The 72,089-nt window shown below is 41.0% G+C and overlaps 1 pseudogene; it reads left to right on the forward strand.

The window, feature by feature from the left end:
- The first annotated feature begins 20,061 nt into the window (after positions 1 to 20,061).
- On the forward strand, positions 20,062 to 20,830 carry LOC148026288 (uncharacterized; annotated as a pseudogene).
- The last annotated feature ends 51,259 nt before the right edge of the window (positions 20,831 to 72,089 follow it).

Raw genomic sequence — 72,089 nt, forward strand, 5'->3', positions numbered from 1 at the left:
ACTAGCAAAGATAACTCCCTGGCAATTTGAGCATCGAAAGAAACCTTTCATGAATTTAGCCATTTACCATGATTCGTTGCGAAAGGAATAAGACTAATGGTGCAAGATATAATTTCTACACCTTAGGATTTAACTAAAATATATTACTATAGTAAATGGATAATGTTGCTCGTAATTTATAATGCTTGATGCAATTTGAAGAAAGCTAAGTTCTATACAGTGTCATTCCTAAGCTAAACTCCTTCGTTACAAATAACTCAAACAAATATATCCTATCCTTAACATTTTTCCTTCGCATGATTGACTTAAAACCGAATTAAAGCCAAGAGAAAAAGACCTGGTTTTGGGGTGAGATATCCACATGGATACCGGGGGATGACCCTCCCACAGCTACACCTTGGACTTTTTTCGGCGGCATCGTAGTTCGAATGTGAGATAGCCTTTCCCTCTTTCTTCTGGAATTCCACCGTCTTCTCCTTCCTTCCCTTTCTTTTGTCTTTTTCCCACTCTTTCTCCTTCACTCCTTCTTTTCACTCCCTCTACTTTCCCTCCCTATCCTTTTATCTCACGGCTATTTTTTCCTTACGGGATATCATCCGAGGCCATGATGATGGTTTGGATTTTTTTGGTTCGGGGGGGAAAATAATAATGGCGATACGGGGGATTAGAAAACAAAAAAGCTTAGGGAGTTGTGGGAAAATGAGAGTTATGAGGGGGGGTTGAAGAAGGGTTACGAGGGTTATAAGGGGGTGAAAAAGGTCTTAGGGGAATTAAAACCGGGGATAGGTTCCCAAAGTCTAAGGGAGGGGCTTAAGGGGAAAAGGAAATTTAAAAAAAAATTCCTAGGGGGTTTAAAACCGAGGGGGGGGGACAAAGGGGATTTAGGGAGGATTAAACCCGAGGGGAACAAGGGGGTTTATAATGGAAACCGGGGTTAAAGGACTTTAAGGGAATATCAATGAGAAAGGGGGCTTAAAGATCCCCCCTTAGAAGCTTCCAAGAAGCTTCATGGAAGCTTCTGAATGTACGTGGCGTGTGGAGGACGACGAATCCCTGACGGCTCTTCGTGGACTGGTTGGCGATGGCAGCGGTGGCCTCAGGATGTAGGCGGCAACAGCCTTCTGTCCTCCTCCCTCAGCTCGGTGTTATGGCGGCACTCTCCTCTTCACAATCATGGCAGGGTTGTCTCCTTCGGCCTCTATTTCTCACGGCTCAGCCTCCTCTTCTCCAACGCCCCCCCCCCTCGTTTAAATAGTGGAGGGGAGGGGGATCTTCCCTCCCTGCGTGTCATCAGGCATGGTCCCCCTCCCTCCATAAGGCTCCACCAAGGAGCTTAATAGCTCCTTCTATTCCCCTCCCCCTCCAGCTCGTCAGTCGGCTGGAGGGATAAGGGGGGAATAAATTTTTTTTTTCATTTCTCCCATTTTTTTTAGATTCATTTGAGACAGGTTCACGCGTTTAGTAAAACGGAATGTTACATCAATAAAGGCTTCAACAATAGATACATGACAATCATGAACAAGGACGGAAGCTGCAAATTATATCTCATCATCTTCTGCAAGCATTGACTCCTCATCCTCATATCTTGCTCTAGATAGCATGTCAGCAACTGGATTATCTTTCCCTGCTATGTGTCGAAATTCTGGATTCAATGATTTGATATAGGCAATCCACCGAAGCATCGCTATATCTGGAGTCGAGCAACTAGTAATCATGCCAAGCAGAGGCAAACAATCTGTTTCCACAACAACTGAAGCTCCAATAAAATACCCTTTGTCACACTTCAGTGCAGTGACTACTCCCCACAACTCTCTTTTAATCTACGGATATCTCCTCTGCCGCTCATTAAGAACTTTAGCTCCAAAGTGGATTGCATATCTATTTCCATCAGCATCATCCTGTCCCATTGCCCAACCTATGCCAATAGGGCTAGTATCAACTGTCAACATGATTGGCCGTCCACACTGATAATCCGCCTTGCAAAGAGTAGGAGCTGACTGCAACAGCTTCTTGAGTTTACGCATGGCTTTCGAATGCTTCGCATCCCAATGAAATTTCTGCCCCTTTCGAAGCAGCTGATAGAGAACATCTGCTATGTGAGCAAAATGAGGAATCCAAATCATGTAAAATACACAAGCTCCCACAAATCTCCGCACCTCTGAAGTAGTCGAGCAATACTCTGCAATCCTGCTTATGGCATCCACCTTTGTAGGTGAAGGCTTCCTGCCATAATATCCAACCATATGCCCAACTATGATGACTTCATTGACTTTGTTAACACCAAAGACAGATTTCAGCCCTGAAAGAGTCAAGTTTACCTCCTCTAATCGTGTCAATATTTGCTCACAAGCAACCAAGTGTTCAGCCACAAACTGTCTACATCCTCGCAAATCAAGACTTTCATTCATTTTTTCTTTTGCACAACCCTTAATAGGCACATCATCTAGAAAAGGCATGGTATATTTCGGAATATAGTCTCGTAGAACTCTATGCATAGCATTCATCATATGAGCAACTGAGTTGGTGGCACCTTGAGGCAAGGTACACATCCTCACAAGACCAATAGGTGTCCGCATAGTAGTACTATCCCTGCTTTCCAAGGCAAGCTGAAACTGATCATAACCTGAATACAAGTCACCTAGAGAATAGATGCTCGTCCTGCAAAAGCCTCAGCAAATTCATCCACAACTGGACCTGTTCCCACATTCTTGATTGTCACTTTGTTCACGGGCTGCATATCCTGAATAAATCTCAAAGTACCATTCTTCTTTGGTACAGTAAACCACCTGTTAGAATAGGGTGCAGAAGAGGGTTCCAAAATCCCCATCTTAATCTTCTCATTCAGCAACTCTATCAGCTTTGGCAAGTGTACTTTAGGCACAGGTATAGGACGTATATTCCATGGCACATGAGGGACAGTGAAGATGACCATAGGCGCAACCAATTTGGGACTAACACAGACAATTTCATGTGGAAAGAAAGCAAATGCCTTACCATGACGTCCAAGCATCTCTCTAAAACATTCTTTCTCCACTGGAAGCAAGAAATCATCATTTCCAATCCTCAATTATGCAAGAGTTTCAGCTATAAATTTATGTCCAATATTTGCAGGATCTCTCAACATAGGTTGCTTCATAGCTTTTTCTATCTGCTCATCACTATCAGGAGGAAGCGGCCCTACAACCGGCTTAACCTTCTTATCAACTATTTTATACTTCGTGTCAACCTTGGCATCAGTCAGGCACTCTTTTCTTTGCTGCAATTTCTGCAAATTTTCAGCAACTCTCAACTCTGTTGGCTGAAAGATTTCAGCCCTTTGCTCTATGGACTGCATGGATACAGCCTGAGAATTTGTATGCTGAAATTTTTCAGCATTCAACTCTGTTGGCTGAATGAATTCAGCCCTCGGCTCTATGGACTGCATGGGTGCAGCCTCATACTCCATATGCTGAATTTTTCCAGCATTTAACTCTGTTGGCTGAAAGGTTTCAGCCCTCTGCAACTCTGTAAGCTGATCAAGATCATCCATAAATTCAGTTTGCTGAGTTTTCTCAGCCTCTAACTCTGTTTTCAGCATAAAATCAGAAATTTCGTGAAACATATCCAAGGTTTGCATAGGTATGATCTTTGAACCCTTACATACATCAATTTTCAGCATTGTTCCCATCTCAAACAATGTATCTGCATAAGACATCCCTTCATACAATCCATCTACATGCTCTTCTGCTTGCAAAATACTTGCAATCTTCAACTCTTTCTCCTTACGACCAATGTACTGCCTGGCAGCTCTAGGCAAATCTGAAATTCTCTGATAACTCACTGAACTATCTGAAGAAAAACCAACAAAATTAGTGGAGAAAGACTGACTACCAGGAGGCGAGATCTCCTCTTTTCTCTGCTCCGTACCATTGGCGTCTCACAAGACAGCGGTACCTAATGAAAATCCAACTCCTTCGCAGGTAGTGGTGCCTCACGTAAGGAGTCCCTGTTTCTCGGATGATTTACCCCAACAGTCATAAACTGAACAGCTCGCATACCATCCTTACTGTGTATCCGTGCATAAGCTGAGCCGTCATCCATCACTTTCGTTTCCATTCTTGCTTCTGTAATGAAAGGCTGTCCAAGAATAATTGGATAAGAGCAAGAATCTTGAACAAAGCAATGATAATCCTCTTCAAGATTACCAATAGAAATTCTGATACTCGGACAAGCAGCATACATATCACCAGAAGTATTATTGGCGGCTCTCATGTGCCAGCCATGCTTTGCATCCATAGGCCACTTGCCACTCTCATAAACATCTCGAGCAATAAGATTAATCTCGGAACCATGATCAACTAAAGCGACCAAAGGAATCTGTTTCTCTCCAATCCTTACCACCATCTCAGTGGTTACTCTAGCCCAATGACTACATGAAAAATGGCTGCGAGGAATGAGAATAGGGGTATCATCATCTTCATACTGCATAGGCTGAACTATTTGCTCCAATTGCGGATTGACAGAAGCATTCTCAACCATCACTGCATCATCATGCTCTTCCCCAAGAGCTCCATGCCATAATCCCTATAAAGCAGGTCCTTCCATCGCATGTCGTTTCCTCCGCAAAAGATCTTGCATCTGATCCTGTATTTCTCTTCTAGCAATCCCAAGAGCTTCTCCAATAGTAAAAGTTACTTCACTATTCAAAATTCTTTCATGAAAAATCTTACTCATATCCATCTGCATATCAAGGTCTGACAAGAGCTTGAATCCTGGCTCCTTCCTTGGTTGCTTCTTCTCTTTCATCTGCTTGTCTCCCATAGGTTGTTCACGACCTGATTGAGTTGGAGAACTCGTCATAGGTGGAGCTGTAATAGGTGGTGAAACAAAGTCACCCCCTCTAGTCTTTTTGGAGGTGCTGAGACCCTCCTCCTCTCTTCTTCTCTTCTCCTCAACCATGGCATCTAAACCCTGTGTTTTCGCCATATAAGCAAAAATAGAATACTTGTCAACAGGAGAATCCCATCCCATTTCTCCTCGAATGCTGGAGCCCACACAAGTCATAGTAGATGCTTGAACTTTCCCTCTTCTCGCTATCTCCAAGGCAGAGGACCATAAAGCAGAGTCTCCATCTGATTTCTGCTCAAGCTGGACTCCGTAAGCTGAAGCATCTCCTCTAACACTCACATAAGTTGATCACGCAGCCATATCATCAACGAGCTTCTTCATACCTCCCTTACCAAAGTTCGTGTCAAGAGGAGCGCCAGTCTCTGTCAGCCATATCTTCCCATCTTGTCCCCAGAACACTACATTCTTCTTACGCGCTTCCTGAAAAGCATCACAATCTCTGCAGTGTTGGTGCTCTGTACTATCGCACCAAATACATCGTCTCCCTTTTCTTTGACCAGCTGGAAAAGCAGTTGCTGGAGCAGGTGCTACAGTAGGTACTGACATAAGTTGCTCCTTTAACTTACCAACTTCAGCTTTGACTGCTTCAATCGTCAAATCTGCCAAGCCTTTAATAACATCATCTACAGATAAGGGCACTGGAGCAGCAGGAACTTGTGGATTTACAACAGGAGGAGTAGGCTTAGGCATAGAACTTGCAGCAGGGGTAGAAGAAGAGGCCTCCAAGGATTTTTCAGGAGCAGATCCTGCATTTTGATGCAATCGTACTCTCCTGTGCTGCTTCTTAACAAGAGCATTCACAGCATCAATGACATGTCTCCACTCGGTCTTTAAACCTAAATCGGTAGCTTGATCTTCCAAAAGATCATCCAACTTTTCCTGTAAATCAGCATCAGCGGCTTGTAAAAGTAATTCCACTTTCTGCATCTCCAAACCTTGCTGCTCAATTCCATCCAATTGATCATAGTGGCTCTCAAACTCTTTGCAGAAGGGCGGTAACTGAAAGTCCCTTATTAGGCATAGAAACTCATGCTAAAAAATTCCTGCGGTTCATAAGACATATATCCTCCAGGAAATATTCATTTTTTAATGCCTTCTTAAACACTGCCCAACCTGCATGTGTTTCTTGAATTTTTGAAATTCGGACTTCAAGAGCGCGCACCACAATCCGCAAGAGGTAGCGGCTCCAAACATCTTGAGAAACCCCAAAAAACTTCATCTTTTCTTTATACAAATGCAGGTAAGTTGACACTTGTTGGCCATTAAACTACTTCATTTCCTGTTGGACAGCTTTCAAGGCATCCATGGCATCACTATCACGTTTCGCGTGAGCTTGCTGCTGCATATAGGTTGTAAATGACTGAAAGAGGTTCTTCATGACATTGTCATCTGTCATCTCTTCTTGCGAGTCTCCCATCTTGCTGAAAAGTGACGCAGCACTTTTACGTCGGGCTCACCAGAAATGTCGTAGATTTCGTGTAAGGGCTGCTGAACATGGAGTTCAAGTTGCAACAAGGGAAGAGACTAACAAGAAGAAATTGAATTTTTGATGCCAAAGTTCACTATATTCCTTGTCAAATGAGTTACATGAGGTTCGTATTCAGAAAAATCTGAAGTTTCTCATAAACTGTTTTGCATTCAGGTGTATGATGATAGTTACATTGAACAGAATAATGGGCATTATCTAATAATCCAATCAAGCATGTCCCTTAGTGCACTGACAATGAGAGAACCAGCTGTTGTTCAACACATCTGATTTCTAATGCTCTCAGAGCTTTCTATCATATATGCAAAACCAATAATATATGGGATCTCAAAGCAGTGCAGCCCTGTTCTTAAACAGGTACCGAGAGGTTGGAAGAACCAATCAAGGGCCGTCAGCTGATCAGTATCATCTCAAAAATGATTAGATCTTATCAGTAGTATCTCAAGAAGACTTCAGCATCTCACAATTTCTTGGTACAAAAAAAACTTTTTGCTCTTTGTAGATAGTAACAGGACTGTTCACTCCTCGCTTCTGAGGGAAAGAGATGAGTTCTGGCAGAGGGCAGACTGACATTTAGATCTGATGTAGCTGAAAGGGATACATTAGAGCCTTGCAGAGCAATCATGGGACATGTCAAATGCCCATCTTGCGGTTATTCTCTCACTTCACTCGCGTTTTTGCTCAATGGGATGCCTGCCTGTAAGCATTTCAACAAGTAGTATCCCAAAGGAGTAGACATCACTCTTTTGTGTGAGCTGGTAAGTTCTGAGATACTCCGGATCGAGGTAACCGGCAGTCCCCTTCACTTGCGTAGAGACATGGGTGGAATCAAGCTCCCAAGGCCCAAGACAAGAGAATCCGAAATCAGCAACTTTAGCTTGGTAGCTGCTGGTTAACAGGATATTAGTGGACTTTAAGTCACGGTGGATGATAGGTCTATCAGCATATAGATGCAGGTAGGTAACTGCATGTGCTACATCGATAGCAATGTCCAATCTTGTAGCCAAGTCAAGAACTGTACCAAACTGACCATTGAGGTGCTGACGCAGGTTTCCATTGGGTACATATTCAACCACGATGATCCTTCTGCAACATCATAGATAGCTTCATTATCCAAAAGTATAGCAACATCTATATGCTCCAATAGGGAGTGAGTGGAGAGCACAGTGTAGTAAGGCTCCACCAGAAAGCGCAACCTTCCACTGTCTCGTTCCTTTTGTTCCCTTCCTCATAACCAACATATCGTGGAGGTGCTCCAATAAGTCGAGACACGTGGTCGCTGGATGGCTTCTGCAACTGCCTTATCTGCCGGATCCTGGTCCATCACACACTTATGCAACTCAACATCCAAATACAGCACCCGACTGCTGAAGCATAACAATTTTGCAAGCATTGCAGGTTGAACTTGAGACGGCCACTGAAAGGCTCCTTCCTTTATCCTTTGCTGCTCCTTTCTTTATCCATTGTTGGCGCGAATCCATTGAACCGCCACTCCTGTCACTGCTGCAGATTGGCCACACCTCCTTTTGTTAGGCAAAAATCCAAAACTGCACAATCGTAACGATAGGGTAGACATGGCAGACATAGCAGGGCGATTCTTCTTGAAGGAGGTTAACTTCCAGCATATCTTGTGGGTGTTGCGCTGAAGATTCGACACTGGAATACCAGTCCACTTGCTCACAATCTCAGCAAAGTCATTTACTGTGACTTCCTCTCTCAACATTGGCTTGCTTGAATTTTGATATTCATCCAAAGCTTTCTCAGCTGCTTCCAGCTGTCTTTGAAGAGACATGAGACTGCCATATCTTAAGCTCTGCAACTCTATTCAGGTCATAATCCCCTTCAGCTTTTTGTCTCTCCCTATTCACCCCTGCAATACCCTCACGATCCGCTTTTTCACTGTCAGACGTACCCTCTCAATTAGTCTTCCCTTCTCCTCTTTTAGCTGAGCGACAAAAAACTCCTCTTTGACAAGAATAACTCTAGTTTCTTTACACCCATAGGAGATCTATGCACCAACTTTGATTTTGACCTTGAGGACTAACGTAGGGTATCTTTGGAGTCATCAATTGCCCCATTAACAATTAGCTTTGAGATGGGTGATCTGCGCACAAACTTCAAGTTCAGCCTTAAGAACTGGGTGGCAAAATGCTCTCTAGGTGCTTCACTAGTGCTTTACTCGCTTAAGCAGCTTTTGAGAGACTTCCTTCAACTCTATGTCATGGGAACTTTTGAACTTAGATGATCGGCTTCCACAAATCTTCCTTTGATTCCATAATTCCCTGCACTTTTCTTAGAGATCATCATGGAAATTATCAGCTTGATAATGTCCTTTGGCATCAGTTTTTTCATATTTTTCTAACACACACACATCATGCATCCAAACAGAAACACACACACACACTAGCGGAATATATACATTGGATGCGGATACTGAAAATACGGATTATCGTAATGCATCAATCACACACACAATGAATCACATGTAGAAAATAACACAAATGCACAACAAAAAAAATGGAGGTGTATAGGGCTCGGATGCGCAGCAGCACGATAGCGGGCGTTCTCATCATCTCTTGAAGCCTAGCTAACTCTAGCTTCACATCCGTCAACTCTTGGCTTTGGTCAACACTCTTTCCCTTGTCTTGGGTGCTCTAGCTAGATCTTTCACTAACAATCGTAGCTCTTTTTAAGATTCTAGAGGCAATGTTGTCTCAGATTGTGGGTCTTAAGCTCCTCTCTTTGAGTAGGTCATCCACTCGTATGGATTCTTTGAAGAAGCTAGCTAGCACATCCCTTTGGAGGGTAGAGTTGCTCATCAAGGCCTTGTAAAGATCTTCGCTTTGGATTTCACTTATGAACACAATGGAGATTGCTTTTTTGCTAGTCACTCTACAACCGGATTCTCTCAAAGAGACTTTGCACATGGGTGACATAGTCTTGGATATCTTGCATGTCCTTTTTATTCATGTTCATCAACCTAACAATGAGGTTGTTTGAGTATCCTATTGTCCAGAATCGCGTGGTGGAGAGACTTGCTTGAGCTGCGCGCCAAACAGACACTGTATACACAAGAGGAAGCTCACTCAAGAATACAAGAAGAGAGGTGGAGGCCAAAACGTTTTCTTGCTGGTTTTTTCTTCTTCTTCCACACACTATACAATATACACAAAGTATATATAAGATACAACATAAAGGAAAGTGGCCTACTAAGTCAAATAGTGCATAATCAACTACATTAATCGATTGGCGCTATGCCTTTGCTAGCTGTAGGTAGGTGTAACAAACTAAATATAATAAGTGATAAGTTAGTGGCCATATGAGTATCATAATGACCACCTACATGCTAAGTGTAGACGTGCGGACCCATCTAGCCAGGTGGTCCATCATCAATGTCCGCACATGTTGAGCTTGCCATCTCAACACTCCCCCTCAAGCTCAACTCTATCTCTACAACTCCAAGTAAGCTTCAAAACTTCCGAAGCTTCTCTGCACCCAATGCCTTTGTGAAAATGTCAGCTATCTAATCCTGTTTGCTGACATATACCAAGTCAATCTCTCCTGTAAGTACCTTCTCTCTCACAAAGTGGTAGTGCACTTCAATGTGTTTTGTCCTACCATGGAACACTGGATTCCTAGGTAGCTGTATATTGCTCATGTCATCACAATGAATGACAACTGGACCATTTCCCTGTACGTCCAAATCACCTAATAACTTTTGCAGCCATACCACCTCACATGCTGCCATAGCAGCACCTCTATACTCAGCCTCTGTACTCGATAAAGTAATTGTAGGTTGATTTTTGTTGCTCCATGTAACTGCTGCATTACCAAGGTAAAACATGAATCCACTTGTAGGTCTTCTATCTGACATGCTACCAGCCCAATCTGCATCTGTGTATCCAAAGACATGTACATCCTTACCTGCCTCATAAAAAAGCCCATAATGTAAAGTGGACTTCACATACCTCAATATACGTCTAACTGCATCCAAATGAGGCTTTTTAGGCATCTGCATAAACGAACTGACAATGCCAACAGCATAGCTCAAGTTTGGCCTTGTGATATCATATAAATCAAACTCCCTAATATCCTCCTGACCATAGTAGGGTCTTCTATCTCATCTCCAACATCAACACTCAACTTCACATTTTGCTCTAATGGTATTGAAAGAGGCTTACATACTGTCATACCATACTTGGATAATATATCCAAGCCATACTGCCTTTGGGACAGCCATATACCATCATCACATCTGATCTTCTTAATACCAAGAAAGTATCTTAGCTCACCCAAATATTTCATCTCAAACTTCTTCTTCAAGAAGACCTTAACTTTAGCAATCCCATTGTCACTGTCACCTGTAATAATCAAGTCATCCACATAGATGACTATGATGACCAACCCTGCATCTCACTTTCTCACATAAAGTGAGTGATCAGCATCAAAAATACAAAATCCAATTTTGACAAGATACTCTCCAATCTTGTCAGACCATGCTCTAGGTGCTTGCTTCAGCCCATAGAGTGCCTTTTTTAACTTGCATACATATGTGGAATGCTCTAAATCCTCATAACCTACTGGCTACTCCATATACACTTCTTCTTGCAATTCATAATGCAAGAAGGTATTCTTAAAATCCATTTGCTGCAAACTCCAACCTTTGGCTACTGCCAAGGCAATCACACATCTAACAGTTGCCATCCTAGCAACTGGACTGAATGTCTCTTCATAATCTATACCATATGTTTGAGCATAGCCTTTTGCAACCAGCCTAGCTTTATACCTGCTAATTGAACCATCTGCATTATACTTGACTTGGTAGAAGCATCATTACCATCCAACACTTTCTTCTTTTCTTTGTCCTTCCCTACAACACTTATAGATCCACCTGAAGGTGTGGGGCTACTCCTTAGTCTCCCAGACCAAGGGCTCACTATAGGTGTAGTACCTGATGCTGTTTTTGGTCCACTAAGACTCTGTGATTCTTGTTTATCTTTCTGCACATAGCTGTCCTGATCATTATCATTATCCAAAACATCACTAGCAGGTGTATACCAACTTTCCATCTCATCAAAGATAACATCCCTGCTCACTCTAAACTCACTTATGACAGGGTTATAACAGCGATACCCTTTCTGCTCTAAAGAGTATCCAATAAAAACACATTTTTCTACCTTTGGATCAAGCTTCTTCCGTAGCTTATCTGGCACATGAACGTATGCAAAGGAGTCATCCCATGAACTGTATCGGTGGGAGTTCTGTTCATAATGTAGACAGCAGTATGGACAGCCTCAGACCAAAAATATTTGGGCATATTCTTTTCAACCAATAATGCTCGTGCAACTTCTGCAATATGCCTATTTTTTCTTTCTGCAACACCATTTTGCTATGGGGTATACTTGCAAGTAAATTGCATCTTTATCCCATGAGTCCTCAAGAAGCCACTGAACTCATTAGAGAGGTACTCTCCCCCTCCATCTGATCTCAAGCACTTTACTTTTAAGCTTATTTCTATTTCAATAGTTGCCTTAAAAGATTTGAAGTGTTCAAACACATCACTTTTTTCCTTCATGAAGTATATCCATAACTTCTTTGAACAGTCATCAATAAATGTGACAAAGTATTTGTTGCCACCAAGAGATACATTCTGTGTAGGTCCCCAAACATCTGTATGTACTATATCAAGTATATTTCTGCTCACTTCTCTATCATGTGAGAAGGGTTGTCTCGCCTACTTACCAAATTGGCATGCTTCACAAACTTTATGCAATTCTGCAACTCTAAAAGAAGGCAATCCTGTAACCAATCCTCTCGACTGTATTAATTTCAGCCTTTGAACATTTGCATATCCAATACGTTTATGCCATATTTCAATATCTACAACTACTCCTTTTCCTTTAGCATACATAGCAGAATCCATTGTAGGAATTCTAGCATCTAAAGTGAACATTCGGCCAACTCTACTTCCTTTTGAGACTAACCTGCACTTATCATTAAAGTTTTCCACAAAACAACCTTTTGCATTGAATCGAACATGCAATCCTTGCTCTACCATTTGGCCAATAGATACTAGATTCTTTGTAATTGATGGCACATGTAATACATCTGTCAGACTCTTTGTCTGGCCATCATACAAGGACAAGGGAACCTTTCTAATGTGTGAAATTGGGTGATATGAATCATCACCCGTCTATATATAACCTGGGTTTTGTAAGTCCTGCATCTCTCCAAACCATTCAACATGACTAGTCATATGATTAGATGCACCTGAATTGACATACCATACAATATCATGTGTCCCCTTTCCTGTAACTGCATTCATCATATGCTGCATAACAAACAAACACTCATTTTTGTCTTCATTCTATCGTAAAGACGATGCATAGTTTTCTTGCTGCAATTTACCATTGCGAATATCATCCTTCTTTGCATAGCAATGGACTGCAATATGGCTTGTTTTTCGAAAATAATGGCAAACAATAGTAGAATTTCCAGAGCCTCTATTCTGCCATCCACCTGTTCCTCTAGAGCTCCCCCTGCCTCTAAAGTTTCCTCTGCCTCTAGAAACCTACATTTCACCAAACTGTTGATTGAAATTGTTTTGTTGGTTATCGCCAGCACGTCCCATACCACGGCCTCTCGAAGAGGATCTTCCACGTCCCCTTCCTGAACTCGAGTAAAATGCTTGGACCTGTTCACCATTTCTTTCAGATGAATCATCCTGGATATTGATCTCTTTAGTAATCATGAGAGAGATCAGCCCATCAAAATCTGGAAATGGCTTCTGTACATATACTGAAGTAACAAATGATTTCCATGCCTTCTCATTGTTAAGGCCACTCAGAGTGGATGAAACCAAATCATCATCATCCGGCATTGCATCAATCGCTGCTAAGGCATCTACAATGCTCCTCACCTTCAAAACATATTCATTGATAGAAATTTTCCCTTTCTTCAAGGCATTCAACTCTTGCTTGAGTTGAATCTTTCGTGTCTTTGTATTTACTGAAAACATGCTCTCAAAAATTGTCCAAGCTACATGTGAAGTTTCTGCATTCCTGATATGCTCTCAAAAATTGTCCAAGCTGCATGTGAAGTTTCTGCAGACATTCCTGATATGACCTAGCATAGTATTATCAATTACTTAGATAGCTAGTACATCACCTTTTTATCTTTCGCACTTCACTCTTTCCATGCTTTTAACTCATCTGCAGTTGGAGGGATACCCATCTTTGGCTCCTTTTCTTCACCTGAGACAAACTCATAAAGGCGCTTTCCAATAAGGAAGTTCGTCACACGGAACTTCCATGAAGGGTAGTTGTTCTTGTCGAGCTTCTCAATAATCGGATTTCCACTTCTCTCTGCCATTATCACAAACAAGGATACAACATAGTAAGCTAGTCTTCTGCAATCTTTTACAACACGTGCACAACAGTACACCAAGAAACATTTTTCACTGATTGCTCAATAGTACATGTAATCTAAAACTTATTTGTAGATAAACCTTATGTTTGCTTCCTGCAAACACCTCAAAAATTATAGATTTGAAATCTGTAACCTATGCACCCACTTTCGGTCAAAACAGCCGAAATCACAGTGTACCCTGAAACTATTATGTGTAACCTTACGGCTCTAAAACGGGGCCTGAAACGGCCTCAAACGCCTAAAAAAACTGCAGGAAGGCCCTAAAGGGTTGACTTGCAGAATATACAGTGATTTGTTGGCACACCAAATCTCATAGCAATTTGAGATTTTTGGCTCGACCCTACATCCGGTGCCTCCGCAAAGGCACTATGCAAGATAGAGAGAGTGGAAGAATGGGGGAGCTTCTTACCTATTGCTTGCTTGCTCAAACCTTGCTTCTTCTCCTTCACTTCAGCCTTCATAATCAGCCTCTCTCAGTGGCGCGGCTCTGATACCATGTCAAGAATTGCGTGGTGGAGAGACTTGCTTGAGTTGCAGCGCCAAACACACACTGTATACACAAGAGGAAGCTCACTCAAGAATACAAGAAGAGAGATGGAAGCCAAAACGTTTTCTTGCTGGTTTCTTCTTCTTCTTCCATACATTATACAATATACACAAAGTATAGATAAGATACAACATAAAGCAAAGTGGCCTATTAAGTCAAACAGTGCATAACCGACTACACTAATCAGCTGGCACTATGTCTTTACCAGCTGTAGATAGGTGTAACGAACTAAATATAATAAGTGATAAGTCAGTGGCCATATGAGTATCATAATGACTACCAACGTGCTAAGTGTAGACGGTCCATCATCAATGTCCACACGTGTTGAGCTTGCCATCTCAACGCCTACCTTAGAGAATCTCTTGATGAAGGGACTCTTAAGGCTATTCAATTCATTGTATTTGGCATTGTCTAGAATAGTTTACCACATCTATCCTTTGTCTCCTAGGCAAAGTTTGCATTGGAGAAATATGGAATCTCTTTTTTGCCCCTTAAGAGATTTCTCCCACCTCTCTCTCTCTAAAAAGAGATTCCAAAATAATATAAAAATAAGAGATCTTCTACAATCAAGCAAATCTCGTATTTGTATTTTCAATAGATGTCAAGGCTATTATTTTATTCTCAAACTATAGGATAAGATCACTTTTTCTCAAAATCCTCATTACTAAAAGAATACAATTCTATTTTCTCTAAAAACGGAGCCAATCATTAATATATGACTCTTTAATTTCCTCATGAATTTTCAACATGAAAATATATTAGAATCATTCTTATTCCTGCTTCTTAAAAGGGCGAAAGTTAAAAAAGATATAAACATTATATTTTAAAATTATTTTTTACCTAGAGACACCTTTTTGACTCGAGAGTCTCCTTGTAAATTTTTATTATTTTTGGACAAGTATATGCCTATTTTTGGGCATTTTTTCATTCCCTCTCAAAGCTCTAGTTTTGTTCGAAATTTTGTGTACTCTTCTCATTCCCTCCAGAATATGGTTTCTTGCATACGAATTCTTCTGAAGCAACACTCAGTACTATCTACAACACTCTCTCCCCTGCTACAAGCAATCTCAGGAGTGGTTTTGATAGCATTTGTTGAAATCAAATAATCTCTATCTACAACGCTCTCTACCCTGCTACAAGCAATCTCCCTCTTTAGTATTATGCAACAAGATATCTTCCTCTTCAACACTCTATACTACAAGCAATCAAGTGATAATGGATGTATCTTTATTTTTTAAATCTCTGTGATGTTATTATTTCATAGTTGTTGTTTAATCCTTAAGTGTCATTTCATATGTATATATATATATATATATATATATATATATATATATATATATATATAGGGAAAGAGGGAGAAGGGGGAAAAGAGAGAGGACTGTGTGAGATGAACTAAGAAAATAAGTAATAGATTGACAGAGAGTAAATTAGGGTAGAAGATAAGATGATGTTATTCTTCTCCACTATCCAAGATTTTGTATAAATGTGTTTAAATATATTTGATCAATTCTGAGAGAGAGAGAGAGAGAGAGAGAGAGAGAGAGAGAGAGAGAGAGAGAGAATATTTTTGATAGAACAGAAGATAAGATTGGATACTGATTAGAGGTAGATTAAAAGTTAAGATTACAAGTAGATTAGGGGTTGATTAGGGTCTATTATGACTAAAATCAATAGAAAGAGGCAAGATCCAACTGGGTAAAAGGGAACACAGATATAGTGAATCAAAGGGGTGTAATTGTGTGATTTGAATGTTAATCCAAATTGGCATATATTTTTCTTTGTAGGATGCAGTGTAGGACGTACCAATCAAAGGTTTGTCACTATGTTTTTCAAAGTTTATTTCCAACTATGTTTTTTACTTATGAAAATTCAATTTCGAAATCCCAAGACAAAGATATGAAAATTCCAAACCTTGGAACATTCACTGGCCTAGACAGAGAGGGGCATGAGGGGGGTGGTAGGAGACAGAGAGAGGCAGGGATGGGGTGGAGAAATGAAATGAAATGATAATTCAAAAGTTTATTTACACCACAATAAGTTTAAAAGTTTCATACTTAAGTCAAGTCTCTCCTTTCCTTTTTTCCCATTACTCTTCACTCTACCCTCCACCTTTCTATCCTTCATCATCACAACCATGGCACGTTCCAAGCTTCCTATCAAGAAGGAACCTACAAGAGTAAGAGCTAGACACTCTTCCGAATCTAGTGAGCATATTGTGAGTGAAAAAGGTCCCTTGGTGGTCGACAATGGTGGCCCTATTGCAGCTAATAATGGTGGCACTATTGTGTCTAACAATGGTGGCCCTAGTGTGATTAATAATGATGGTTCGCCATTGTCTAGAAATGGTGGTCCACATGCTCTAGTTGCTCCACCTCCCACTACTACTCTAGCTGGTAACACACGTCCTCCAACACATAAGAAGCAAAGATGGAGACCAGGCACATCTACGCTATGTGAGATAAGGAAATTCCAGAAGAGTACCAACTTAATTATTCCTAAGGCACCATTCTCTAGGTTGGTGTAAGAAACACTGCAAGAACTGCAGTTAGGGAATCATCACAAGTTCTTTTCAAGGAACTAGGCAAGGAATGTGGGGTGATGGTCATCAAGCCTTGCTTGCTCTTCAAGAAGCAGCTGAAAGTTACTTGATTGATCTAATGGGTGATTGTCAACTTTTAGCCATTCATGCCCGATGTATCACTATTAAGCCCATAGATACGGTTCTTGTTCGTAGGATCCGCAACAACAAGGATGCATTTAATCTTAATGTCAACAATATTCTTTGAGAAGCTACCTTGTTATCGGATCTATGTTTTTAGCTTAGGTTTGTTGTAGATTGTAAGGAGCTTAGTTTTGGTTTATCTTTCCAGTAGACCTTCAAGTATTTGATAGAAATGGCCTACAAAATGGAGCTAAATTTTGCCTAGCTCTAGTTTTACTTGGTGCAATGCACTATTCACCGTATATTTCATGGTTTCATAATGCCAAATCTAATATTTGATATTCTATTTTTCCATGATTTGCATTGTGCGTATTTCCAAGTTTCTAATTTTGAAAGTAGTTTTGTTGAAGATAAATTCAATACGCAATCATGAACACATCAGTGATCAGTTGTACATGGGTCGATGCATTATATATTTACTGTATTTGGCGGTTTGACAACACTATATTCGATATGCGATATTCCATTTGACCCATGACTTATTTTTTATGAAATTTTAAGTTTTCAATATTTCACAAAGTTTGATTGATAACACATTTAATATGCAGTTGCACACACTTAATGTGGTGGTGAGTTTTTGTATTATCAGTGAAGTATAATCTAGTTAATGTATTTTTAAAAAATGATTAAACCACCAATTTTATAAATTGAAATCTATCGAAACTTCACCCACATGCTGGGCATCATAAAAACTCATGGATATTAAAAATGGGCCCCATTAGAAGTATCTGGGACACCTGTCTGGAGGCTCATGTTTGGGGCCTTGAATTTGGGGATTCAATGCCCTAGACGCCAATCTTCGGATAGGTGTCATAGAGACTTCTAATGAGAGTGAAATTTTTTTGGGTAGTTGATTTATCCTAGAGGAGTCCATAGATAAAATTTCACATCAATCACATCACTGCTCATATGTTTTCAAATCCTGGATACATTAATTCAGGTTTAAGGGTTTTTAAATTTTTTTGCTATAAGTAGACATTGCTAAAGAGAATAGTTCAAGGAAACTTTACTAACCTTAAATCCTCTTTAAGTAACGCCAATTGTTCCAACCTAGTACCCTAATGTACTGAAAGTCTATTAGCAAGACACCATAAGGAGAAAAACCACAATTGAGCACGAAAAGATCTTTTAAGTTTGACAAGATTGGCATTGGATACTCTATACATACATATCTCAAGTCAACTTGACCACATGTGAAAGCTTGAGATCTTATAGGATTGGAGGCTTGGTTCACATTTTATGGTTGTTATGTAGAAGACCTAAAAAATGATTGTAGGTTGATTGTTGCAAAAGGAAAACATATTGGCAAATTGTTTACTCTTGATATAAATCCTCTTGAAATGGATGTTGCCGTGTTTGCATAGGTGTTGTGATATTGAAATTTGGCATAAGAGAATTGGTCATGTGAATGTGTAGTGGTTGAAAGATATGCAGTCAAAATAGATTGTAAATGGATGACCTAAGTTTACAGTTGATGGGATACACAAAGTATGTGAAGCATGTCAAGTTGGAAAGCAAGCAATGCACATGTTTCCACATGAAAAGCATTTATGCAAGAAGCCGCTTGAATTGATACATTTTGATATATGGGGTCCTACAAAGACTGCAACTTTGAGTGGCTGCAGGTATTATGTTTGCTTCATTGATGATCATATTAGCAAAGTATCGGTTTACTTCATGTGCAAGAAAAGTGAGATGTTTACTCACTTTAAGAGCTTTAAGGCTTTAGTTGAGAAAGAGACAAGGTTGTATATTAAATGCCTAAGGTCAGATGGAGGGGGACAATATCTCTCCAATTATTTTTTTTGATTTTTTATAGAGAAATGGTATATAGAGACAGTATACACATAAATATACTCCGCAGCATAATGGGGTTGTTGAGTGAAAAACATGCATATTGCAGAGGTGGATCATGCATTGATGTCAGAAAAAAACTTGCCCTAGTACTATTGGGATGAAGTAGTTGCTACTGCTATATACATATTATGAACAAGACACCCACTACTGCTATATATTATATGACACTCAAAGAGAATTTTATAGGCAAAAAGCCAAATATGTCGCATCTAAAGGTATTTAGATGTATTGCTTATGTGCATATTCTTGATTATTTGCATAAAAAATTGGATCCCAAAGCAAAAAAATATGTATTTGTTGGATATTCTCTTGACAAAAAGGGATATAGATGTTACAATCTTATTACATGTGAGTTGAGAGTTAGCAGGGATATTGTTTTTTATGAAATGAGTAGCTAGTATAGTAATGTATAGAATGCAGTTGGGGTTGATGAGCTTGAGAGTGTGACTGTGAAAAAAACAAGTCAACACTCATGTTGAGGATAACAAATGATACTTTCCCATAAAGGCTAGATCTATGCTCTAAAGATACTAGAAGACAAACAAATGATGTATGCTCTAGGAAGAGGTATTCAGAATCCCATAAGCACAATGAGGAAGAGCGGTACTATCCAAAAGCTATATAAGCATGTACTTGACACTCATTCAACAAAAAAAAGAGTACGATCATTTTGTATCACTCAAGATTGTGTTTATGAGTCCAAGTTAATCTATCTTGGAACCTAAATCACTTGAGTTACAATTCTTTATCTCAATCATGTTTCATGTTTATAACCTCCGTCCACCATAGCTAGCATAGCTCTAGATCTGTGTTTCTCAACATGGTATCAAAGCCATGGCTAAGCTAGGTAGCTTCTAGTGGTGTGATTTCTCTTCTTTGCAAGCTCTACAATTTGTTTATTTTATTCTTCTCCTTGTACAAGTCCATTTCCATCCCAATCTCTCAAGCCATTCCTTCCACTGACAATAGTGACGACTGCTCCTGTAAAAAAAAAAAACCCAAGCTCTCCTTGTCAGCAACATTGCTGCCTCTACCAGTACCATCTCTCACGCTCATGGTATCTACCTCCATGTATCTGCTTAACAACATCGGCAAGACCATTCCTCTCAACATCCTCTCAGTAACAAACAAGCAATGAACAATAGCCCCACAATTTATGAGGAGAACTATAGTATCAGCCAAGGCCCCAAGTTGTCCATTCAAGAGATTATTGCGCTAGCAAATATTGAGCCCAAAGATCCCAGTCAATGGAGAAAAGAAGTCTCACACATCTGGTACCCAAGTGGAAAAAGTTGTACCTAGGGGCACACACAAGATTCTCCAGGTAATGGCAGGAAAGGCAAGTAGAAAAAAGCTCATCTCTGTGAGATGAGTGTGTGGCCAATAATGGAGGTTGTTCGCAGGGACATTTTTTATATTGTACAGGCAAGGTTGCATGACTTCGAAAGATTCTCTTTAGGAGATGGTTGGATTTGTACACTGGCACAAGCTCAGGTTGCATTGAAGCTCTCAACAGGGGATGCACTTCAGCCCATCTCGTGGAGATGGATCCTTGGATCACTTCAAAGGTGCTGAAGCCAAAAGGAATTTTTACAACATTTAGTTGTGCATCTAATGAAAGTGGAATCTTTTCTACAACAAACATCAAATTGAAACTAAACTTTAGGTGGATTTGATTTTATCAATGTGACTCCTCCTTATGAGGCCGTTGACTATAATGTCCTATTGGGTCAACTGTCTGCATCACTTGTGCTGCAAAAAGATACGTTTGTGGTGGTTGAGTATCCTTCAAAACTAGATATTCTAGAGACCTGTGGCCCACTTCAAAAAAAAAAAGTTGCATATGCGTTATGGTTGAACACACTTGGCAATATATGGACCTAAATGGGCTCTGAAGGATTGACTTCCATGCTTGATGGTTAAACATGTTTTATTGTTATGAAAACCTGCAACTTGATTAGGTCAAGTTCCAAAGCCCAATCTTCAACTCTAGTCGACTGTAACACTTGGCAATGACCAAATTGAGTTAAGATAGTTTCCAAGATTTTAGTAGAGCTTTGTATATAAATCAGACATAACCCATCCAAAACATAAGAAGCCAAAATAATGACTTTGTACATGAGTTCTGCACAAAAGTTCACGCCTAACATTTTTCCAAAAGCTTCAAGACTATGAAGGCTTGGATTGAGTGTAATGGCTTAATCCTTTCAAGTCAATATGGAAACAAAAAAGCATTTGAAGGAGCATGGGGACAAAGAAAAGACTAAGAAGATCAAGGACATCACCAAAGGATGCCAAAGAAGCCAAAGAAAAATGAAGAAGATAAAGAAATTTCCACTGCTGATGACCATAAAGAATTTTCCTTAGTGGATCATGTTTTCCCCATAGTGGATCTCTATTTCCTGTAGTGGATCTTGTTTCCCATAGTGGATGTAAAAACCCTTAGCAAAATGTAAAGTTTCAAGCCTTAACTTGACTAGGCTACCAAAGAGCTAGTCTCCTGGGCCATGTCATCATGTAGAGGGGGCAAAAGCCAGCAAGGGTAGAGACTCTTAAAGTTTCACCTCATTTAACACATTTCACTTTTGAGTTTTGAGTTTTCTCTCCAAGAAGATTTTGCACGCACCAAGCAAGCAGCCCAGAGGCACCCCCTAGAAATCCTATGCACATGCCACCTCCCCTAGCTCCACCACCACCACCACCAACATGCCAACATCACAAGAATTGACGGAAGGCAGGCATAGTGGCTCTTTGTGAGATCCGCCATTACCAGAAGACCACATACCTCCTGATACCAAAGGCTCCATTCCAGAAGCTAATGCGTGAGATTATGGATGGTATACTCATTAAGAACAACAATAGGCACTTCCTAGATGGATCACGCTTGCAACAACACGATTGCTAGTCTGCCCAAGCCCTCCTTGCACTACAGGAAGTTGCAGAAGCTTACCTCATCGACTTGTTCAGAGACTCGGTCTATGCCGTAGTACATGCAAGGAGAGTCATCGTCATCGATAGGGATTTGCAGATAGCGAGGTTCTTCTGGTGATGGAATGATAGTCCTTGCAGAGATCAACAATGATAGGGGTGTACTACCAAAACATATACGGAATGTAGCTTCCAAAGATATTTTGTAAAACCTTGGTTATAATGGATCCCATGTAAAATGTTATGAATATGAATACAATTTTTTTGGCATGTCTTATTTTTGCTTATTCACTTGTTATTTGTTTTATTTATGTCTTTGAGTTATCGTTACACGAGTTTGAATGAATACATGTTGCTCACGAACTCGATAAAGCACTACATACTAAATTTAGGGTACGAATTGTGTTGTGTATAAATTTGATAAATAAACGTAACATTCAAGTAAAAAATAATAATAAACAATGCGTATAACAAACTAAATTGCATGAAATTTTCATTATTTCAAGAGAAGATTACAAATTACATTACATTGGTGATGAGATATCATTTGGCACTAAGTACATCTACTCTCTTCTAGGCTTCTTTGAGCTAGATTCCCTATGGTTAGAACTATTCTTGATCATAGGGAGAAACAAATTTTTCCCTAGTAATCCGTGCCTAATGACATTGGGGTCTTCAACACCAGCAACCATGCCATGGGCCACCATGAAAAAAAGTAGCTCAAACCTAGTACTAGAGAATAAGTAGAGGAGCTTCAAACATTGAAGCAACACTACTTTCTCCAAGCTAGAGTTGGTTGGGATACTCTTAAAGGGCCCAACCGTCATTAGTGCCCTCAACTTCAAGAAGTTCTTAGCAAAATCCGGAGAGCATGTCCTATGGAATACAATAATGTCACTCACAAGCTAGCCGATATACTCCTTCAATGCCAAACCCTACATCCTTGGCTACCAGATCGGCCACCTTGTCTAGATGAAAATTCATCTATATAGACAATGTCCTACATCACAAAAGTTTAGTGTCAGACTCACTATGTTAGACTCACTATGCATGGAGTGTGCTAAAGACCCCAGATGTGAGCCTCTGGCCAGGGCTACTCTGGGGGCCCGATCTCAAATTTTTTTTCTCCATGCTCCCAATGCCCTAGAGGTCCTACTGGTAAATTTTTATGTGAATTCGATAACATTAATCCAATAACATTACCTTCTTTACATCATCTATTTGTTGTTGTACCGGAGCATCCATGTCTGCTCTTGCCACTGGACCACCCTCGTCTGTCTCTTGGGAAGGTATTGCGTAGTTGGGTCGAGGTCCAAAAATGCTTTCTTGCAACTGCTTGAACTCCTCATCTGAGATCTCATATTGTGGCGCCACATTCTCAATCAGCTCTTGGATGCTCACAATGGCAAAGATGTCATCGATACTCGTGCCATCATATCGAGCCACCTCATCAACATGTGTTGGGGCATCTTGTATATCAAAAGGTATAAAATCATCAAGTGTATCACACACCATGATACATTATAGTTCTTCTTCTCTTTGCTCCAAAATTTCTAATACATCCTACATAAGTAAATATTCCACCCCCTTGATGATGATAGCATGGAGAGAAGCAAGGTGTGGCTCATTGCTTGTCGGCATCTCATCAAGGCAAGGAGGTGGGTGCACAATGTCTAAGCTTTGTGCTTCCTCTACTCTTAGATCGAGTGTGATCTCCTTAGGCTCCCTCTCGAAATACTCTACTAGCTGTGGCTGAGAGGGTGTATCGATGTCTTCCTCACTATCCTCTTGCACTTCAGTGCACAAAACATATATGGCAAATGTTGCATCGCACTCGATGAGATCCATCGTGGCGTGGTCTTGCGATGTGGCGGTCACTTCTCTGGCACTGAAGTGCTGTCCCATATGCAAGAGGGATCAATTTATTACCTTTGCATGGCTTGATCCAACACATAAAATATATAAGAAATCTATGGGGACCCATCTGAGAGAAAAGTCCAAAATAGAGTAGGTGAGAGGGTTTGCCGCATCACAAAATGATGCCATTATACTAGAGCTAGGGTCTACGATGGAAAGTGAGCTCTCTAGACTCAAGGTCATGCAAAACCTACAGTATATCTAGTCTCTTATGAGTGCATATCGTGTGGAGCTAATCCATGCGGCGAAGGCGGGAGTGGTAGCCATGGCACACAAAGAGAGAAGAAAGGAGAGCACAAGTGCAGGGAAGTAGAGAATGAAAGTGAAAATGAGTTTGGAGTTATAGATTTTATGTATCTAGGGTTTTAAATAAATGTTCTTTTTTAACCCTAAAGTTTCAAATTAAAACTCTTACCTTAGTTTCTTTATTTCAATACTTTAAAGTAACTGTTAAAATCACTCATACAAACAAATACTTCGTTCTACATTATTATATCCTTGAATATACTTGGATCGTTGAGTATATTCAAGTCCAACTATATAAAATATATAAAAATTTTAAGGAAAGAAATCTTAAAGACCTTCAAAATCCCTTGGATCCAATTTAATTTTTAATTTTAAGAAATAACTAGAAGAGATGAGCTACAATATATCATTATACAAAGACAATATTGCATAGATTATAGAACTCCAGCCTACAATTTAATTATGATTTTAACTAGCATGATTAACTAATTACAGTATGTATTATCACACGCTTGGATCACAGTAAACTAAGATGATATAAATTGAAAGTACTGAGAAGTTTAAAAAAAATTTATATTTATTCTTTATAATTAAAAAATTTACAAGGATTCCACTATCTCAAGGATATGTGGAGAAGCACATTGTTTACATGTTGTAGATTGCTCACTACGAATCCTAACTTTTCTATTATCTAACTTGAAACAGAAGTTGCAGAGGGGCTCATTGGACATTAATTGGATTTCTTGTCTTAGAAAAGAAATGGGCCAATGGCTCTCTACGCTGACCACAAAAGGATTATGACCATTCCACAAGATAACCACATCTATGAGTGTTGTATGTGTCTCATCTCGAGTATCTTGATCCAAGTTGATCCACTCCCCTTGTAAAAGTCGTCATCTTTTATATCAAAAGTGAATGCACAGAGTTTTTCTAGAGATGAAATACCTATAATAAAAATAAAAATAATGGTAAGTAAATGTGAATAATACAACAATTCATCTAAGCGAGACATATGTCAATTAAATCAATGCATTCAAAGTAGTAAAAAAGATTTACATGAATGTGAGCTTAGATTGGTTGACCCTGCACTCAATCGTCTCATCAAAATGTATTCTTTTGACTTGCCAAGACTCACCCAATAGCTGACTCATCCATTCCTTGGATGGGCACTTGCATTAATAACTAATCTTTGTTTTCTTCAGAACATCACATGAACCAAACAAACGTGCAAACAATGAGAATGGAATAAACCAATTAAGATGCACATTTTTGGAGCCTATGGTGGGTTTTATAGCACTATCAATGTTAGATTTTATCTTGTACTTACATGCTCTTGACAACTCCAAGCTACTAATCAACCATTCACCACTATAGATAGTGGCAGCAATGGGACATGTTGCAATCTCTGGCTTTCTACTACATAAATGAATTATAAAAAATGATATTTTGAGTTGCAATTTTACTTGTAGAGTTATTATCATAGATAAAAGAACCTATGTCTTCATACCAAGCATGTATCTTGTTGCTCAAACATTTCACATTCTGCCACTCATGCAAAGTTTATGGATATAGAGCTGTTAGTAAAACCAAATTGAATTAGAACAGTGCAAAGATTTTTAAAAACAACTCTGGTACAAAAGAATAAAAAATGATACAATTTAAAAACTTATTTTTTTATTTATAATTTTCAATGTAGTTCTTATCGTGTACAGAGATTTGTTTGTGCATACAAACATGTTGGATCAGCACTTTTGTTACTGTACTTATTCCATTAAACACTTTTCTTAACTCTAAAATTCTACCTTTCCAATGTTTGCTAGGGTTTGCAACATCCTTACACTTGACCTTGAAGTTCCCTTGAGTACTTGGGTGCATCAAAATACAATCCAACTTATAGTACTTATCACAAATCCAATTACCGTCACTATCTTTCCTATTCAAGACCTCCACTGTAAGTATGTTACTAATATTTTTCCTCCGTGAAGACATCTATAATAACCAAATAGAAAAGTTACCTATCAGCATGTGTATAATTTGCAAATGTTCTCTCCAAATGAAATAAAATTTAAATGAAGAAATTTAAAAAAAATATTGTACCTGTAATTCTTTTCACAAAGAATCCCATAGATGTTGAATAAGAAGTTGACTTATAACAAGACCATTGTTCCTTCACTAACAAATTCCTAGAGTACAAACACAAAAGAAGCCCAGAGATGTTGAACAAGAAGTTGAATTATAACAAGACCATTGTTCCTTCAGTGATAAATACCTAGAGTACACAAACAAAAGAAATGTCGAGTCAAAGCATACATATAGCTTACATAGGCTTTGTCCAAATGAGTTGAAACTTAGCCATGGAACAACAGAAAAAATTTGCAATATACCTGTGGCTCTCTTTGCAAACAAGCCCAAAGATGTTGAAGAAGTTGAGTTTTTAAAAAATCATTGTTCTCCACTCTTGAAGACTCTTGGAGTAAAAAGATAAAGGAAAGTTCAGTATGCATATAGCTTGCATACATTTTGTCCAAATGAGATAGAAAATTAGAAACACAAGAAAAACACGGTGATGATGCATTCATTTATACTGTGAGAAGAAAAGTTGATACATCGAAGTCGAAGCTTAGAAGATAACTGCACTGTCATGTTTGAATCATGTGGGAGTACCTGTGGGAAATTTCTATAGTGAAGGGAGAGAAACACAGTCCTGTGGGTAGTGGGCTATCAAAGTAATCACTCGAAGGTGAAGGACAATGGTTGAGGGAACAGTTCTTTGGTGCCATCAATTTTTGCAAAAACTCCTCAAAAAGCTCTTGCATGTATATTGAGCCCACTACCAATAGCTAATCCTATGCCCTTAGGATTGGGATGATGCACATAGTTTGCATGCAACCCTAGATAACAAGTCTACACTAAATAGAGAAGCTTCAGGCTATCATTAGCATTGTTCTTGACTATAAGTGACTCCTAGAGTACTAAAACAAAAGAAATTACATGTCAGAGAATGCACTTGCATAGGTTTTGTCCAAAAGAGATAAAACTTTACCATAGAACATCCATGGAAGAGAATAATATACTTGTAAAGTTTTGTGAAGAAAATATTAGGGCTTTGATAGAGCAAGATCTGCTCTCATAAAACATGTGAAACTCACTCTGTGTTTTTGTAGAGGAAATGAAATTTCATAGGGTTACAGATAGGGCAAGCAACAATGAGGGTGTAAGATTTCGTCAGGAAAGAAGAAGCAGGGAAAGAGATATGATAAATTTGAGTTCCACCTACGAAAGAGGGGGAAATTGAAAAGGGGAGAAAGGAAAAGTCAAACATAAAAAAGTAAGAAAATGAAAATTCGAGTCACAAACTTTCAAGAAGTGTCAACATTGTATTCCTCACATTTTCCCTTATTTTATTATTGAGGGAATATTTGGGCCAAGATATGGCTAGAAGATTCATGTTACATTAATCTGGAATCCTAGCTCTCTCATTGGTTAGGCCTCTATTTGTTTATTTACTCCTTAAGGGAAAAAAAAGAGAGTCCATATTTCTCCTAATGAAAGCTTTTCCACCTTCAGCAAGGTTCGTGAGGCCATTAGTCTCACATACATGCGTGAACTACTCCACAAAGCTATATAGGTCATTGTCAATTGATACTTGTTGAGTTGCTTAATAATCATAGGTATCTTGGTCTAGCTCTTAGAATTCAGGGTGATTTCTAGTCCTGCTAGAAAATAATGAGTTGCTAGGCCTATTCCACTTTGCTTTGCAGCCGTGTCGTCTAAAAGTTGCTTCATGAGAATCTTTGCTCAGCATTGGCTTCTAGTGCTCTCTCCCTCTTAGTGATTGGTCTTGTCCTATTTTGACTAGTGAATGCTAAGATGCGTTGGACCTTACACATTTCTATGTCTTGCCTCATATTTTGAGCTCCTTGCTCTTGATTGTAGGAAACTATGCCTTACAATGATCTCCTTACTAACTTTTGCTCTTCCTCAAGATTGGCTATGATGTTCTCAACTAGTCTACCGTGATGCTGCATTTTGGTTAGTAGGTCATAGTGGGTTATCATTTACTAGATATCAAATGGAAATTCTTCTAAGACAAGCTCATCATTTTGAGGGTTGGTGCTGGCCCCTAACATGTTGCTAGTTTCTTGGAGCAACTAGGGTGTCAAGAAAGTTGATCACTCCAAGCTCGTCATGTCATTCTACCCATAGCTTCAAACCTTGCCACAACATTGGGTTTTGCCTGAGCAGCTCTTCCAAAGGTAGGGTCATAGGGGGGCTGATATCAACGTCATGGGCAAGTTGCCGACTGCCTGCATTTCATTAGGCTCTACACTCTTTAGCCAATGATCTTGGGAAGTCTATCCACTTGTGGCATCTAGGCTCTATCTATGTAGTGTTACGTGGGGTGTGGATGCGTCTCTTGATTTGAATTGAGTAGGCAAGACCAGTGTGGTCACATTAGCGAGCTCATCAATCTCATCTTTGACAATGGATTCTACATCCTTTAGGTGAGCTTGGGCTTCTCTTACTCACTCCTTGGCCTTATCCACTACTTCTACTTGGTACCTCGGATCGGGATATTCTCCAATCTTGGCACTTTCCTTTTCTGCTATCTTAGTATTAAATGTCTTTGCTTTTGCATTTGTGACTTCTTCTTTGGTAACTTGGTGGCACTTTCTGTCTTAAGTATAATCTTTGTCTTAGCCCTCTTTTTCCTTCTTCTATGGATTTTCTTGCCATGCTCTAGATCCCGTGTATTCTAACATGGTATCAGAGCACAACTGAGCATGGATTAGCTTGTTTTAGTAGCTCTTCACCCTTGGTCTATCTCTACTCAGCTCAGTCTCAGTCTATGAACTCACTTTCCATCTCCACCTTCAAGCTTGCCTTCATGACTGCCATAGCCAATAGCACCCTGTCAGATTGAAGCTCTTGTATCTCACTCCACAAGCCAAATCTTACCAAGCTTCCTTCTGGAGAAGTGTTCCCATGCTACTAATGCTTATCTTATCATCTCAAAACTTGACATTGCCTAATCCACTACTCATCATTGTCAATTTTCTCAGGTTTTGTTCTATGGCCTCCATAGACAGACAAGACCTGCTGCACTTGGAGCTTTTATATCTCATCATAGAGCTCATATCTTTGGAATATTCCTTCTAGAGAGTTGTGCCTTTACTCAAGGAGAAGATTCCTATTACTTGATACCTTGACATTGGCCACTCCAGAGCCCAGTATTGACAAAATTCGTGGTCGTTGTCCAGAATGCGCTTGCTCCTATTTGTGCTATTGCTGCCATCGCTGCAAGTCATGATTTTGATGACCACCATAGGACAATGATAGCCCTTGAAGTATGCTTCATCCTCATATAAGTTTTTTTCAAAATGATCAAGTATAGCTCCCACAATCAACAAAAAACCAGGGACGGGTCAAAACCCTAATCTAGGAAACCATAGCCTAACTTCATCAAGCTTAAAAATCTCATCATTTTCTCTCTCTTGCCACCTGGAACAGCCCACTGTCACTCAAATTTGAAGGTCCTAGCATCAAATCAAGAAGGGGAAGATTTGGATCTAGAAGAACTTGAAGGATTTTGCAGATTTGGAAGACTCAAGGAAGAAACATAGTGTCTATTGACACTCATTTTAGTGCTCTACGCACTTGTGTCTTTTGACACATCTCAACCAAATCTTTTGCTAATTAAATCTGATAAGTTTGAAGCTAATTTTCTACTGTTCTCATAAATCTAACATGGACAAAGACTCTCCAACTACTCGTTTCAAAGGAGTTAGGTTTCATGCCTGGCAGACCCGCATCAAACTCATCATGATGAAGAAGGGTCTCTGGGCCATGACTAATGGATAAGAGAAGAAGCCCCAGGATGCTACCCTAGCAGCTACTTGGTAGAAAGCTTATGAAAAAGCATAGGCCATTATCAAACTAGAGCTAGACAATAGTTATATCCACCATGTGGATAACTGTGAGACTTCACAGGATACATGGAAGAGACTTGATACTTTGTTTGGTGCACAGTCTAAATCATCAAAGTATGGTCTCTTGATTGAGTTTTTCAGGCTTGAAATGAAGTCTAGCACATCACTTGCCACACATCTAAATTACATGGAAGGACTTCTAACCCAACTTGCAGGAATCAATATTAAAATGGAAGAAGATGTTTGCATTGGTGTTTTACTTAAGAGTTTGCCTCATGAATATATCTGCAAAAGGACTGGACACACCGAGAAGTTCTGCCACACCAAAAAGAGGTCCCAAAAGGCCTATCTGGTTGTAGTCAAAGAAGAAGAAGAAAATAGAGCAAAGGAAGAAGAAGAAGACCACCAAGAGAAGGACAAACCTCATCATTCCTTCTATTCAGATAGAAATTTTTAGCTTTGTATTTCCCAGCCCTAATGCCTCAAATATAAACTTGTAAACTCCTCAGTTCGCCTTGTACTACAGCCTCTGTACGCTTTGTGAGGCCCCTACTACAGCCTCTGGATGTCCATCATGTTTGTGGTACCCACACTTAGCCTTTTCTGCAATAGCCTCTAGTGTTTTTCCATGTTTATGGTGTGCCCACACTTTGTAGGTGTTGCTTTCACTAAAGCCTCTATACACTTTGTACTTCAGATTGTGATTGAGAAGGGGTGTTGAGATATTTGCAATCACACCTACTTCAATCCCTTTGTGAGGAGCAGTGAGGGCTTAGGACCAAAATCCCATATGCAAAGTAGGAGAAAGTACCACCACTCAATTCATATAAAGCATTGTACTTGCACTCTTTTTCTAATGCAATGATAGTACTCTTTTCTTTCCAGTAAAGTGTCATGTCACTGTCAATACACAAGATTGTGTTTATGAGTCCAAGTCTCAATCTTGGAACCTAATTCACTTGTTTAACAAGTTTTCCTTGTCAGGGTCAATGTCTTCGTGAGTTTCTTTTTCCTCTTTCAACCTCCATAGCCTCCATATTTGCCATGCTCTAGATCTTGCATATTCTAACACCCTTGAGGTGCTAATTTTTGGTAAAACATGATTTTATCTTAGGACATGTGGTGTCAAGGAATGGAATTGCTATGGAGTAATAAAAAATGAAAGTGCTTGTTGATCGTCCATCTCCAACAAACTATAAGGCAGTTTAGTGCTTCCTAGGTCATGCTTAACACTATTAGCAATTTACATTGAACTATACATTAATTGCTAAACCCCTATATAAGTTATTGATTGTGTTTGAATGGATAGAGGAGTACCAGAAAACCTATGAATGGCTCAAAGAGACTCTAATATTAGATCCTATCTTAAGAACCCCATATTGGTCCATCATTTTTCATGTGCACATTGATGCTTCAAAATTTTCCATGGGGGAAGTGTTATGACAACCTCGTAAATGCAACATGGATTTTCCCATGAGCTTCACTAGTAAATAGCTCACTAATGCAAAGATGAACTACACAATAGAGCGAGAAGGGTTGGCAATGGTATTTGCAGTTAAAAATTTTAGACATTATATTTTGTTTGCACTATTCACCGTCTTTGTTGATAATCATCAAACATTTCTTCATCTAGTTAATAAGCCTTGTATGATAGGATGCATTGCTAGATGGTTGCTACTCTTGTTGGAAGTTGATTGTGGTGGTAAAGGGAAACTAGCATTATATGCCATACCATATGTCTTGCATAACCATTGGAAAACGTGTTGGGAAAAATTTCCTTTCATCCTACTAGGTTAGACTTGGGTTTCAAAGATAGGGACTAGGTGCTTGGATGCACATCACACTATGAAGAATCTCTTATGAAACTATACAAGTGGAATGATGTTCAATCTAAGAGAATGCAAGTTGTGTGTGTGGAGATGGAGACATAGTGTAGCACTAGTTGTATTATGAGGGTTATAACCACTTTACATATGCACATTGAAGTGTTGGATACACTATGTGTTACCATGCCAAATGATAGTGAAGTGAATGCGCTTATATGTGGTGTGGAGTGTTATGGATGCATGACATGTAGCTAGCTTCTCATATAGTGTCACACATAGGTTGTCCCTCTCCTAACCTCACTTCCCATTGTCCTCCAATCCTACTAGGCTGGACTTAGATTGTTAAGGGGGAGATGAGGCTCCTGTTATACTATGTGTGGTGAGAGTCGCAATGGGGTGCTCAAATTAAAAATCTTGCTTAGAGAATCAATCAGAATCAAGAATGGTAAAACCTACACATAGATAACCAATTCAAACTCATAGGATGCACAAAATCTAATTATACTCATGATTGTACTAGTGTCATGTAGCTCATGTGGGTTTGATCATATTGTGTAGCCATGGTGTAATAAGCATTCACTGGCCATAACACTTTTTCCAATCCTCCCACCCAATAGGTTCAATGGCCGAGTGTGTAAGGGGGGGAAAGCCTTATGCTCACACAGCTATACACATGTGTAGACGGATGCACTTAGTGCAAATAAAGGAAAAAAACATTACCCTCTTCCACCCAAATTCAAAAGATAGTAATAAACAATTCAATTTTTTGTGCCGATTTGCGTGTCCAACAATCAATGCGCCAATGCAGAGGAAGTAAGTGTCAAGCCTTCATAGTTCATGCATGCATTAAGGAATCTTTTGCATTTACAATCATTAATAATGCCTAAGTGGCTAGGTTGTTTTTGACATACACACTTCCTTTCTCAAGTAATCACTCATCCCACTAGGAGGGTTGAGAGTCACTAATAGGGTAAAATGGGATATCAACATATCACAAATACTATATTTCTCAATAGCTTTGCATGCAATGGGTTAAATACCCTAACTACGATTGTGGCTGGGATGCCATGGCATCCTTGGCAGTGTTGCTCTTGTCTCCTGGCAGCTTTGGGTTGCTTTACATCCTCCAATAGCAGCTTTATTCTCTTATTGACGTAGCTCCTCCTCCTCAAAGATCACCTTGCTTCTCTTCTCTTATCCTTTCATTCTCTATATAGGTTAGTGAAACTAATGATAAGGATTAGGGGGATGATGGCATGGTAGATTATATCGAAGAAAAGAATGATAGGGATGGAGAGAAAGATGATGATGGGGTAGATGAAGGTAGAGATGGTGATGATGGTAGCAAAAAAGAGGATGGGAATGGTGATGATGGTGGTTAGAGAAAGATGATAACAATGGAGAGGATGGCAGTGAAGAGGATTGGGGTAGAGATTGTGATGATGCAAGGAAAGAGGATGCTAATGATGAACAAACAGGGCAACTAGGATGATGATAATGAGGGGGAGATGAAGGTATAGATGATGATGGTGGGGAGGGCATGGAATGTTGCTTGTAGCCTACATGTAGTGGATAACTATGGTGGTGACATGTCAAATAGGGCCAAACATGCAGTTGCAATAGTAGCAGCAATGATGAAAAGGGCGTTAGCTAGGTAGGGATGATGCAGGTTAGTGTGGGGTGTTGATGACTAAGGTGACCTATCAAGCAGGCAATGATTGGAGAGAGATAGTAGAGGCGGTTGGTGGTAAGCCTTGGCATGGCACTGTAGGTAAGGAGACCATGGCAATGTCCAAGGTTAGCAATGGTCACTATAGAGTGTCTAATAGTAGCTCAACAAGGCGACAATTGGAGAGAGATAATAGAGGTAATTGGTGATGGGGTAGGAGACGGCCTTGGCACAGCACTATAGGTAAGGAGACCTAGTAGTGGGCCAAGGTTTTAATGATGGTCACTATAGCACATCTAGTGGCAGCATGAGTCCTAACGCAGTGTAGTGACTTGCTACATGGGCAAAGTGGTGCTAACACATAGTTGGTGCCCATTGTGTGGCGTTGACTATGTGGTGGTATAGTGGGGATCAAGCCATAAGGCATAGGCAGTAGATCAGGAGATCTAGTGGTGCCTATGGACTTGATGTGCAAGAGAAGGAAATATGAGTTGTGCTGCATGCTCTCAAGTATGATGATAATGATTAAGGGGGCACTAATTATTATAAGATTCCCTTCCCAAAAGCACCATGATTACTTTTTAAAAAAAGGTTTAAGCCCCCATTCACCTACCAAGGGACCAAACTCCAAAATTTTCTTATGTAGCTTGCTAAGGATCGACGCCCTTCATTTACATGCCAATTTCCATCCTCAAGGTGTCCCTTCTCATGCTGCAAGGCATGAGAAAAATTTGTACCTAAAATATCGTTAATGAATATTTTTATACAAACAACTCTCTGTTTTTTTTCTTTTTTGTGCCATAATTTTGCTTATGCACAAGAGAGGCTATTATTAATACTATATCCTAAAAATAAGAAACGAAAAGATTTGTAAGAAAGATGTGCATCCTAATCCATCCTACACTAGGCAAAATGAAATCCACTTATCAACTCCATAATGTATTTGTCAAAAATCATTAAGAAAATGCAACACAGCCTAACTACATGTCGCACATATTTTGGACTTGATATGACTAGCACCCTCCTATTTTGTGGCAATATCCATACAAGAGATTTATAGTCCCTTTGCCATATATCCTAGCAATGGAATCGAAATGTTGTGCTACACACTCAACATATTAGGGCTATAGAGCACACTTTTATTCTTTTAAGAGATTGACACACACATTGTAGACTAGCTCTTACCTACTCACTCACATACAAATTGAAGAAAACCATTGTATCGAGCATAGGATCACATGCTTACTACCAATAAGGTCACAAACTCTAGCTCCACAATTCAAGTGAGCACACCATAACCCCTCAACCCTCTATGGTGGGTATGGGAGAGGACTGGAGAGGAGCCTAGAGGTTTAACTCTCCTTGTTCCTCATCCCCCCCTCTAATCTCACACTCACACACACACACACACACACATAAAATTTTAGAGTAAGATAGTAGACAAGAAAATTTTGCACACACAGAAATAACCATTTCCATTCAAGCTCATTACTTTTATACATGAATTCTAGGGTTAGGGTTTTCTCTTTTTCCCTTGGGCATCATGACCAAAGTTTGGTTAATTGACCAATCTTCTCTCTTTTTTAAACTTTTATTTTATTTTTCTATGCTACTCTTTGACAATTTTCATGGGAAAAGAGTTTGACTCTTGGAAAATTAATATAAGGCTTTGAATCATTGATACAATTTTCTGATAAATATGTAAATGCAAAGTCGAATGTCTTCATGACCCTAAACCTATTAAGAGTGTATAATCATGAAGACCTTTTGGGTACCATGATTTCATGGATTGTGAAAATCCCATAATATTCTGATCAAGACATGAGGTGTGGGTGGAGAACATGCCTTACTATATAACACAATATTAGTGAGTTTGGGAATCTCCCAATTCTCATTTTTTGATAACTAAAAAGGTGGCACCTGGATAACATGCCCATAAGTTTCTCAAAACCATATGATGTGACCTATCATTGGAAAGTGCTTGAAAAATGGAATCTATTGAGCTATAGAGCACTCGATTTGGAGTTATAGTGTTCAAGTTTTGACAAATCCAAAGATTTGACCACATATCCCAAACTTACGGAAAATTTCCATATTCCCCAATTTGGTGTTATATTTTTTATCTTGAACATTATATATGAATTTCTAAATGAAAACTAACAAGAGGAGAGGGAGGTGAAGCACTCAAGAGCACATACACGCACACACACACACACACACACATAAAATCAATGGAGACTTGAGAATGTTAAAATATAAAAAAGGAAAGCATTGGAATGTGTGCACAAGAGGGAGAAGATAGCTCAAAGTACAAGAACAAAATCTTGTTTACTAAGTTTCTTACTAGTATAACTTGGGTACACTCGCACACTTTGATAGTGACCCATAGGCTATTTATATAGCCTCTATCTAGCTAGGGTTAGGGTTTCCCATGTCCTTCAAGCTATTCACACCCATCTGCCCTCATACAGCCTTTCTTACGGTGGGTTCCTATGCTTATCTTCTAACACCCCCCCTCAATGCCAAGGTGGCATTGGATTATAAAGCATGTAAGATGTCCCCCCCTCAAACAAATGGGATGCCTTTATAGATTAGGCTATAAGAGTGTTTATAGGTAGATGGTTTAGATGCTTAAAAAAGTCGATCATCAGATGGATTGGAGACATAGTTGGCCACCAGTTCTTTGGGTACTTCAGGAATGTTGGGGCATTTACTAGTGATATGCCCTATCTTCTTGCATTTGTTACATTTATTTTTTTGGGATACTTCTTCCAATAGTTGTAAACAATATGTCCTTTTTTCTTACAAAAAGAACATTTAGTGAGAACTGTTATGTACCAAAACTTGATCATGGGAAGTTGAAGATGCTTGACTGGTGCTGCCTTCTTTGTGGTTCCTCTTTTCTTCATCCAAATAGGATTGGATGGTACTTGCCAAGGTAGGATTTGGAATGTTGGTAAGAGTGGTTACAAGGGTAGGAAACAATATGTCCTTTTTTCTTACAAAAAGAACATTTAGTGAGAACTGTTATGTACCAAAACTTGATCATGGGAAGTTGAAGATGCTTAACTGGTGCTGCCTTCTTTGTGGTTCCTATTTTCTTCATCCAAACAGGATTGGATGGTACTTGCCAAGGTAGGATTTGGAATGTTGGTAAGAGTGGTTAGAAGGGTAGGAAACACCTTTTTCATAGCTTTTTGGAGAATAGCAATAGCATCCTCTTCATGGATTGGAGCTTGTAGTGAGGCAAGCTGTGCCATCAGACCCTTCATGTGAGAAATGAATTTTCCCAAGTCTTCTCCTAATTTATATTCCAAGCTAAAGAATTCAATTTTAAGGAATATTTTAGTATTTTTACGAGTGCCTCCATAGAGCTTTTCAAGCTCATCCCATTTTTCTTTAGCAATATTTAGTTAATCAACATGATGATTCCTTGGGCACGTTGGTCATCCTCTATATCAACCAAATTTGCAAAGTTTACAGCTCTAGTGCCTTGAATGAGAGGCTAATACCCTCTCCCCATCATCTTGTACTTGGGCATGGGTGGAAATCTTTGCCATCAAATTTATGAATTTGAGGGTGGACATTAACATATGTTGTGGCCATTGGGAAGGTCTTACCACTTGCCAAGACAAGGGCAATGTCTAATCCCTTACAAACTTGCCAATGAATGCAGAAGCAAATCAAGGACACCCTTACAAACAATTGATATTGAAAATTGCAATGAAGAGAAAGGCTGAAAATCATACATATGTAGTACTTCAAAATATGACTTTGGTGGTCTTTTCTTATGTGCAATCTTCTTCCGAGGTTTAATGATATTTTTAGCTTCAACAATGTGAACCTAGACTGGACTTCTGGCTCCTCCTTGTGGTATGGTTTAGTAGATGAACCTTGTGGTAGACAAGGGCGATCTATGATTTCAATTCTTGTTGCTAATGACTCGAAGGAGAGTACAATGACACTCATCTCTCTGATTTCATTGACCAAGATATTTGAAAGAAACCACACATGATATACAACAAGAAACACAAGTTTAGAATAGGATGGTCTATGTTTATAGTTGTATACATAGCCTTACAAAATGAAGTAGAGCACTTAATGGTTTTAGTTTTCTAATGAAAAACTCAGATTGAGTAAATACCACCTGCAAAATGATTGAGCAATGTGCTTTAGTGATTACAAGCACTCATCTCTAGTTTATGCTACTAGAGATGGTAGATGTCGGTCTTGATGAGCTTGGTGATGCCCTATCAAGTGAAAGAACCTATGAAATGGAGTTTCCAGATTAGTAATTGACTCTAGAAGAGATAACTTAGTGATTAAAATCAATATTAGTGATAGTAGAAGATGAAAAAAACAAGAAGGTCAAGCTTTCACGCTTGTGGCTATGGCTACCATGAAACCCACAGTTAGAGTTTGACTTTGTCTCTTGGGTGGAGATAGCCCACTTGGGGGGCTATCAAAACCCCATGGTCTCCACCATCATTGCGCCTGCTATAGGCCACGCCGCCATACAAATGGCAAGACTGTTCAAAACGGCGCTGTTGTGAGAAAACCCACAATGTTGTGCTCGTGGTTGTCCAATGTCAGCTTTGACTTGCCACATAGTTGCACCCTAATGTGGAGAGAAGGTTTCTAGAAGATAGCAAGAGCTAAAATGCCCTCCTATTCATGTAGCAAGTCCATCAAGGTCAAGGGGTCCAGAACAGGCTATGGAGATGAAGAAGATAGGATGAAAAATAGAGTTCTTCTTGTGCACTTAACTGAGATAGAGCTGTGGGAAGCTAACTAGATTAGAGATGGCTCTAATACCATGTGGAAATATAAAAAAGGCAAGCATTGGAATGTGTACACAAGAGGGGGAAGAGAGCTCAAAGTACAAGAACAAAATCTTGTTTACTTAGTTTCTTACTAGTACAGCTTGGGTACACTCTCTCACACTTTGATAGTTACCCATAGGCTGTTTATATAGCCTCTACCTGGCTAGGGTTTGGGTTTCCCCTTTCCTTCAAGCTATTCACACCCATCTGCCCTCATACACCCTTGCTTACGGTGGGTCCCTATGCCTATCTTCTAATAGAGAACAGAGAGAGATAGGACTAAAATCTTCTTCTTATCCTTTCTTCTTCTTTCACACAAAGGAACTAAGTCTATAACATGATAAAAGACTAATGTGAAAGCACCACTATGTATGTATAGGTGGTATGCTAAGAAGGACGAGGTGGCACAATAAATGTGCCATAACCGAGGATGGATGATCTATGTGTAGTCTAGCTATAGAATCAATTGTGTATTCTCATGTCAGTCACCTAACATGCTAGTAAATAATATCATACCACATCACCAATGCACAAGTGTATGCCATCTCATATAGAGCTCAACATCTCAATACTCCCCCTCGAGCTCATCATGAGCTCATGAAATCTAAGAATAGTCTCGAAGTGTCGAAGCTTTTCAACTTCCAAGGCCTTGGTAAAAATATGAGTTGTTTGATCCTCTGTGTTGACATAAATCAAGTCAATTCACATGCTAAAACCCACTCTCGAAGGAAATGGTAATAGATCTCTATGTGTTTGATCTCTGCATGATAGTCTAGGTTCCTAGCCAATTGAATGTTTCTAAGTTGCAATAACCTTCTTATCTACATGCATTCCCAAATCACCAAGTAGCTTATGTAACCAAGCTATCTCACATGCTCCTCACATGCTGCAATTGTAGCACTTCTATACTTTACCTCTGTACTAGACAATGCAATTGTCGATTGTTTCATGCTACTCCAAATAACGTCACGACTATCAAAGGAGAATATAAAACCACTAGTATATCTCCTATCTAAAATACTACCAACCCAATTTGCATTTGTGTAACCACAAAAGTCTAATGGTACACTTGCACCATAGAATAAGGCATAGTCCAATGTGGACTTGACATAGCACAATATACACAACATTGCATCCAAATGTAGCTTTCGTGGAAGTTGCACAAATTGAATCTCCAAACCAACCATGTATTTTAGGTCTAGCCTAGTAATCATCAAATAGATAAAGCTACACACAATGTTCTGATATATAGTGACATCCTCAATCAAATCGCCCTCATGTACATTGAGCTTAGCTTCGATATCCAAAGGTGTAAAGACAAGCTTGCAATTAGCCATACCATATTTCTTCAACATATCCAGTGCATATTGTCTCAGTGATAACCATATACCCTTTGGAGTCCTAACAATATCTATACCTAGAAAATAATAGTGCAACTCTCATATATCCTTCATATCAAATTCAATCTTGAGAAGACCCTTCACATTGTCAATCTTTGTTTCAATATCACCCACAATGATCAAATCATCCACATACATAGTAATGACCACAATACATGCATCACTCTCATATACATAGAGTGAGTGATTAGCATGTGCTTTGTAAAATCTCATGCCATCAAGGTATTTTGCAATCCTATCATGCCATACCCTAGGTGCTTACTTCAGCCTATACAAGGCCTTATGAAGCCTATATACATAATCAGGATGATTCGCATTCACATAACTAGGTGACCTCTCCACATAAACTTCCTCTTGCAACACTCCCTATAAGAAGGCATTCTTAACATCCATTTGATGCATGATCCAAAATTTTGATGTAGCCACTACAATGACAACCCTTATAGTGGCCATTTTAGCCAATGGAGCAAAGGTCTCCTCATAATGAATACCATGATTCTGCACATATGCTTTAGCAACCAGCCATGTCTTATAGTGCTCAATAGATCCATCTGATTTATGCTTGATCTTGTAAACCCATTTGTAGCCAATAGCTTTCTTGCCTTCAGGTAAGGACACTAATGCCCATGTGTCATTTTCCATGAGTGCAACCATTTCTTCATCCATAGCATGATTCCAATACTCATTACCCACCACTACATCCTCAAAACAATGCACAACCTTAGTCATGTACACATAGTGATGAACTACATAGGTAGCATATGTCAATCGTTGCATTGGCTTTTAAACTCCACTTGACTTGCATGGACTTGGATCACTACCAACTGCCTTAGCATCTTCTTATGTCTTTCGCACACAAGGTGTTTTAATAGATGGAATTCCAAACTCCTTATCCAAGCTCTATTCAAAGCCATCTAAATTACCATCAACATGAGAGAAACCTAATGATACATTTGTCATGATAGGTGAGTCAACAACCTTCTATTTACCTCTTCTTAACATCTGTGATGTACTTAATGAAGTAAACCATGATCTCAATTTGCCACTCCAAGGTCTATCAATTGAACCATAAATAAGAGTCTCTTGTGTTATACTCAATGTCTATGACTTGTTGAGAAACATGGATCTAGAGCTATGATAGCTATGGCGGATGGGGAGGTTATAAACATCAAACATGATTGAGATAAAGAATTGTAACTCAAGTGAACTAGGTTCCAAGATAAATTGACTTAGACTCATAAACACAATCTTGAGTGATACAGAATGATAGTACTCTTTTTTTTTTTTGAAATGAGTGTCAAGTACATGCTTTTATAGCTTTTGGATAGTACCACTCTTCCTCATTGTGCTTATGGGATTCTGAACACCTTTTCCTAGAGCATAAATCATTTGTCTATCTTCTAGCATCTTTAAAGCATAGATCTAGCCTTTATGGGAAAGTATCATTTTTTATTCTATCATAGTACGAATGTCTTGAAGGGATCATTCACAATATATACACCATTCTTCTTGCTCAAAAAGTTTCACTGCAATCAGAGATTGCAGCACTACTAGCCTTAGGAGCGTCCTACAGCTCTAAATAAGGCAAATCAAGCAAGGTGGAAGAACTTACTTGTTGCTTGCTCTCTTACCTTTGTGATGGGACCTAAAATGGGCTGGCACTGGCTATGGCACTAGCCGGACCTCATGCATACGACAGACAACCCCACCACATGGCCTCGCGGGCGAGGAGCATCTAAAACTCACTTTGCACTGAATGCTTATGACGATTTTGCATTTATATCTAATATGTATTCCAACGCTCACCTTCCCTTCTCCTCAGAGGGAGATCCCATAACATATAGGCATAATGCCTCGTAATACACACATAGGGAAGCACCTCTCAGCGGCTGATTGCCGCAGCTCCACTGCAACTCTCCTACACCTCCGCGATTGGCCCCAAGATGCGTCGCTAATACATATAACATTCGCACAAACTCCACTCTTTCATAATTCAGCGTTCCATGAGATTTTGATTTGCCTCACAAAACTTTCCCCAACGGAAGCACCCGTCAAACCTACAACTTAGGTTTCCTGTCCTCTCAGCATTTGTCAAAGTTTATCAATCAATTGCAATGCATTCTAGGAGATATCACGTGGCATGCTTGATGCAAGCTGTATGAAAATTGTGCACAACCATTTTATGATTTTAAAAAAACAACCATGTGAGGTGCAAAAAAAACAGCCCTTTCATGAATTTTAACTAAGCGTTACATACTGCGTTGCTTTAGGGACTAGCACTGGAACTTCCGTGCTACTAGTCACCTATATTTAATTATGGAACGATCCCTAAATGCTATGCACAAAGAGGGAAATCAGAATTTGTATCTTTTTAGCAATTAGATCGTCGCACAAACTTCATTCCCCCCCTCATTGTTTAGGTGTTGCTGCGATGCATAGGTGTAAATGGTTGTTTTGTATCATTTTTGTATATAAAAAGCAATAAACATGTACTATAACACAAAGGACAATGCCAAACTCAGGCTTAACCTCATGATTTAACCTTGTCAAACATTCAAGCACTTAAATCTTACTTTTTCATATTTTTTGAGCGTGAAAATTCCAATTTTCCCTTTTTTTGCTATTTTTTCCTATTTATTATTGAGGAAAAATAGGTATTTTTTGATTTATTTGTATTGACTTATTATTTTGACTGAAACTTAACATTTTCTCTGAGTTTATCCCATTTCCATTCCTTTTTTCCAACTCAAAATTTAAAAAAACCACTAATTTTCATTAAAAATGACATTTTACGGGTTTTAAAGAATTGATAACGACTCTAAATCATTATGGGTTCTGTACTTCTATAATTCCAACCCTCAAACATGATGCAAACGAGGTTCAAACAAAAATTCATCACATATGAACAATATTTGGACCATGAAACAACAAAAACAAGAAAATTTCTTCATAAAATTGAATCATATCGCATGTCGTGCATGTTGTGGGTTTTGTAATAATTATTCTGGGAAGCCCATAGACTGACGAGCAACCATTCTTCAGTGTTGAACCTCTTTCCTCAGCCTCCTCTTTATCTTGAAGTAATCCGATCACAACCGGGCAAGCATTCTTCAGCCCCTCCTCTTCTTGATTTCTTGCACATGAATTGCCTCTATGCAGGAGAGAGACGGAGGAGAGAGAAAGACTAAAAATCAGAAAAATTTATTCCCTTCATCATATTGCACATGGTTACCATCAAAATCTTGCCCTCTTTGCATGGATCAGGGATCTTCCCTTCTCTCTCTACATGATTGAGTATCCAAGAGGCACATACATCCCCAAAAAATGGGGCGTCAATCAAAAAATGCCCCTCCCTGCATCATGACATGTTTTTGCATGTTTTTTTCATTTAGAGTTTCATTTCATTTCATTTATAAAATGTCCACTTAAAAAAAAACCACTTTCACACTACTATGGAAGGGTTTTCAGCCTATTTAGGGGTGCAAACGGACTCCGATTCGCAATCCGATTGGACGGCTGGCTCCGTGGCATCGAAATCTACAAAGCTAGGCTCCATCACGCTCTTCTCAACTTCCAAATCTAGTAGTCGCTTCACAATCCCAAACCTTACGGGGATTGAATGGGGGATCAAATGACCTTGGAATTGAGATCTGAGACTTGCGTTGGATTCCTGACGTTGTTTTGCATCCAGGAAAACTCTAGCTTGGCCATCCGCCATCATTTGATTTTCCATGAAAATTAGCATTAGTGCTTTAGGGACTTGCAACTTAAAATCATACTGATTGCCACCACCGCCTTCGACGAAGTCTATTTTTTCCCTGATATTTGTAATTTTTGGCTATTTTTAAGCACTTTTTGACATAAAAAATCATCTGTCAATTTGTGCTCCCATGACTTCACCTCAGCCTTCAATTGAGCTTCTCATAGCCATGGGACGGCTTTGATACCATAAAAACAAACAAGAAGAGAGGAAGGTGAAGCACTCAAGAGCACACACATACACACAAAACTAATGGAGACTTGAGAACATAGAGACATAGGGTTAAAATCCTCTTCTTCTTCTTTCTTCTTTGAAACAAAAGAACTAAGTCTACAACAGGATGATAGGCTAATATGAAAGTGCTACAACGTATATACACATAGTCACTAAGTGTGAACATGATAGGAAAGAAGAGGTGACACAATAAATATGCCATAACCAAGGATGAACAATGTGGGTATAGTCCAGTTATAGAATCACTAGCATATACTCATGTCAGTCACCTAGCATGCCAGTGAATAATATCATGTCATATCACGTAGGCACGTAGTGGATGGTAGAGAATGTAGAGCTCAACATCTCAACATGAAATGTGAGTGGTTTTTGAAAATGAAAAAAAGGATTCTCATTCATATTGCGAAACTTGTTGATTACTAAATTTTCATAGTTTTTATCTATTTATCATATAATCCATGACTTATCATATGAATATATGTATATGATATTTGTCGCATTATGATTGGTAGATAGATGGAAGGATACTAATGTATGTTTTATTGTGGTAAGAAAATAATTAGAATAGAGTGTGTTATAATATATTTACACAAAAGCAAGTCGTGGAAGGTGAGGAAAAATAAGTGTACAAAAAAGATGCTTTCAATATATTTTGGGCGCAAAAGATTATTTCAATATTATAAATATATGCATTGGGGAGGTGCTTACCCATTCATGGGAGGAGATTATATCCAATCTTGTATTGTGCATACTTTCTCTATTTCTCTTCTATTATTCAATTTTGTGCTACTTTCAATTTTGATTATTAATTGGTCATCCTATGGTGAAGATCCTCAATATTAGTATCAGAACAAGGTTATTGGTTTGCACATCAACATCCAAGATGACTCCGTTCATACATATAAAGTATCATGAACAACATCAAGGATCAATCTTTAGCTTGTTGGATAATACTACTACCCATGGGTTTGTAGCTCAAGACTCAAAGGATATAAGTGCTCTCGACTTCCCTTTCACATAGGCTATGCCAACATCACATGTGGACCTTGTCTTTAGTCTATGTAATGTTCAAGATTCAAAGAGAGAGAAAGAGTCATAGACATTGAGCAAGCTCAAGAGTAGAGTACTCGCATGCTTCTTTTTCATTATTCATCCATTGAACTTATACACCTTACACTAGTGACATAACAAATAATAAGTCACACTAGCTCTACCTGGCCATTATACTAAAACTAGAGTTAAGTCTACTCTATCCAACTTATTTAACACAACTACAGTGTCATATAAGGTATGACAGATGAGCTTAATTCTTCATGCTTTTCCTCTAGTCACCTCTTGTATCCTAAGCAACAATCTAAAATGAGTAAACTTTTCTCTACAAAGTGATTTCGTAAAGATATCCACTACTACTAGTTTCTCTACCTTCACATGGATAAGATCTATCTTGCCTCTAAGTACCATTTCCTTGATGAAATGGTAATGTATCTCTATGTTCTTTGATCATGCATGATAAACATGATTAGTTTCCAGAAGCACACTGGTCATCTTGTCATAGAGCAACTTGACTGATTTATCTACTTGTACTCTCAAATCATCTATAGGGATGAGCTCATGCTCAACCGCCAAGACCCACAAACTGCTTATTGTTCAAGTATTTCAAGTGAACACCTATGGCTATCTCTCACCTAGCTGATGCACATTTGATCCTACCGGGGTGTAGTAAGCTTACCTTGATACCTAATGGAGTTTCCTTCTCCCTCAAGCACATTGATAGCTCCACGATTCTTGATGTGAGCTCAAGCAACCCCTCAATCCTCCACCTTCAAGCTCCATCCTCCATAGCCATGTGTGAGACAAGAGAAGAGAAGAGAAGAGAAGAAGAGAGGAGATGATGGAGAGCTTCTTCTCCTTGATCTCTCACCCTCACACACTCACTCCCTCACACTCTCACACTCCCTCTCTCAAGCACATGCAAGCACACAAGAAAGAGAAGAAGACAAGAAGATGAGTCCACTTTGCCACACACCAAAGAATGAGCTTCTCCACTTTTCAACTTTATATACAAAACCCTAAATCCCTTTTGAGTGGTCATCCCCTTATCCCCTTTTGTACATGGTCGTTCGTGGCCTAGTAGGCCCTCTTTCCCATTGTCCTCTTGTCTTCCTAGATTTCTTTCTACCTCCCATCTACCTTTACAATTTACATAGGAGGGAGCCTAGCAATCTTTTACAAGACATTTTAGGGGCACCTTGCATTTAAAAATCTTCTTTTTCCTTTGTCTTAGCTTTTGAGGCCGCCCTTGTGCTTTCGATCGTTTCCCTTCTTGCTTCTTTTGTTGTGTTTGATTTCCTTCTAGGCCACCTCTTTTAGGTCTTGACTTGTGCTTTTTCACTTTCTTCTTGTGTTGAGGTTGACATTACCCCCCTCGTAGCCTAGTGCCAATCCCATGGAACTAATGGGTAGTAGTTGGAAGGTGGGATGGATGTAACCAGATGGATTTTTGGAGTTTGTATACAAGCCCTTTCAGGGGGATGGATCGGTGTCGTGATGCTTTGCGGACACAATGTGAAAAAGCATGGATGTCGTGATGCTATGCAGACACTATGTGAAAAAGCATGGATGTGCATGTTTAGAGGGGACAGATGTCGTGATGCTATGCGGACACAGTGTGAAAAAGCATGGCATGCATCATCATCCAACTTCTTTATTGATCTAGAGAGTTAATGTGATCTGAATCATTAGTACTAGTGTGAGTTGCATGGATTATCCAAAAATACTAGAATTTTGTATCATTTTAGCCTATTTTTAATATTATTATTATAAAAATCCAAAAAATTTAGAAAAACTTCTAGATTAGGATGGCATGCAGAAAGCAAGGTTCTTTTTCAGCCAGTTATGAGATTTTTCATAAAAAAGACAGATTGACAAAATTGCACGTGTCATGATCGTTGTTGATAGGCTGAAAACTACAATTTGAATTGGAAAAGGAAGAAGGAGTGATTTGGGAGATTTGTGAGTAGGGGTCCTGAAGTTTTACCCCCCTTTTGAAGCCAACGAAGCCATCAAATTTGGGTTCTAAGTAGGAGAGGAGCTGTTATTTCTGATCCACGTTTTTGTTATACGAGGGAGCTCTAAGAGATCTAATGCATGGAGAGAGAGCTTCTAAGTAGTGCCACACAAAGGATTTTAGGTTCAATCAATAGATATTGATTTGATTCATTGTTGTGGGAGCTTTTGATCAACCGCCAAGACCCTCGAACCGCTTATTATTTCAAGCGTTCCATGCTGAGCACTAATGGCTACCTCTCACATAGCCGACGCGCCATCCATATCTACAGGTGTAGTGAGCTTACCTCCATGCTGATCGAGTTACCTCCTCTCTCGTGCACTCTGAGAGCTCCATGATCCTAGTGCAAGCTTCAAGCAAGCTCCATGCTCCAAGCTCCATTACCGCGATCAAGAGAAGAGAAGAGAAGAGAAGGGAAGAAGAGAGAAGAAGATGGAGAGCTTCTCCTCCCCGGTCCCTCACCCTCACACACTCACTCCCTCACACTCTCACACTCCCTCTCTCAAGCACAAGCTCAAGCAAGCAAGAAGAAGAAGAAGAAGAAGAAGAGGAGAGCCACTTTTGGCCACACACAAGAATGAGCTTCTCATTCCACTTTTGGCTTTTATACATGCCCTACTCCTCCTTGGGCAGTCTTCCCCTTTTTACATGACCGGCCATTGGCCTAGGTCCTCTTTTCCTATTTCCTTCCTATCCTTCTTGCTTCTTCTCCACCGCCCGTCTATCTTTACAATTTGCACAGGAGAGAGCTTGGCACTCTTTTACAAGATTTCAGGGTGCGCCTTTGTATTTTAAAATGCACCTTTCCCCTTTTGCATTTGCCTTGGACTTTTAAGGTTGCCCTTGCGCTTTTGGCCTTTTCTCCTCTTCTTTCTTCAGTCGGGCTACCTTTTTTCCGCCTTTTCCTTGCGTCTTTTTTATTTCCTTTTGCTTTCTTTGTATTGGTCTTAACATTACTCCCCTCCTAGATGAGTGCCAGTCCCATGGCACTCTTCGTCAAAGGTAGCATGCAGAGCTTGCATCGAATGCATGGGTGGAAGGGACTGTTTTGGTTTTCCTTGGAGGAGTTTTGATATTGGTGTAGATGAAGGTTGTTGGTGGCACTTTGCTATTTTGATTGGCTGGTGATATGATTGTTGTAGGTGGCGATAGGGCTACTCTTTGTTGGGAATGGTCACTCATAGCTAGCACGGGTGTTGGTGTTCTTGAGATGCTCATGGTGGATTCTACTCGTGATGATTCTCTGGTGGTCTTGCATGATGAAGTAAAGGACAAGAGTTCAGAGTTGAGTGTTGATGTAGAGCTAATGGCGCTTTCGTTGGAGTCTTTAATACTTGCAATTTGAAAACCTCTCATGTGGTCTCTCCCTAAGGGGTAGTGCTAGTCTTCTTATCGTGCACAAGACATGTTTTGATTAGTTTGGGAGACAGGAATCCTAGAGTATTGTCCTACACTTGAGGACCCAAACCATGTATAGGTTATAGTGTGAATATTAAGTGAATACACGTGCGTATTTAGGTATTACTTAGTTAAAATACTGTCGGTTTGGTTCCTTGTATAGTAATGGGTTAGTGAAGCAAGGGGCTAAGTTGATGGAAAAATTTATTGATGACGACGGAAAGTACACTTGAAGATTTCTTGAGACATTATTATAGTCTTGTCAAGGCAATGTAGCATAATTGAGCTCCTTGATGTCTTAGCTTCTGGTAGCTAGTGGCTACTTGTAGTGCTTGAAAAGTATGGTATACTTTTCCATTGTCTTTCATGCCTTGCTTACCACTGTTGATTGTAATGGCATTGAGATGGAGTGCAAAAGAATTGTGCAAGTGGTTCAGGGTGACATGTCTAACCATAGGTGAGGCGAGCTCCCTAGGTATGTCCTGCCCTTGATGTGCCCTGAACAATTGTGGGGGATGTACAAAGGACTAGGGTATTAGGGACGGAGCTAGCCGACCAAGGTCACTAGATGTACCTAATTTGAGGACCCCTAGGTGCGGTTCTATGATCGTGTGTGCTTTTTTCTTTCTTTCTTTCTTTCTTTCTTTTTTGGTGGAAAAAATGAATACAATCAATGCCATACATTGAGGCTGTTAGCCTTTCATTTGGATTGAGAAATGTTGGGATCCAAAGGCTATGAAGAATGGATATTACAGAGATGATTGTGTCACCAGCCTTGATGCTAGAGGAACTGTTGTTGAGATGAAGAGATACACTTGAGATTTTGCAAACCTATTTGTAACATGTGAGACATCGAACAATTGAGGTAGCACTTGGAGTGAGATGTGTAGGACAAGGACAGAGCATCTTGCGAATTGAATCATGGATGATGAAGAGACGTTTGCCCTTGTTGAGAGCGTGGCTCCTACCCGAACATAGAGTTTGGCCAAGAAGGAGGAGGTAATTGATGATTATGCTTTGGCCATGCTCAGTTGCAATATGTGCTTTCTGCAGAGGTGTCCTTGGGTTCTCATCTAGTGGTGCTTCCGTCATGGCTTTTGTTTCTTGGTATTCCTATCACTTCCTCCAAAATGGTTCTTTGTGGGGTTGGTGGTCTTGTGGTGACTTGGATATTAAACACTTCTAGACATTGACTTGTGTCATTTTGCATTCACTTGGAAAGGCGTGAGAGCACATGCAAGTCACATGCTTCAACCATAATGAAAATGTCCAGCTAAACAAGACATCGCCAACCTAAATCCCTTAGTTTTGACTTGATGTGTATCACCTGCACTTGGTCATCATTGCTCATGGGGTGTATTGGCCTTTGCTTCTTTTGGTATTGTTTACATAGTCACAAAACACGTTGTTTATTTATGTACATGTTCATGAAACCATGTCACCCCATGAGGATAAAAACCAATTGTAGAACTCAGGATTGTACTCAAGTGTGGCACATGTATCTAGCTTCTGTGGTAGCCTACTTAGTAATAATAAATATTTGGCAACATCGAGTAGCATGGTGCCTTGTCCGAGTCTACTGGAAACATGTAGCTCCTCCTCAGTGAGAAATTTATCAATCAAAGGGCTCTCTAGGCTAGTTCCAACTAGGTCCATACCTCGAACTGTAGCTAGAACTCAAAATGAAGTTGGTGCCACATAGGTCGGGTCTCTTTGGGACTGCCATTTGGCCAGTTGCTCCTTTGAGACTGTCATGATTTGGGCTCCAAGTTTGGCCATTGTAGCGTAGTTTTCAAACCAACGTTTTTCAAATTGGCTTCTACCCTCTGATTGTCACTTTAGTTGCTCTATCTCTAAGAGATTTGGCTGGCAAAGCATTTCATTAAATGTCACAGTTAAGCGTAGTTCGTCAGCCTCCTCGTTAGAGATGAGTCGTATGCATTCATGTAAGAGCTTGTCATAATGTCCGTCAAGGTATTCTTGCTCTTCCCATGCTAGCGAGTAAGGTAAATATTCCTCAAGTTGCTCCCTAGGGAATGTGCCCATGTCTACATGAACATAGACACGTGCAAATAATTTCAGTTTAGTGTCCCACTCGGTCAAGCACTCTGCGACATCTCTATGTTCTATGATGTCTTGCTCGGTTGCTATCTCATGCAAAGTTCTAAGGGTTTCCTTAGGCTTTAGCATAGCTGGGGGCTCAGGCCTTGTAACATGTCCACTAGAATCATCCAGGACACGTCTTAGCAGTCCATCGGAAAGGATGTCTAGAAAACTCCGCTTGGCACTCCCATGGAATGTTACGGGTTTTGCAATCTAGGTCTTCCCGTGTCTGCCACGTAGCAGAAGTATCCTGGCCGTTCCCACTTAGGATCGACCTGAATTTGGGTTTTCCTGTTTGGTCATTAGCTAGCAGCAACTAGCGTCAGACCCGAGCGAACTACTTTACGCAGAAACGCCAGGTCCGAAGCGGATTCACGCTGCACTTGGTTCAAGGAGAATGGGAAACGAGAGGGATGCAAAACTCAACCTCTCAGCCATAAGGCATAGTCCCATTCCATTCCCCTAAAACAACGTAAATTGGGTAAGATGTAACTCTAGGTCATCGTTCTCGTTATTCGTTTTGATGATGACGATCATCCCGCTGTTCTTCGAGATTTTTGAGAAAAGTTCCCGGCTAACCGGGACCACCCATCCGTAGGACGGACCCATGGTCCATCCTCCGCACTTTCCTCGGTTTGTTTTAGTTATGTAATTATCTAACACATTAATTTGACATATAACAAACAGCTTCTTTAATTAACCCTGTTAAGCACTGGTTTCTTCACGTAATCTTATCACGTGACATAGAAAAAACAATATCAAATAACTTCTTTATTATCATTTCATCATTTTATCTTTGAAATACAAGGATTTCCGCCCGTAAGCTTGTCCATAATCCGCCCGAAGGCTTATCCAGTAATCCGCTAGGGATCACTATTCCAAGCTTCTGCCCGTAGACTAGTATGCGGGCCTCGAGATCCAATCCCGAGTCACGTTAGCCTCTTGTGCAGGACCCGGAAGGCGAGGGATTTACGGCCAGAGCCCCCCTAGCACCCAAGCGTCCTCCTGCTCCAAGTAGAGCTCAACGGAAAGACCTCTCGCGGCGGGTTCGGTCCACGTTCCCGGCACGGTCAACAACCCCCTTGGTTAGGGTCAGGCAGGCAGTCGGGGGTAACTGAAGCTGCCTCTCCCTTCAGGCCTTCAACCTGAAGCATTTAGATATCTATTCATCCTTTAGTTCCTTGAGCAAACAATGCAAACAGTGCTTTCTAAACTATTACAAGCACAATCAATTTCAGTGGTCGTTTATTTGGCCAACTATTAAGGAGTGAATCCTTCTCTCCGAATGCATCCAGCATTCGATCTGGGATTAATTTCGACTTGGCAAGATCCCCCAAGGATTTATTTGTTCAACCTTTTGTCCTTGGGTTAGGGTCATACCCTGTTAACCCAACTTAACCAATACCTTAGGTTTTATTAACAGTAAACCCTGGCGACCATGTCGCTTTAATTTATTGATTGATCATTTGCTTCCAAGCAAATACCTAACTTCCCTTAACTTGGCAAATTTTCCCAATAAGGGTGATGTAACAGGATGACTACTCATCCTCTTGCAAGTTAAACTTGTGCAAGAACTTGCCAACCTCATTTCAAGAAATGGCAAAACTCTCTTGTGAACTAACCCCAAGTCTATGCGACGTTGCAACTTGTTTGCACAAGTGTCGCCTCTATTCCAAGGGATCATTTCACCCATTGAACGGTGTTTTCTGGTCAAGGAATTATGATTAGGCTAGAAGTAGGGTTTAGGGTGTCTTCTTACTCAACCCAATCCTAATCGCACTAGGCCGACAACGTTCGGTCCTAGGGATTCCAACTCAATCCAAGTTCTAGCATTAGGTCGAATGATCCTTAGGGTAGAAACCCTAGATCATTATTTGCGTGAGCATCCAATTGACTCAATATTCCGGGAAGGTGGGTAGGACCTTTGGGTTTGAGGGCTTCGGCTTGGCGTCCAAGTAAGATACTTGGCTGCATTTCTAACGTGCCAAGCCCTAGCTAGTACTTGAGGTTTTTATTGAATCGGCTAGTTATGCCTATACGAAACCCTAACAGTCATGATACCACAAATGACTTGGGTAAATTGACCTACTTGTCTTATGACAAGGACAATTCTTTCCTAGAGATGATAAACTTGATCTAAAGTAGAAAAATAGTTGCAAAATGTTACAATACATGTAAACATGTAATTCATTACTTCTACGCACCATAAGATCCGCAATAGCCCTATCCCTTTTTGCTAAAGTCAAAAGGCATGATAATTTGAAGAATAACTTACATAGGGCCTACTAGGATTTACATCAAGGAATAACGCCTACAACCTTTTGTCTAAGTATTTGAATTTCATGCTTTTATAAGCCATGCAATCATTCCTAAATGCAACTTGATGAAATGAAATTTGCGAAAGTATAAGTGCGACCCTTAGATATAACAACATCGTGAATGAAGTTCATGCAATACTAAGGCAAGTGTCGATTTAATCCATTTGCAAGCATCTTTTCCCATGCAACTTATAAGATCGGGGTTCTTTTTCATGCCGTGCAACAGAAATTAACAATTCCCTCATGCGAATCATAACGAAGGGAGTTATTGCAAAAAAAATACTCCTTTCCTTCATGACCAATGCACTTAACAATTTCCTCTTTAACCCTAGGCAATAAGTGGCTTTCCTTTGAAAATGCACGACAAGGCAATTTACTATTAAGGTCGTAAGATGGATGGACAATTTGCGTTTATATTGAAAATACCAATTTTTCCCAATTGCATTTAACTAGGCTAGGTGAGTTTGAACATGCACGGGTGCTTCCTAATCCATGGAGTTGTCATGCTTAATGCATTACTTTAGTATGAAATCACAATCGTAAAAACCTGGGTCTGTGGGCTCGGGGAGATGTCCACGTGAATGCTAGGAGAAGAACCTCCCACAGGCGCGCCTTGCGACTTCTTGGGAGCCATCGTTAGCGTGCTTACGGACTTCCGGTTTGCCTTTACCCTTACGCGATCGGTGAGTATTCTCCAACCGTTGTGAGCAGCTTCAAGATCTTTCCCCTTTTCCCTCGTACGCAGGAGATCCCTTCCAAAGTGCGGATCCTTGAGAATACCGGGCTTGCGGTTTTTGGGCTTATGGAAGGCCTTGTGAAAAAAAAACTTATGGGATTTGGGTTTTACGGGAACTTGCGAGAATGAAGCTTTGCAAGGGCATGTGGGAATTTGGGGTTTTACGAGCAAGCTTGTGGGATTTGGAGCTTTACAAACCCGGTTTTAAAACCGGAAAGGGCACGTAGGACCAAGGCTTATGGGCTTATCCTTAGAAGCTTCTTAAAGAAGCTTCTAAGAAGCTTCTGAAGATCAGCAAAGACGTCGTGGGAGGCCCAATGATTGGGAAGGAGAAGGCATCGAAGACAAGGGGAGGGACTTTGATGACGATGGCGGGGATGGGCGGCGGCCTGGTGGTCTCACAGCAAGGGGGCGCCTTCTTCCCACAGCACGGCAGCGAGTACAGCGGCGGCCTCCTTCTCTCCCAGCGTCGACAGCAACTCCCCTTCCTCTCTCCACGCAGCCTCTGCCCTCTTTCCCAACACGGCGATGGCAGCAGCCGTCTGTCCCCCCCTCCCGTTCCTCTCTACGGCCGCCTTTTGTCAGCTCCTCCCCTCTATCAGTCTCTCGACTCTCGTTTCAGCCCCCAACTCCCCCGTTAGAGGGGGTTTATATAAGAAAAAGGGGGGAGAGGACACCCTCCCCACGTGGTGGCCTGCATGGCTCTTTTCCCCTCCACCTCTCAAGTTCCCTATTTCAGTCCATCCCCTTCCCTCAGCCACGCTTTGGCTGGGGGAAGGTAATAAAAAAAATTTGCAATAAATATTACATCATCCTCTTGACCTCCTCCCAAGAGGATGTTTACGTGTGAATTTCGGATTTGAACCCTCGGGCTTGCTTTGCCAATGCGGAGGTCTCAATTTCTCGAGTGCAGGTCACAGATTACCCTGCCGGTGATTCCAATATGACAGATAACCTTTGCACGAGGTTTACGCAGTGTGCGGGAAGTCAATTTTCATGAGTGGGAATATTACATTCTCTCCCCCTTAGAAGAATCGAGATGTCCTCATCTCGAGATAAACTGGGGATATTGAAGGTTGAGAGAGCTTTCATCCATCCAGGTAGCATCCTCTTCGGGATAATCTTTCCATTGGACAAGGCATCCTTTCAAGCTTCTAGATCTTAACTGTCTCTCCCTAACATCTAAAATCTTATCCGGTCTTAGTTCAAGGACTCCTTGACTAGGCATGTAATATTCCCACCCGTGAATATTGACTTCCCGCACACTGCGTAAACCTCGTGCAAAGGTTATCTTTCATATTGGAATTGCCGGCAGTGTAATCTGTGACCTGCACGCGAGAAATCGGGACCTCCGCATTGGCAAGGCAAACCCGAGAGTTCAAACCGCAAATCACACGTAAACACCCTCTTGGGAGGGGCAAATTGAATATTATCAAGGCAAATTTTTTTTATTTTTATCCCTTTTCCCCAGCCGATGCAGGGCTGGAGGAGAGGGAGTGTGGGGGGATGGGACTTGGTGGAGTCGTGGGCTGCATGGGGAGGGGGGAACCCATGCAGGGAGCCACGTGGTGGAGCTCTTCTCTCCCCCCCCCATGCCTATATATACACCCTCTAAGGTGTTGAAGAGGGAAGAGAGGGAGACGTATGCTGCTGCCATCGCCGTGTTGGAGGCCAGAGGCTGCGTGGAGAGAGGAAGGGGAGTTGCTGTCGACGCTGGGAGAGAAGAAGGACGCCGCCGCCTTGCTGGAGACCACCAGGCCGCCGCCCATCCTCGCCATCGCCATCAAGTCCTTTCCCTTGTCCTCGACGCCTTTTTCTTCCCAATCATTGGGCCTCCCACGACGTCGTTGCTGATCTTCAGAAGCTTCCTAGAAGCTTCTTTAAGAAGCTTCTAAGGATAAGGCCATAAGCCTTGGTCCTACGCGGCTTTTTCGGTTTTAAAACCGGGCCTTCCATAAGCCCAAAACCCGCAAGCCCGGTACTCTCAAGGATCCGCACTTTGGAAGGGATCTCCGGCATACGAGGGAAAAGGGGAAAGATCTTGAAGCTGCTCGCAACGGTTGGAGAAGACTCACTGATCGCGTAAGGGTAAAGGCAAACCGGAAGTCCGTAAGCACGCTAACGATGGCTCCCAAGAAGTCGCAAGGCGCGCCTGCGGGAGGTTCTTCTCCTAGCATTCACGTGGACATCTCCCCGAGCCCACAGACCCAGGTTTTTTTTTACTATTGTGATTTCATACTAAAGTAATGCATTAAGCATAACAACTCCACGGATTAGCAAGCACCCGTGCATGTTCAAATTCACCTAGCTTAGTTAAATGCAATTGGGAAAAATTGGTATTTTCAATATAAACGCTATTTGTCCATCCATCTTACGACCTTAATAGTAAATTGTCTTGTCGTGCATTTTCAAAGGAAAGCCACATATTGCCTAGGGTTAAAGAGGAAATTGTTAAGTGCATTGGTCATGAAGGAAAGGAGTATTTTTGCAATAACTCCCTTCGTTAGGATTCGCATGAGAAAATTGTTAATTTCTGTTGCACGGCATGAAAAAGAACCCTGATCTTATATAAGTTGCATGGGAAAAGATGCTTGCAATTAGATTAAATCGACACTTGCCTTAGTATTGCATGAACTTCATTCACGATGTTGTTGTATCTAAGGATCGCACTTATACTTTCGCAAATTTCATTTCATCAAGTTGCATTTAGGAATGATTGCATGGCTTATAAAAGCATGAAATGCAAATACTTAGACAAAAGGTTGTAGGTGTTATTCCTTGATGTAAATCCTAGTAGGCCCTATGTAAGTTATTCTTCAAATTATCATGCCTTTTGACTTTAGCAGAAAGGGATAGGGCTATTGCGGATCTTATGGTGCGTAGAAGTAATGAATTACATGTTTACATGTATTGTAACATTTTGCAACTATTAGATCAAGTTTATCATCTCTAGGAAAGAATTGTCCTTGTCATAAGACAAGTAGGTCAATTTACCCAAGTCATTTGTGGTATCATGACTGTTAGGGTTTCGTATAGGCATAACTAGCCGATTCAATAAAAACCTCAAGTACTAGCTAGGGCTTGGCACGTTAGAAATGCAGCCAAGTATCGTACTTGGACGCCAAGTCGAAGTCCTCAAACCCAAAGGTCCTACCCACCTTCCCGGAATGTTGAGTCAATGGGACGTGCACGCAAATAATGATCTAGGGTTTCTACCCTAAGGATCATTCGACCTAATGCTAGAACTTGGATTGAGTTGGAATCCCTAGGACCGAACGTTGTCGGCCTAGTGCAATTAGGATTGGGTTGAGTAAGAAGACACCCTAAACCCTACTTCTAGTCTAATCATAATTCCTTGACCAGAAAACACCGTTCAATGGGTGAAATGATCCCTTGGAATAGAGGTGACACTTGTGCAACAAGTTGCAACGTCGCCTAGCCTTGTGGTTTGATCACAAGAAAGTTTTGCCATTCCTTGGAATGAGGTTGGCAGGTTCTTGCGCAAGTTTAACTTGCAAGAGGATGAGTAGTCATCCTGTTACATCACCCTTATTGGGAAAATTTGCCAAGTTAAGGGAAGTTAGGTATTTGCTTGGAAGCAAATGATCAATCAATAAATTAAAGCGACATTTTGGGGAATGTCAAGTGGTTGCAATTTTCTTGGCATCATGACATGTTCAGCCTTGATACGTTGGCAAGACAAACATTCAGTGACATATTTGAGAACGTCACCTTTGAGCCTCTCCCAATGGTAGCTCTTCCTAACTGCATTAAGAGTTTTTGCATAGCCAGGATGTCCTGCGAAAGGGGAATCATGAGCTTCCCATAATATCTTCTGCTTAAGTGACTGGCTTGTTGGTATACACAGCCTTGTTCTGTAGTAGACAAGTCCATTATCAATGGAAAATTCCTGATACTTAGCTTGTGACTTCAGATTCTGCTCCTTGGTAGATATTTCTTTTATCATTGTTTGGTAGGCCAGATCATGGCATGCTTCCTCTCTAGCTAGTTCGAGTATAGGGTTGCTTGGCATAGATACCTTTGTAGCCAGAGATCTGGCCGTTGATGGATTCTGCAAGATTAGGGAATTTAGGAATGCCTTGCGACTGAGTGCATCGGCAACTACATTCTCTTTCCTTGGTCGGTACTTGATTTCAAAATCATACTCCTCCAATACTTCAATCCACCGACGTTGCCTCATGTTGAGCTCGTTCTGGGTAAAAATCCATTTGAGACTCTTATGATCGGTTACTAGAGTAAACTTGTTACCCAACAGGTAGTGTCTCCAAAGCTTTAGAGCATGGATGACAGCTAATAATTCTAGATCATGCGTGGCATAATTCTTTTCATGACTCTTCAATTTCCTTGAAGAATATGCTACTGGATGACTTTCCTGCATAAGTACACACCCCAAGGCAAGAATGCTGGCATCAGTTACTACCTCGAACTCCTTATTGAGGTCAGGAAGTTTTAGAATAGGTGCTGATACCAAACATTGCTTCAATTGGTCGAAGCTATTTTGTTCGGGAGTTGACCATGTAATAGAAGTCTGCTTCTTTAGTAAGTCGGTAAGAGGTGCTGCAATCAAAGCATAGTTTTTGATAAAGACCCTATACCATCCTGTCAAGCCAAGAAAGCTACGTATTTCTTTGACGGATACTAGTATTGGCCATTCAAGCACATCTCTGACTTTGGCTGGGTCTACTGATATTCCTTCTGATGATACTATGAATCCTAGATATTCAATCTGACGCTTGAAGAATGCACACTTCTTCATTTTTGCATACAGCTTATGAGACCTCATTGTCTCAAGGACAATCCGAAGTTGAGGTTCATGATCTTCTTCCTGTTTAGAATAAACTAAAGTGTCATCGAAGAAGACAAGCACGAAATCATCAAGATATGGTCTAAAAATATCCTGCATTAATCTATTAAAGGTGGCAGGTGCATTTGTAAGCCCGAATGACATAACCAAGAACTCAAAGTGCCCATATCTTGTATTGAAGGCCGTTTTTGGAATATCTTCATCCTTGATCCTTATTTGATAGTAACCTGACCTGAGATCAATTTTGGAGAAGATCCTTGCACCTTGAAGGCGATCAAGAAGCTCATCTATTCTAGGAATAGGATACTTGTTCTTGACTGTTGATTGATTCAACCCACGGTAATCAATACATAGTCGAAGTGTCCCATCTTTCTTTTTCTGGAATAGTACTGGAGCTCCCCATGGTGAGTTGCTAGGCCGGATGTAACCCTGATCTAACAGTTGCTTGAGTTGTTCCTTCAACTCAATAGCTTCTGGTATGGACATTCTATAAGGTCTCTTTGCAATTGGCGCAGCTCCAGGCATTAGCCTTATTTCATGATCAACTTCTCTTGGAGGTGGAAGTTCAGTCAATTCCTCAGGGAATACGTCAGCGTATTCCTTTAGCCAAGAGGGTCCCTCATGAGACTCTTGCTTTTGATCTAACTTGTTGAGTTTGATCAGGTAAACAGGTAATCCTTTTCTAACCCCTTTTATGATCCGCGATACTTTGGCTAACTAGATTCTTGGCACTCCTGCCTCACCTTGAGTTGTAACAAACTCTCTTTCAGAGTTTCGAAAGGAAACTTGACCCTTTCTACAGTGGATGTGGGCGTCATTAGGCTTAAGCCAATCCATCCCGAGTAGACACTCATGGATACCTAAATTCATGACTCTGAATTTGACTGAGGTTTTCTTTCCTCCCAGAAAGAACTCTTCCTTAGCAGTTTGCCTGGTACAAGTTACCTCACGACCGTTTGCCAATTCCACAAGTAGGGTAGGTGCTTCTACTGTGGCTATTCCTAATCTTTTAGCACACGCTGGTGAGATAAAGGAATGTGTACTGCCACAATCAATCAAGGTTTTGAAACCTTTACCTTGATAGTCCGACGGTGTTTGAATCACCGAGAACTGGCGATTCGGCCCCTTCTTGTGTAAAGCGGCATGGACTGTCGCTCTTTCGAATTCTGCTTCCATAGTCGGATCTTCCTCTTCTTCTGCTTCACATCTTTGCCTATTGGTAATGCAAGCAGTTCTTCCTCTTCCACGGGTGGCGGCTCCTTGACTGCGGCCTACACGTTGACGATGTCCCTCGCTGAGCTTGGGACATTGCCTTTTGAAGTGACCGAGTTCGTTGCAGTGGAAACATCGGAGGTTTCGGCCATTACTGTGAGTAGGAACAAAGTTGTTGACGTTATTTGTCCTTGCTTTCTTCCTTTGTCCCTGATTGTGACCTTGAACTCTCTTCACTTGGGGTCTGAATGCTCCTCTGTTCGGGTCGCTATAAGACCAATTCTTGTTACCCCTTGGTCTAGCTTACACTTCCTGAATTATAGGTGCCGCTCGAATGAGTGCATCCTGAAGATCTGACGGTCGCATAGATTCGAGACGGGTATTTACAGGTGGATTTAAGCCTGCGCAAAATTTGGACACCTGCTGCATCGTGTCCATCTGTGGCGCATACTTTAAGAGTGAGACAAATTTAGAGTAGTATGCGTCAAGGGTGAGTCCTAGCTGTTTTAGCTCGTAGAATTCATTCATTTTTTGTGTACGATATGCAGGTGGCAAATATCTCCCCTGCACGGCTTTCTTTAACTTCTCCCAGGTGACGGACCCCTCTGAAGTCCCTTGATCCCTGCACCATTGTTTCCACCATAGTCTAGCTTCGCCGGTGAGTTTTAATTTGGCAAGCATGGCCTGATTGGTAGGCGCAGTACCAGCTGCTTCAAAGTAGTCCTCCATAGATTCAATCCAAATTTCAGCATCAGACTGGACGAATCTGCCTCTCCCGTCAAACTCGGGTGGCTTTATCTGCTTGAGGAGGAACTTCTTCTCTTGGATCACAGCAGTACTTGATGTAGGGGGCGAATTTGGAACCTGTACCTGGGGTTGTGCCTGGGTAAAAGTTTTCTTAACGTTATTGTATGATAATTGACATTAGCTTATCTTTAGTTCAGCTATCTCGTAAATCATGAAGCTACTTACCCTTTTTTTTTTCAACCCTGATGCACAGTCGGATATTGATAAAAGAAGTCCTTATTTATATTTACATGGGCGTAGCCTTATACAACATCTCGTGTGATGATAATCCAATCATTACATTTAGTTTGGGGAGAACAACGTTGTATTGCATTTGTCTACAGGAACTGTGTAATAGTAAGGTTTTGGGTCATGGATCTTTAGGAATCGATAATTCATTGGAAGTTCAGGATATCCTTTCCGCTGGAATCCATACTTCTCATGGCGGCCCAACACCTTAATCCTGTCGGCTGGGATTACACGGGTTACTTCCTCATATACATATGAGTTCAATTCAACCCTCCGACCTTGAATATGCAAAGTCGAATTTACGTGAGCTTCCACAAAAATGAATAGCTTCACGAATTTCAAGTCTTCCAACCACTTGATCCTCTTTAGGTTGGTTTGTAGATAAGCGAACCGGTGGGCAGCTATGTAGTAGATTCCTGAAGACCCAGTCCATCTTCGTTCTATATATAAAGGTGATGGATTATAAATCTGCTCCAGGATTTTCATCATTTCAACTCTCTGTCTATAATGCGGAGAATGCATTGCAGTCATAAACATGATCCGGAACACCAAAAACTTGTTCCACGCTTCATAGTTCTGCAAGACAGTAGGAAATGTTTGGACAGCAACAATTTCTTTACTTCATTTTATTGAGATCTCATAAAAACAATTCCGTGGTTGGTCGGCTCTGATACCAACTGTAACGTGTCCACTAGAATCATCCAGGACACGTCTTAGCAGTCCATCGGAAAGGATGTCTAGAAAACTCCGCCCGGCACTCCCATGGAATGTTACGGGTTTTGCAATCTAGGTCTTCCCGTGTCTGCCACGTAGCGGAAGTATCCTGGCCGTTCCCACTTAGGATCGACCTGAATTTGGGTTTTCCTGTTTGGTCATTAGCTAGCAGCAACTAGCGTCAGACCCGAGCGAACTACTTTACGCAGAAACGCCATGTCCGAAGCGGATTCACGCTGCACTTGGTTCAAGGAGAATGGGAAACGAGAGGGATGCAAAACTCAACCTCTCAGCCATAAGGCATAGTCCCATTCCGTTCCCCTAAAACAACGTAAATTGGGTAAGATGTAACTCTAGGTCATTGTTCTCGTTATTCGTTTTGATGATGACGATCATCCCGCTGTTCTTCGAGATTTTTGAGAAAAGTTCCCGGCTAACCGGGACCACCCATCCGTAGGACGGACCCATGGTCCATCCTCCGCACTTTCCTCGGTTTGTTTTAGTTATGTAATTATCTAACACATTAATTTGACATATAACAAACAGCTTCTTTAATTAACCCTGTTAAGCACTGGTTCCTTCACGTAATCTTATCACGTGACATAGAAAAAACAATATCAAACAACTTCTTTATTATCATTTCATCATTTTATCTTTGAAATACAAGGAGTTCCGCCCGTAGGCTTGTCCATAATCCGCCCGAAGGCTTATCCAGTAATCCGCTAGGGATCACTATTCCAAGCTTCTGCCCGTAGACTAGTATGCGGGCCTCGAGATCCAATCCCGAGTCACGTTAGCCTCTTGTGCAGGACCCGGAAGGCGAGGGATTTACGGCCAGAGCCCCCCTGGCACCCAAGCGTCCTCCTGCTCCAAGTAGAGCTCAACGGAAAGACCTCTCGTGGCGGGTTCGGTCCACGTTCTCGGTGCGGTCAACAACCCCCTTGGTTAGGGTCAGGCAGGCAGTCGAGGGTAACTGAAGCTGCCTCTCCCTTCAGGCCTTCAACCTGAAGCATTTAGATATCTATTCATCCTTTAGTTCCTTAAGCAAACAATGCAAACAGTGCTTTCTAAACTATTACAAGCACAATCAATTTCAGTGGTCGTTTATTTGGCCAACTATTAAGGAGTGAATCCTTCTCTCCGAATGCATCCAGCATTCGATCTGGGATTAATTTCGACTTGACAAGATCCCCCAAGGATTTATTTGTTCAACCTTTTGTCCTTGGGTTAGGGTCATACCCTGTTAACCCAACTTAACCAATACCTTAGGTTTTATTAACAGTAAACCCTGGCGACTGTTGAGATATCGAGCTCCACTCGTGATACGCCAGGGTGACCGTTGTGTATTTATGTCACCGACTTGTCAGTTGCAGATGCGGTTGGTACACCGCCCCTGAATAATAGCTACATGATAGCTATCCTTATCTACTCTAGTTCGTGGCTCAGTTAGTATGCCACCTTAGTTAGTTGAGTTTGTTTTGAGACCCATATCTAGGGTTCTTCTATTTCTTTGTATTTGAGTTCTTTTGGCTTACACAACTAAGAAGAGGAAAACTGTTTTCAGCCTCCACCCTTGTGTGTCTTCCCCCATTGTGCAAGCAAGAAAGCTTCAAGCAAGACTCCTTCCTTCTCTCCCACAATCTTGACATGGTATCAGAGCCTTGTTCGTGGTAAGGAGCTCAAGAAAGCAAGCCAAGCTCGTGGTGGTCTGGTAAGAGGAGCAGTGTTACTTTCATTTTCTGTTTTGGGAGCAGATCTCTACAGGTAGCACAACCGGAAAGTGCAGGAGTGCATTGTCTCAGGTTGAGACGCCCTTCACGTTGAAGCAAGAGGGCAGTATATGCTGCGGGGAAGAGCTTTAGCTCTTGGCGACACTGTTTTTTTTATTTGAGGCCATTTCGGGGCCTGTTTTGGAGGCGGAAGTTTTCTGCACGCACTCAGGAAAAGGCCCAGTTTTATGCTGTGCGACCACTGTTCTACAGGTCGGTGAAAAGTTACTGTAGAAATTGCATCGTATGCTTGTGTGCAGAGACATTGGGAGTTACAGAATCATCCCTGTTGCCTGTTGATGCAAAATCGTCACTAGGAAGTGACTGTGTGGTCAAATACCACTTTCGCCAGTTTTGCAGATTTGCCCTTGTGAGGGTGAAGCTGTGTTTTTTGCAGTGACAGAATTTTTTGCAGTATTCTGTAATGGCATCTGATTCTCTCTCACAGATTGTCACTGAAAAGCTTGACAAGAACAACTTCCAAGCATGGAAGTTTAGAATGACGAATTTCCTTATGGGAAAAGGATATTGGGAATTTGTTGCAGGAAATGAAGAAGAACCAGTTCTTCCTGATGTTCCCAATCAACAGCAAATGCAGGCATTCAAAGCATGGCATGAGAGAGCCAGGAAAGTTATGTACTGGCTGTCTATCAGCATTTCAGACTCTATGATTGTGCATATTCAGGATGCAAGTACGCCAAAGGAGGCATGGGATACTCTGTCAAAGATGTATAGCACAAATACGCAAGCCAGGAAAATGCAGCTCAAGCAAGAGTTGCACAATGTGCAAAGAGAAAATATGAGCATCAATGACTACCACATGAAGGTGAAGAAGATTGCAGATGCACTTGCTTCCATTGGGTCGCCAGTGGAAGATGATGATTTAGTTTCTGTGACCTTGAATGGTCTAGGAAAGGATTATGCGCAGTTTCGGACATCCATTTCCGTCCGTGAAAGATTTCCTGATTTTGAGGAGTTGATTGCTCTTCTAATTTCTGAGGAGCAGAGAAATGGTGGTGCATCTTCTTCAGGAGGAACTTCAAAAGAAATTGTCTTCTACTCAAATGCTGGAAGAGGTAGAGGCAGAGGTAGAGGAGGCCGATTTGGAGGCCGTGGTAGAAATCAGAATATGCAGCAAACTCAAGAAAACCAGTCCTATGGAGGAGGACGTGGTAACTCTAGAGGCAGGGGGAGCCAAAGAGGTCGTGGTGGATGGCAAAGAGGCCAAAATGCAAACAGTAATGTTGAATGCTACTATTGTGGTAAAATGGGTCATATGGCTAAAGACTGCTATAAAAAGCAGAATGACATCATGAATGGAAAACTGCAACAAGGAAATTATGCATCTTCTAGTAGACAGGGTGATGACAGAAATGAGCATTTGTTTATGGTGCAGCACATGAACAATTCTGTGACAAGTGCAGAAGAAAGCAACGATGTGTGGTATGTTGACTCAGGTGCATCAAACCACATGACAGGTCATGCAGAATGGATGGAGGATGCAAGGAAAATGGAAAAACCAGGATTTGTGGAGACTGGTGATGATACTGCACATCCGATTGTGCAGATTGGAAAATTTCATTTGTCTATGCAGGATGGGAAAAAGAAATACCTGGCCGATGTATTTCATGTCCCGAATATCACCAAGAATCTGGTTTCTGTTGGTCAAATGGTTAAACAGGGCTTGCAGGTCAGATTTAATCCTCATGGATGCTTTGTTGAGGATATGAAAAATAAAGGTCGCTTGATAGCAAAAGGAAAGAAGAAGGGCAGAATGTTTACATTGGATGCAGACATGCCTGAATTGAGTGCAGCAATGTTTGCACATGGGACCGGTGTAGTTGCAGATATTGATATCTGGCATAAACGCATTGGTCATGTTAATGTACAGCGACTTAAATCAATGCAGGCCCAAAACATTGTTGCAGGATTGCCTAAGTTCAAGGTTGCAGAAATGCATAAGGTATGTGAAGCCTGTCAGTTTGGAAAACAGGCAAGGAAACCATTTCCTAGACATGTTCAAGAGAGTAAGAAGCCATTGGAATTAATCCACTCTGATGTGTGGACTACTAAAGCTGCATCTCTTGGAGGCTGTCATTATTTTGTCACTTTTATTGATGACTATAGCAGAAAAGTTTGGGTGTATTTTATGAAAAAGAAAAGTGAAGTTTTTGGGCATTTCAAAACTCTTAAAGCTATGGCTGAAAAAGAAACAGGTCTGCAAATAAAATGCCTGAGGTCAGATGGAGGGGGAGAGTACCTCTCAAATGAGTTTGCAAAGTTCTTGCAGGAGCATGGCATAAAGCAGCAATATTCATGCAGTTATACCCCACAACAAAATGGAATTGCAGAAAGGAAAAACAGGCATATTGGAGAGGTATCTCGTGCCATGCTCAATGAAAAAGACTTGCCAGATTTTTATTGGGCTGAAGCAGTTGCTACAGCGGTCTATATAATGAACAGGACTCCCACTGCAGCAATACATGGAATGACTCCAGAGGAGAGGTATACTGGTAGGAAACCAGATATTTCTCATTTGAAAATTTTTGGTTGCATTGCCTATGTACATGTGCCAGATGAGTTGAGATCCAAGTTGGATCCAAAAGCTGAGAAGTGCATCTTTATTGGTTACTCTCTGCAGCAAAAAGGGTATAGATGCTATAACCCTTCTACTCGTAAGTTTACAGTGAGCAGAGATGTTGTTTTTTATGAGATGAGTAGCTGTTATAAACTAGTAAATGTGATTGATGATGTAGATGCACAAAATGGTAATGCTGCACAGAATTCACAGCAGTAGTCACAAAATATTAGTGGACCTGGAGCGTCCTCTAACAGTGGTTCACATTCTTCGCCATGGACAGGCAGATTGAGATCAGGAGAATCTTCTCAAAGCAATGCAGATAGTGGTATGCAGGTATCACGAAAAGGAAAAGAGAAGGTTGATCAGCCCATGTTTGATGTGAATGCAGGTCACTCTTATGTGGATGGGGAATCCAGTGGCTCAGAGCAGAGCATTGATGATGAGTTGGGTATTCCTTCTATTGTTACACCTGGAGTAAGGAAGACCAGGGATGTTTTGAGAGCACCTGGGAGTGAACCTACTTTGCGCAGGTCTACGAGAGCTAGGTATCCTGTGGATAGGCTGAAATATGATGGATTTACAGCCATTCACTATGCATATATGGTCAAAGTGATACAGAAACCAGAACCCACTTCTTTTGAGCAAGCCATGGGAAAAGAAAAATGGGAGAAAGCCATGGATGAAGAAATGGATGCCTTGGAAGAAAATGCTACATGGGAATTGGTACCTTTGCCTAAAGGTAAGAATGCAATTGGCTATAAGTGGGTTTATAAGGTGAAGCACAATGCAGATGGTTCTGTGAACAGATACAAGGCAAGATTAGTAGTCAAGGGGTATGCACAAACATATGGCATTGACTATGAAGAAACATTTAGTCCGGTTGCAAGGATGGAAACCGTAAGAGCAGTCATTGCTATGGCTGCATCAAAGGGATGGTCTTTACATCAGATGGATGTAAAGAATGCCTTCTTGCATGGTGATTTGCAAGAAGAGGTCTATATGGAGCAGCCACCAGGTTATGTGCATGATGTTCATCCTGAGTTTGTTTGCAGGTTGAAGAAAGCTTTGTATGGCTTGAAGCAAGCACCTAGAGCATGGTCTGACAAGATAGGACAGTATCTTGTCACTATTGGCTTTCAGATTTCCAAGGCAGATTTCTCACTTTATGTGAGAAAAACAGAGAAAGGTATTATGCTACTTGTCATTTATGTTGATGATTTGATTATGACAGGTGACAGTGATGAAGATATCCTTCATGTGAAAATGCTATTGAAGCAGAAGTTTGAGATGAAGGATTTGGGAGAGCTGCGTTATTTCTTGGGCATTGAGGTGATTAGATCACCAAGTGGGATACAGCTCTTGCAGAGGCAGTATGGATTGGACATGCTGTCCAAATATGGGATGACATGCTGTAAGCCTGTTTCAGTTCCTTTGGAGCAGAATGTGAAGCTAAGCACAGATGCAGGTGAGCTTCTAGAAGACCCTACTATGTACAGACGCATAGTAGGAAGTTTGATTTATATGACTATTACCAGGCCAGATTTGAGCTATGCTGTTGGATTGGTAAGTCAGTTTATGCAGGCTCCAAGGAAACCACATTTGGATGCGGCTAGACGCATACTCAGGTATGTGAAGTCCACATTGCAATATGGACTATTTTATGAGACTGGGGTTCAGATACAGTTGCATGGATACACTGATGCTGATTGGGCTGGTAGTATTTCTGATAGACGATCTACCAGTGGATATGTGTTCTCTTTTGGGAGTACTGCAGTCACTTGGAGCAGCAAGAAACAGCCTACAGTTGCCTTGTCGAGCACAGAGGCTGAGTACAGGGGTGCAGCAATGGCTGCATGTGAGGTAGCTTGGTTGCATAAGCTACTTTATGATATGCATCAGTCTACAGATGGACCAGTTGTCATTTATTGTGACAACATGAGTAGTATACACTTGGCAAATAACCCAGTCTATCATGCTAGAACAAAGCACATTGAGGTGCATTATCACTATGTACGAGAGAGGGTTTTACTAGGTCTTATTGATCTAGTTTATGTCAGCACAGAGGATCAGGTAGCTGACATATTCACGAAGGCATTGGGCGCAGAGAAGCTGCGCAAGTTCAGAGACCTGCTTGGTGTGCAGGAATTGGGATTGAGCTCGAGGGGGAGTGTTGAGATATCGAGCTCCACTCGTGATACGCCAGGGTGACCGTTGTGTATTTATGTCACCGACTTGTCAGTTGCAGATGCGGTTGGTACACCGCCCCTGAATAATAGCTACATGATAGCTATCCTTATCTACTCTAGTTCGTGGCTCAGTTAGTATGCCACCTTAGTTAGTTGAGTTTGTTCTGAGACCCATATCTAGGGTTCTTCTATTTCTTTGTATTTGAGTTCTTTTGGCTTACACAACTAAGAAGAGGAAAACTATTTTCAGCCTCCACCCTTGTGTATCTTCCCCCATTGTGCAAGCAAGAAAGCTTCAAGCGAGACTCCTTCCTTCTCTCCCACAATCTTGACAGCGACCATGTCGCTTTAATTTATTGATTGATCATTTGCTTCCAAGCAAATACCTAACTTCCCTTAACTTGGCAAATTTTCCCAATAAGGGTGATGTAACAGGATGACTACTCATCCTCTTGCAAGTTAAACTTGCGCAAGAACTTGCCAACCTCATTTCAAGAAATGGCAAAACTCTCTTGTGAACTAACCCCAAGTCTATGCGACGTTGCAACTTGTTTGCACAAGTGTCGCCTCTATTCCAAGGGATCATTTCACCCATTGAACGGTGTTTTCTGGTCAAGGAATTATGATTAGGCTAGAAGTAGGGTTTAGGGTGTCTTCTTACTCAACCCAATCCTAATCGCACTAGGCCGACAACGTTCGGTCCTAGGGATTCCAACTCAATCCAAGTTCTAGCATTAGGTCGAATGATCCTTAGGGTAGAAACCCTAGATCATTATTTGCGTGAGCATCCAATTGACTCAATATTCTGGGAAGGTGGGTAGGACCTTTGGGTTTGAGGGCTTCGACTTGGCGTCCAAGTACGATACTTGGCTGCATTTCTAACGTGCCAAGCCCTAGCTAGTACTTGAGGTTTTTATTGAATCGGCTAGTTATGCCTATACGAAACCCTAACAGTCATGATACCACAAATGACTTGGTCAAATTGACCTACTTGTCTTATGACAAGGACAATTCTTTCCTAGAGATGATAAACTTGATCTAAAGTAGAAAAATAGTTGCAAAATGTTACAATACATGTAAACATGTAATTCATTACTTCTACGCACCATAAGATCCGCAATGGCCCTATCCCTTTTTGCTAAAGTCAAAAGGCATGATAATTTGAAGAATAACTTACATAGGGCCTACTAGGATTTACATCAAGGAATAACGCCTACAACCTTTTGTCTAAGTATTTGAATTTCATGCTTTTATAAGCCATGCAATCATTCCTAAATGCAACTTGATGAAATGAAATTTGCGAAAGTATAAGTGCGACCCTTAGATATAACAACATCGTGAATGAAGTTCATGCAATACTAAGGCAAGTGTCGATTTAATCCATTTGCAAGCATCTTTTCCCATGCAACTTATAAGATCGGGGTTCTTTTTCATGCCGTGCAACAGAAATTAACAATTCCCTCATGCGAATCATAACGAAGGGAGTTATTGCAAAAAAAATACTCCTTTCCTTCATGACCAATGCACTTAACAATTTCCTCTTTAACCCTAGGCAATAAGTGGCTTTCCTTTGAAAATGCACGACAAGGCAATTTACTATTAAGGTCGTAAGATGGATGGACAATTTGCGTTTATATTGAAAATACCAATTTTTTCCAATTGCATTTAACTAGGCTAGGTGAGTTTGAACATGCACGGGTGCTTCCTAATCCATGGAGTTGTCATACTTAATGCATTACTTTAGTATGAAATCACAATCGTAAAAACCTGGGTCTGTGGGCTCGGGGAGATGTCCACGTGAATGCTAGGAGAAGAACCTCCCACAGGCGCGCCTTGCGACTTCTTGGGAGCCATCGTTAGCGTGCTTACGGACTTCCGGTTTGCCTTTACCCTTACACGATCGGTGAGTCTTCTCCAACCGTTGTGAGCAGCTTCAAGATCTTTCCCCTTTTCCCTCGTACGCAGGAGATCCCTTCCAAAGTGCGGATCCTTGAGAATACCGGGCTTGCGGTTTTTGGGCTTATGGAAGGCCTTGTGAAAAAAAAACTTATGGGATTTGGGTTTTACGGGAACTTGCGAGAATGAAGCTTTGCGAGGGCATGTGGGAATTTGGGGTTTTACGAGCAAGCTTGTGGGATTTGGAGCTTTACAAACCCGGTTTTAAAACCGGAAAGGGCACGTAGGACCAAGGCTTATGGGCTTATCCTTAGAAGCTTCTTAAAGAAGCTTCTAAGAAGCTTCTGAAGATCAGCAAAGACGTCGTGGGAGGCCCAATGATTGGGAAGGAGAAGGCATCGAAGACAAGGGGAGGGACTTTGATGACGATGGCGGGGATGGGCGGCGGCCTGGTGGTCTCACAGCAAGGGGGCGCCTTCTTCCCACAGCACGGCAGTGAGTACAGCGGCGGCCTCCTTCTCTCCCAGCGTCGACAGCAACTCCCCTTCCTCTCTCCACGCAGCCTCTGCCCTCTTTCCCAACACGGCGATGGCAGCAGCCGTCTGTCCCCCCCTCCCGTTCCTCTCTACGGCCGCCTTTTGTCAGCTCCTCCCCTCTATCAGTCTCTCGACTCTCGTTTCAGCCCCCAACTCCCCCGTTAGAGGGGGTTTATATAAGAAAAAGGGGGGAGAGGACACCCTCCCCACGTGGTGGCCTGCATGGCTCTTTTCCCCTCCACCTCTCAAGTTCCCTATTTCAGTCCATCCCCTTCCCTCAGCCACGCTTTGGCTGGGGGAAGGTAATAAAAAAAATTTGCAATAAATATTACATCATCCTCTTGACCTCCTCCCAAGAGGATGTTTACGTGTGAATTTCGGATTTGAACCCTCGGGCTTGCTTTGCCAATGCGGAGGTCTCAATTTCTCGAGTGCAGGTCACAGATTACCCTGCCGGTGATTCCAATATGACAGATAACCTTTGCACGAGGTTTACGCAGTGTGCGGGAAGTCAATTTTCATGAGTGGGAATATTACAGGCCTAGATGAGCAAGATTGATCAATGCCAGGATTGCTTATGCCTTTGAGGTTTTCATGTTTCTCCTGAGGCTTTATGGTAGTTGTGTCATGGTTCTCCTCGGATGTGACTGGCATGTTGTGACAGTGTTGTATCCACTCTTGATTGATCAATGCAAGTTTCTCTATTGATGGATTGAGTGTCGCAAGCAACAGTTGACGGTAATTGTTGCTTTGATTTATTAAAACACATGGATGTGTCTGAGATTTCACCATTGTTAGCAGAGATGGCAATGGGTTTATCTATGGATGAACTAGATGCTTTGTTCATCATCTCTGTAGTACTCTTGGTCCCAATCTTCTTGTCGTCTACAGTAGCTTGCAACTGTCGTTGTTTTTGTTTTTTTCTTCTCTTTCTCTTGGCCAACAGAGGTGTATCCTTTAAGGACTCAGGATCCTGAATTAGGTTAGTAGTTGATGTGCTTGGTTGGGCCTTAGTATTCTCTTTCTGTGGCATGTCATCATGGGATTTTTCTACGGCCTCACCAGGTTGAACAACCTTGCTAGGTTGTGAGGGTTCAACTACCTCTCTTTTTGGAGAGTCTAGCTGTCCAACTAATTGTCCTCTGTTCAACCCTGCATTCGATTGCATTGATAGTTGCTCCTGGTTAGGCATTTGCTCTAGATTTTTGTCCTTATCTATTAGAACCTGTCTCCATTGCTTCTTGTCAAGGTGAGTGTTGTGTTTAGAGCTATTGTTCTCTTGCTCTGGAGGTTTGGGTGACTCTAGTGTAGAACCATGAGATGGTTTAGGGTTTTTGTCATGTAGGCTTGGAAGAAACCAATTGAAGAAGTCAGGGTTGTATTGATGGGAAGCATAGAGATCTAGGATTTTAGGGTCTTGAGTGAGGCAGAAGACATATGCACTGATATCAAGTACCATGCTCCCTACTCCTAGCCTGCTAGCCACGTATAGATCTTCTTCTAGAAGCACTTTATCATACAAGGGATGTTTTTGGATAGTGGTAGAAAGCTAGACATCATGGACAATTGCCAACACTCTCAATGAGGTCGGGGCAATGTACGTGGAATCATGTATTGATGCCCAAAGGGCTTTCTTTTGCTCAGCACGTGTCATTAGTTGGTGGCCAATTTTGGATGCCAAACTTTGGTTGGAATACCAATTTTGTGCAAAGGTACCTTGTCCTTTCCCTTTTCGTTTGATTGCTTCAAGCATTTCCTTATTTGTCTCACATAGAGCTATATAAAATGAGGGTGTCAAGTGCAATTCTCTAGCTGTGGTTTTTGGGATGTCCTTCATGACCTCTTCAACAATAGCTGCATAGTAGAAACAAACATGTTACTACTCATACCAAGTCAGTGGTTTAGCTATGAGCTTTGTGTGCTCTGGTGTTGGCCTTCTGATGTCCACATGGAGGTATGCACGTGTGATGGCTGTCAGCTTGTGATCAAGCTTCACCATGCACTTCCTCTCTGGTTCATTGGTCAGATGTGCCTTTTCTTTGGCCAAGTCTTC

Source organism: Lygodium microphyllum, chromosome 13 (assembly GCF_053477565.2).
Source record: "Lygodium microphyllum isolate KBCC chromosome 13, Lygodium_microphyllum_v1.1.10, whole genome shotgun sequence".
Lineage (NCBI taxonomy): Eukaryota > Viridiplantae > Streptophyta > Polypodiopsida > Schizaeales > Lygodiaceae > Lygodium > Lygodium microphyllum.